Source organism: Sciurus vulgaris (genome assembly GCF_902686455.1).
Source record: "Sciurus vulgaris genome assembly, chromosome: 4".
Lineage (NCBI taxonomy): Eukaryota > Metazoa > Chordata > Mammalia > Rodentia > Sciuridae > Sciurus > Sciurus vulgaris.
In genome coordinates this window covers 27,757,943-27,829,289 of record NC_136464.1, presented here as the reverse complement: position 1 = coordinate 27,829,289, position 71,347 = coordinate 27,757,943, and the positions used below count along the sequence as shown (strand labels likewise).

Here is a 71,347-nt window from a genome sequence, read left to right as displayed (position 1 = left end):
GTTTGTACAAATGTTTTGTTTGTTTTGCTGCATTGGGGCCTCATGCTACGCAAGGGGTCTGCCAGTGAGCTACATCCCCAGTTCCTAGGGAGCCCATGTTTCTGTTCCTTCAGACACCCCCCCACCCCCCACCAGCTGCTCCATGGAGAACCTCTACTAAGTAGTCCTGTCATTAAATTCAACCCAAACTAAAACTTACCACCCTTTCCTTACTGGGACACCTTCATGTTCCCCAAATTTCAAGTTCTGAATTGTTTTGATATGGAAGCCTTTCCTTCCTATTTTGAAATTGAAAAGCCTTTGCTTTTCAATTGGCACCCTGGGATTTGACATATCTGAAGAAAATGCTGAGTAGGAGGGTGAGGCTTGAGGATAAACCGTGTTCTCTTGCAAGGCAGCTCAAACAAACAGAAAAAAGTCACAATATCATCAGACAAGGGAGAAGTGTAATTAAACAGGGGGGGTTGCTTTATCTTGTAAGGGGGTCTCAGCCATACCCTGGGATTTAGGAGGTCTGAATCTTTTGAATGGTCCTTTCCTATCTCTATCCCAGTTCTTGGGATTCTGCTTTTTCCTAATCAGTGTCCTTATTTGATGGGACTATGATTTGTTTAACATAGTTCAAGAACTAGTGGGATAAATTTTGGGATTGACTTTCCTTTATGCCAGCCTGAGGCTGTAAGAGATAAGATGTATTTTTAGCAATGATAGAAATCCCACACATTTAATTTGTTATTTGAAATTCAGGATTGAGCTTGTTTTCTAATTTCTATAATCTGTCATATTTTAGAATCGGATGCCCCATCCTAGATGGTCTCCCAAAGCCTTACCCTCAGTGGACATTTCATTCTAGGTTAGCATGAGCAATAATTTAATTAACCAGTTCCCATCCTATATCATAAGCTACTCAATACTACTGAATTCCAGTAGACCCACAACTCTAATTAAGCCAGGCAACTGATCCTAATTTCCCTTATTTCTCTGATAACCTTTCACCTGCCATCCTTTATATACTATTTAGGATTCTTTTTAAAATACAATATAATTTATATACTATTTAGGATTTATATACAATTTATATACTATTTAGGATTCTTTTTAAAATATATTTTTAGTTGTAGATGGACACAAGGCCTTATTTTAATTTACTTATTTTTATATGGTGCTAGGCAAGTGCTCTAGAACTCCAACTCCAACCCCTATTTAGGATTCTTGATAGCAAACACACAAATTAACTTTGGCTACCCTAAAGATAAAAGAATGGAGTTTTTTTTTTTGAAAGATGCTGGGTAACTAATAAAATCCACATAAAAGATAAAGAACCAGTGTGCTGAACTAGGAGCAAGTCAGCAAATAACTGAGGTCAAACCACAAGAATATTCTGGCTAGGAGTCACTACTGGTATCTCCGCCAGTGAGCACTCAATGCTATGGAGCTATATTCCTAACCCCACATTCCCTACCTTGAATAATCCTTTCATCTGTCCCTGTGTCTTTGAGTCATCTTGAGGAGGAGCAATAATTGGCTAGACTTGGGTCATGGGCCCATAGGCTGCTGATGGTCAGATAGAAAAAGGAGACTTTGGATCCTTTGCTTCTGTAATGGCAGACGTAATTCTGCCTCCTTCCAAGACACACTGTGGGGTTCCTCTCAAATAGGAAGGGTATTTCAGCTAGGGAGCATGTGTGCACACAACTGTTTGCTATAGTTGGGAGCTTCCTGGCTTTCTCTTCCTTCTCCATACAGCTTAGACTCCCTCACCAGTCATAGCCTGCTCTTTCATCTGATCCATGCCCTACAAACCCCAGGCCTGGAGTCACATGGTCACTGTGGCTTTGACAGGCCACGAAGCACATCTGGATAAACTCACACAGCAGCAGGAAAGATAAAGTCATGGGGTCGAGCTTTGGTTGAATCTCATCCTTTTATGCCAAATATCGGAATATTTACTTCTAAAAGCCAAGAACCTTTTCACATGCGTAAAATTAGCAATAATTCTTTAATAGCATCTCATATCCAGTCCACATTCCAATTGTTCCCCAAATCCTGTGAAGGGGATATTTTTCTGTAAGGCAAGTGACTACATCACTTCCTTCATTAAATTACTTTAATATGTGGGTGCTCTAAAGCATGCAAATGCAAGTAGCACAAAGTGCTATGGAGTCAAAAGAGGACACACTGCTTTTTCTCCTCTCCCTTTTCTTCTTCCCTGTCCTTCCTTGTCTGGTTTGCCTTCCCGGATGTACAGTTGTTGACTTCATGTGTGTTCTTTTAGTCACTTTGGAGACTTTCACATGCAGGCATGTACAGATGTGGGTCTATGTGTGACATCCACACAAAGGGATCCCACCATACACACCCTCGTGCCCTTTCTTGGATGTCTTTTTGTGCCAGTAAAGATAAAAACCTCTTCAGTGGTCCCTGTCTCCCTCTCTACCAAAAAGCAAGCAGCTCCTAAAACACTCTGCTTTCTCATGCCCCCTTGGCCAGGTACAGGACATTTCCTCTCTCCAGATGCCTTCTCCTCTTTGATGGGGCCAAAGATCTTGGTCATCCTCTCTGTTATGGTTTAGATGTGAGCTGACCCCAAAAGCTCATGTGTGAGACAATGCAGGAAGGTTTAGAGGTGAAATGATAGGGTTATGAGAGCCCTAATCAGTGAATTAATCCTCCTGATGGGATTAACTGAGTGGTAACTGAAGGTGGGCAGGGTGTGGCTGGAGGAGGTGGGTCATTGAGGGCAGGCCTTTGGGGTATATGTTTTGTATCTGGAGAGTGGAGTCTTTCTGCTGCCTGATCATCATATGAATTGCTTCCCTTTGCCACTGTCTTCCACCATGATGTTCAGCCTCACTTGAGCCCTGAGGAAGGGAGCTGGCTGCCTGTGGACTGAGACCTCTGAAACCGTGAGCCCCAGATAAACTTTTCCTCCTCCACAATTCTGGTCAGATCTTTTAGTGACAACAGCAAAGAAGCTGACTAAAACACACTCAGAAGGCTTCCTTGCCTTGAGGCAGAACTAAGCATTCTTTTGACTCCCAAATGCCCTGGACATTCTTCTCTCATCACACTCAGCATGGAGTTTTGACTGCTCATTTACTTGTCTTCTCCTACTAGACTATGCACCCCCGGAGGCCACCTGAGTCATAATCAACTTTGTCCCAGTGCCTATTTCAGGGCTGAGTCAAAGTGGTGCTTAGTAAATGGTTGTCGCTGGGCTCTTTCTATAATCCACAGGGATCAAGGTCCTCTTGGGGCAATGGGAGTGTGGGGACACAGCCCTCCTCACATCATCATCAGCAGAATACCAGGGGACAAGATGGAGAAAACTGAAGACTGAGAATCTCTGAAGGTGGCTGGTGTTGAAGGGGATTCTCTAAGCAACAGTGAGCTAAGATTCTCCCCTTTGGGACCTTCCTAACCAGGATCTGTCATGTGAGGACAGAATTTTGATGAGTCTAGTTGAGAATGTGGCTCACAATGACTGCAAACCCACCAACCTGACCTTAGCATTTCAAGGCAGGCAGAATGAGAATCACCGGACACTGGGGCTGCTTGGAGACTAAGACCATATTTGACCAGAACCAATAAGTTATCTCTGCAGTGGGCAGGATGGAGAGGATTCTTCCTTCCTAAGACTGTCATTCTGGAGCTGGGGAAGATCAATGTGTGTATGTGGGCTAGCTGTGTTGAGTTCATAGAATTTCTGGGAAGGAAGATAGAGTAGAACCCCCACCATCAGTTGGAATTGTGGTGAATACTGTGAATTAGTCCATTCAGCATTCATTCAACTTCTTCCTAGTGTGTGTTCCTGTATTTGCAGACTCTATAAAGCTAAAAACTGCATTTCCCAGACTTCCCTTGCAGCCTCAGTGCCAGATGTGACTTTCAGATTGCACTAATAATATATACCTGTGCAAGGCCTGGATTCAGAGCTGTTATCCAGGGAGAGAAATAGAGCATGAAGCATCACTTGATATATGGTAGTAAATCTCTTTATGTTTAGCTAGGTGGTCTCATGGTTTGCAACTAAGCCCTAAATGATACATAAGGTATTTCCTTAGCCATCTCCACCTGCATTCATGGGATGTTTTCCAGGAGTGTCTGCAGTGGCCTCTTTCCACTGCTCTTGAGCATGGGGAGCTCTCTCCTTTCATGGTGGGAGAAGCTTGCCTGGAAAGCTTCAGACTTCAGTTAACAGGCCTATGTTAAACTCCTAACCCTGCTGCCTTAAGATTATCTGGTCTTGGATAAGTTCACTTACCTTTCTGTGCCCATTTGTCAGTAAAATGATGATAGTGTGATATAAAAATGTAATGATAATAATATGGTGCAGCATGTTGTAAAAGTTGGAATCACATGTGGAAAAGTTTGTATCTTCTCACTACTGAGGTAGCTACAGACTTAGAATGGTCCGATGAAGACTCCCTCAGGATTTCCTCCTTTCTGCTGCTGGCATGGGGCTGGAAGAGTCCCAGGCCTCCTATGTAATCAGCTATCCTCCTTTCCCCACTTCCTTCCCATGAGCTCAGCTGTGCCTTGTCTGGAGCATTTTAAATAAACTTGTGATTTAACAAATACTTCTGAACGTCTACTATGCACCAGGCATTACACTGAGTACAAAGAATACAATCCAAATTGATAAAATTAAGCTTTGGTCCACTTGTCAACCACCATATTACATAAAGATTCTGGAATGATTTCTATAGTTTTGGAGAACAGTATGGTCTAATCGAAAACATAGGTTATATGGCATGAAAGAAACTCCTTTTGGGTGTCCCTGGAGAGAAGCATTAACAAGATAGGGAATTCACCCTGCACAGTGACAGGTTTGGTGACTAACAGTAGGACATAATATATATAATTTATAGAGGTGCAGATGACAAAGAAAACAAGAGTGGTTTAAAATGTGAACCACAACTCAAAACTCATATGGGAAGGTGTTCTGTTTTACAGGTGCTGATTTGCTATTCAGTAGCTTTTCAAGGACAATTCTTTGTACCAAACTCCTGGGTAAGTGAGGTCAGGATAAGGATTCTCCTAAGCAACTGGGGAAGACCCCTAGTATTAATTGAGATTTAGTCTCAGCCTTCCCAAGAATTTAGAAAAGGAACTCTCCATTGCATTTGCTATCTACTGCTGGATAACAAATCACTCTATAATATAGTAGCTTAACATTTATTTTCTCACAATTTCTGAGTCATAAATCTTGGGGTAGCTTAGCTGGTGCTTCTTCCTGCAGATCCTGCAGGGATATAATCAAGGCATCCTAAGACTTGACTGGGGAAGGATCTGCCTTCAAGTTTATCTATGTGATTGCTGGCAGGATTCAGCTTCTTGAGGGTTATTGGACTGAGGACCCCAATTTCACAATGCCTGTGAGCTGGTAGCCTCCCTCAGTCCCCTGCCATGTCAACCTCTCCATAGTGTACAACGTGGCAACTGGCTTCATCAGAGCAAGTATGCAAGGAAGCCTGAGAGAGTAAGCATGATGGGAGTCACGTCTTTTTGTAACCTAAGCTCCAAAGTGATAGTCTTTCACTTTTGTCATGTTCTATGTTTTAGTATCAAGTCTGTAGAGACAGCCCATACTCCAGGGAAGGTAATTCTACAAGGGAATGGGGATTACACAAGAAGCAGGGGTCACTAGAGGCTATCTCAGAGACTGACTGCCACACCCCTTACTTACAGAAGCCCCAGTACCAGGCTAACTCCTTTTTCTCCTTACCTCCACCCTACACTCTCCCCTGTGGCTCTGGCCATATGAGCTGAAGCCTGGCTCTCTTTCTCATGTGAAGATCCAGGACAGTCTCAGAAGCACTTTGGTGTCAGAACTCAGGAGCCCCAACTCATGTAACATGTACATTTAGTATGATCATTGTCTTTGTTTAGCAGACTTGCTGGATATAGAAAATTTCGAGGATCAGATGATAGCCTGGGGCACTGTCTGTCCTGGGGCTGATCAGAAGCACAGACTTTAAGTCCAACTAACCTTCTTTCCTAAATGGAGAGGAACTGCAGAGTAAATTCTCCTCAAGGGTGGACTCACTGGTTTGAACATCACTGTCTTAGTGGCAAAGGGGAGTGAGGGTCGGATGGGGTCGTCTGAGAACTGAGAATGCTGGAAAAAATTATCTTTGTTATTTCCCTCTAGGGGTGGTCTCCTGATAATTTTGTGTACCCATTTCTCCATCTCTTGTCCTTCCTCCATTTTCCTTTATTTTTCCTTCTCCCCCCTCTTTTCTCCATTTATCATTCTACAATTCCCAGTCTTCCCCCACCTAAAGCTAAGGGCACAGGGCATCTACCCCAAAACTGGGCCTCCACTCTCTAGTAGGGGGAGGCAGGATTAGGGAAGACTTTTCACCCAGGGTCTTTTGCTTGCGAGGCAAGCACTCTACTAACTGAGCTATATCCCCAGCCCTACTACTCTCCTTAATGTGGGAAGGATCCAAGAAGGACAAGTGATTCTGGGCCCTCCCAAACTGTGCCTGCAGAGATCCACAAGAGGGCGCTCCCACTCTCTCCAGTTCCCAGTGTATCCAAAGGGGCCTTTCAAAAGCTAACCAATTGTTGACTGACCTACAGGGCAGAAAATTTGAGAAGGGTACAGTGCAGTATAAGGAAGAGTGTGTTCTACACTAGGCTCAGGATCCATCTGGGAGTTTGAGAAGGCCAGACCTTTTCATGTTTGCCCTTACCATCTCTCCCAAGGTCATACTTCTCCAGGGAGAAAACCTGGTACTATCCATCTCTGTGTCCACAGGGTCTATAGGAGTGAATGGCAAAATAAATAAGTAAACAAGCAAGGTATAGAACTTAAGGCTTTGGTCCAGACATATATACACATATATGAAATAATAAGTGTATGAGCCAGGCACGGTGGCATACACCTGTAATTGCAGTGATTTGAGAAGTCTGAGGCAGGGGGGTTACAAAGTTTGAGGCCAGCCTGGGCAATTTAGGGAGACCCTGTCTCAAAATAAAAAATTAAAAAGGGCTGGGGATGTAGTTCAGTGGTAGAGTGCCTTGGGTTCAATACCCAGTACTACATATGCAAATTAAAAAAAAAAAAAGAAGAGAAAAATGTGTACAAACATATTCATTTGGAGCATTGTTTATAATCCCTAAAGAGGGAAAAAACCCAAATGTTCATCAGTAGAGGACTGGGAAATCAATTATGGAATATCCATCAGTGTATTAGTGCGCAGCCACAAAAAGAATAGCACAGTTCTGTGCAGAACAAACTTCATGATACATTGTTAGGTGTAAAAAATGAGATGAAGGAAAGGGTGCATGTTAGTATGGGGAGCATACATGCATGTGGGGGGAGAGAATTTGTATGTCTGCATTTGTATAGAAAATCTCTAGAGGGACAGCCAGAAAATGATAGCACTGGTCCCCCAGGGAGGGCAACAGGGTACCTAAGAAATAGGATAGAAGGAAGTCTTAGTTGTTGCTATTTTGAATTATTTGAATTTTGAATTGTGAGTATACTATTTATTCATAAAGATGTAAGGGCATACCTTTGGAAATACAGACTTGTTGGACTGCCTCCTCAGCTCTGCCACTTCCCAGCTGCCCAGCCATGAGTCAGTTATTGAGACTCTGTTTTGAGTCTCAGTTTCTTCATCTGTAAAAATGAACTGTTAGAGGTCTTCCCAGGGCCCCAAGAGAGTGCAAAAGGGGTTTTGCAGGCACAGCCACCATTTCCAACACTAGGTTCCCACGATGAACAAAGAGAAACCGCTGGCAGGAAAAGTTCAAGGTGACTTATTTAAAAGTCCACAGAAGGTAATATGCTGAAAAATTGACCATATGATCCCTGATCCCACTGATCTTGGCCCCAAGTTCAAAAGTCCAACTTAGATGCCCTCTTGGGGTTCGCCTGCTGGGTGATGTTATCTGATAGATCTTCTTCCCCACTTCCGCAACCTCACCCAGGATCAAACATGCAGCCACTTTGACCCAACACCAGACATTTATAAAATTCCTTCAATGTTTACGTTCTCCCTGAATTTTATCAATGAGGGAATGTCAGAAATATGAAGGAATATTGTATAGTCATTTGGGGCTTTCCCAGAGGAAGCGCTTGCACTTTCAAGGTTAATTCTCCCTGAGTGGCAACTTGGGTATTGTATGACTCCAGGCTATTCATGTAGGCTGTGATAGCACCCTGTGTTCAAGAGGAATACTCTCTCTTTCATCATTTATTCATTCGACAAACATTTACTCAGCTCCTTATCTCTAACAGGGATATAAAGGACAGGAAGTGGCTTGAGAAAGTAATGATCCATCAATAAAAACAGATGATTAAATAAATTAGTCAGAGTGAAGTGTGGCAAGTGTCAGAAGGACAAAGGCTTGACAAAGCACAAAGCAAAGGCAGAGGACTGAGGTCAGGGTCAGCAGAACTTCTGCCAGGAAGTGAGGTTTAGCTAGTACCTGAGGGTTGAGGGCAGAAGGAAAGCATTGGTGAAAACTTTTCCACCAGCTGTTGTGAAGGTGAGATGGTGGGTGTGAATGACCTAGTGCAGGGCCAACACCCTGCAAGCGCTCCATCACTTTCCCACAGAACACAGGAAGGAATTTCCTCCAAGTGCTCAAGTTCAGGGTTGCCATATTCCTAAACTGACACAAGGGGGCGCCCGTGCCCTGTTATCAAATGTTCCAGCACCTGTGCCCTATCTGCAAGGTTCTCCCTACTTGGAGCTGTTACAACCCTGCAAAGTCTAGTGTGTGCCAGAGCAGAGTCTAAATGGCTCCTCATAGCCTTGTCCTGGTGTTTTCTCTTGAAACCCAGGAGTCTAACCTCTAAATGCTCACCTCAGAATAGCTCTACCTCCCGAAAAGAGCCACCAGTTCCGCCCTTTTCCTTTTTCCTAGTTCTTCCCACCCTGACCAGGCATTCATCCCCTAGAAAAGCACCTGTGGCTAGGAAACCTTCATTTTTCTACCCTCCAGAAAAACCCTAGGCCTTTTCCACAGGGAAGGAAAGCGTAATCTCCCACAAATGTCCTTCCTGAGTTAGAAATGGACTGTTGTTTGAACTGCACAGTCTTGCCCCTAATGGCTCTGGAGAGGATATGATGGCCACATGCTTTGGAGTGAGACAGACCTATTGTCCAGTCCTCACTCTGTTGGTGACCTGGGGCAAGTCACATACCTCTATGGTCATCACCCATGAAACTGGGATTAAAAGAAGATCTTGTCATGACCAGCGCAACCAAACTCTCCAGTCCAGCAAGGGGCAAAGAGGGATTGGAAGATAAAGATTCACAGACACAGATCTTGAAGATTAAGCTGGGATCAGGTGGAGCTCTGTTCTCTGATAGACATGCGGATCTAAAGAGTTATGCCAGCAATCTTTATTTATATATGGTGAATTATAAGGTTAAAGATTATGCAATCATTATTCTTTATATTCAGAAAAATTACAGAAATTAGGACATCTATGTAACTTTTACACAGCTTCAATCCACGGTTGCAAAATCAATGTTAGGAGCTTTGTGAAGCTCTCAAGAAAGTCCACTGTTTAAAGTTACTATAAGGTAGGCAGGAACTGGAGAAGCACAGCTGGTGAAACATTGTGGTTGTCTAGCATAAGAATTCCTTCCTTCCCGGGAACTGTGTGCCTAAGATGGAGGTCAGAGCTGATAGGACTCTTGCACAGAGCCTCCTCATGCAGGGCATTGCCACAGCGGCTAAGCATTCCTTTGACAGAAACAGTCCCAGGTACTGGGCATGCCTCAGCCATGAGGTCATCAGAGACCCCAAATCTCAGTCACTGCTCTCCCATCCTGTCACAGCTCTCCACAAGATCTTGCATCTTACTTAAAGGAATGTTTGAAAAGCCAGCTGTACCAGGAAAATAATAGTGTTACCAAACCATCTATTCCCTTTCTTCCCTCACCCAAGGAAGGTCTTTAAGCAAACACAGAGACTAACATACAGGTAACTCCTGGGTTTCCTGACAGATGACTTCAAGAGATAAGCCTGGGCTCAGATGGGGGCTGGCAGGAAGTCAGGTTGTCCCTTTCCTCCTTTCTCCCTTGAGGAAATTGACTGAGGCTGAGAACTGACAGGTACAGGACCTGCCAAGGTCAGAAAAGGGGCAGGGGAAGGATTTCCAATGGAGGAAGCACAGACACTGATGGGCTTCATGCATCAATTACTGGGTTACTATCTGCTCCCTCTAGGGAGGAAGAGCAAGACCTTAGCCACCTGTGCCCAGCTCAGCACTAAACACACAGAGGGCAGCCTACTGCAGCCAAGAGTGTCAGGACCTTCAACCCCTTGGTACTGGTTCATACAGTATTCATTATAGCCAACTGATGATTTAGCCACCTTTGGAAGGTGACAGAAGACTACCCAAAGGTACCCCACACAAACTACTACTTGCTCATCAGTGAAAAAGAGGTGGGCTACACTGCAGATCTTGAAACTGTGCTCCTGGGAACCCATCAGAGACAAGGAAGCAGTGAGGAAGAGGGGACATAGTAGGCAACAAATGCTCAAAGGCCCCTGTCCCCACTTCACTAGAGAAGTTCGAAAAGAGGCCATGCTTAAATCCAGAAACAAAGAATAGTAAAGAAAAGTTCATAGAACTGATTTGTGCAGTGTAACAATTATTTATAGAATGAACAAACCCATAGGCAGATCAGGAAATAGGACATTACTTGTGCCCCAGGATCCTCTTGCACAATGCTTCTTTTGTCCTAGATGTTCCTGTGATCTGCACTATGGTGAGATTTCTGTTGTATTTTTACTGTCTGTGGATGTGTCCCTTCTCTATATAGCATGTTTGGGTTCTTTTGAACTTTATTTTTTGGTGGTGCTGGGTTCCCAGGGCCTCTTGAATGCTAGAAAATGCTCTACCACTGAGCTACATCTCGAGGCCAAAATTTTTGTGAGGAATTATACTATATACATTCTCCTATGATCTGCACCTTTCCTTTAGCACTTTTTAAAAAATATTTTTTATTGTGGTAAAATATACGTAGCATAACCTTTTTTCAACATTATTCAAGTATAATTGACAAATTAAAATGTACATGTTTAAGGTGTACAGTTTAGTGTTTTTTGTTGTTGTTGTTACTGTTTTTTGTTTGAAGTGCTAGGATCAAACTCATGGCCTCACCCATGCTAGGCAAGCACTTTACCACTGAGCTACATCTCCCACCCACGACGTGTGTGTATGTGTTTGTGTAGGGGGTAAGGACATTTACGATCTCCCCTCTTAGCAAATTTAAAGTCTACAATACAGTATTGTTAACTATAGCCACATCACTGTAGGTGAGATCTCTGTATGTATTCAACTTGTATTCTGGGTCTTCTTACCCTCTGACCAACATTGCCCCATTCCCTTACCCTGAGTCCTTGGCAACCAGCATCATCTTGTGAGCTGTGGGTGACCAGACCTTAAAAGGGAAGAAGCAGCCCTCTGCAGGCTATCATAAGGAAAGCAGCCAAGGCCAAGTGCAGTGAGCACAGGAACCAAGAGGACCTACAAGGTGAACCTTTAAACTTGGTGTGGTGCACACTTATAATCCCAGTGACTTGAGAGAGTGAGGCAGGAGGATCACCAACTTCAGAGTCAGCCTCAGTTGCATACAGAGGTTCTGAGCAACTTAGCGAGACCCTGCCTCAAAAATAAAAAAATAAAAAGTACTGTGGATATAGCTTAGTTGTAGACACCCTGGGTTCAATCCCAAGTACCAAAAAAAAGAAAAGTATGCCTTTACAGTGTGTGTTTTCTGTCTCGGCTGGGATCATTCAAAGCCTTCTCTTGTTTTCTCTCGTTTAATTAATAGATCATTTACTTCTATCACTGCTCATATTTCCCCTTTCCTCTAAAGACACTACTATATTACATTGGTATATGCCACTAGGTATATAGGTATCTTTGAAAAAATGTAATGTGTATTGTGTATATATGCATTTTAGATCTCTTCCTACTCCTTACTTTTTAAAGAAGACTTATTCATCGTATTATAGATACCTCAGATTCATGACTCCTAATCTGCTGCCTGCCTATATAGTCCCCAAAACTAATCTCTAACTTTTTCTTTTTTTTTTTTTTTTTTTTTTTTTTTTTTTTTTTGCGGAGCTGGAGATTGAACCCAAGGCCTTGTGCTTGCAAGGCAAGCACTCTACCAAGTAAGCTATATCCCCAGCCCCTCTAACTTTTTCTTATATGAATAAGAAAATGATCCTACAACTCTGTTGCAGCAAATAGCCCTCACACATGTCCCTTCAAGGACCAGAGTTTGTGTTATTCTGAGATATACAACCAGGAGGAGCCATAGTTAGCACATATTTAATTTCACTCTTGGGATACTGGCTATGGTCTATGTGGGGGGGTGTCTCTTTTCCCACACCCTCATCAACACTTACTATTACCCAACTTTAGAACTTATGAATGAAGAGTGCTATCAGAATTTAAATTTGACTTTTTCTGATTATGATTGAACTTCAGTATCACTTCATGTTTCCCTTTTGTGAGTTTTTGGTTCATTTCCTTTCTGCATTTTTCTATTAGGTTCCATGTCTTTCTTTGTGGTTGATTTGCAGAGTTTCCTGTGTATTCTAGATAACACGCTCCTGTCAATTTCAGACTGCAAATTATCTTCTCCCAGTCTGTATCTGTTATCCATCTGTTAATTATATATGGTTTCCTTCAGGTACAAAATCCTTAAAGTGATGTAGTCAAATATAACAATTAAAAAAGAAATCTTTTCTTTGTACTTTTGAGGTCTTATTCTAGAAGTCCTGCTCTACCCTAAAGTCACAGTGTTATTCCTGAACATTTGCTCCTATTTAATTCATAGTCTTGTCTTTAATGTAAAAGTTATCAATACATTTGGGGTTCATCATATCATAGAATGAAAGCTAGAAATGCAATATAATTTTTTCCATATAGTGAGTCAATTTTTAAATATCTATTGGTTGTTTTTGTACCATGTATTGTATATAATTTCTGTATGTACAAATATACTAGTTTTCTAGTATATTTGTTTATTTTCCTAGTATTGTACCAGAATGGCGCTGTTTTTCTTTATTCTTAGTAGCACATCTTTATCTCTTATAGGGTATGTCCTACCTGCTTTTCCTCTTCTTTTTCCAAATTGACTTACTTATTCATGAACTCTTATTTTTCAATTTACCTTTTAGAATAAGCTTTCTGAATTACTAAGAAATAATCCCTCTGGAGTTTTATTGGAATTGCATTGATCAACTCGATGTATTTGGGAACACTTTTCAACCTTACAGTGTTAATTTATCCCTTCCATGTCTATTTGTTTAAGTCTTCGTTTTAGTTATTAAGAGATTAAAGTATTTTTTTCTCCATAAAGGACATATGCATTCTTTTCTAAATCAACTGGTACATACTTTACTTTTTCTGTTGCTTTCATAGAGAATCCTATTTAATAGGGGATGAATGCTACAGTAAAAATTGCTGTTATTTTTGTAAACTGATCTTGGATTTGGCAACCTTGTTAAATTTGCTTCTTAGTGTTTCCCCCTCCCCCCAGATATTTATTTTGAAAAACTTTAAGCATACAGAAAAATTGAGAGAATAATACAATAAACACTTGATTAGGATTCACCTACAGCTTTAATATTTCACCACATTATTTCCCACTCTACACATATGCACACACTCATATTTAAAGTAAGTATAAACTCATGATATTTCACCCCTAAATAGCCACTTAAGAATGTGCCACTTAAGAATAAGGACATTCTTGTCAGGCACAGTGGTGCACATCTATAATCCCAGCTACTTGGGAGGCTGAAGCAGGAGGATCACAAGTATGAGGCCAGCCTGGAGAAGTTAGTGAGACCCTGTCTCAAAAATAAAAGGGCTGGTGATGTTGCTCAGTGGTAAAGTGTTCCTGGTTCAATTCCCAGTATAGAAAAGGAAAAGGACTGTCTTCTACATAGCCATTATGCCATTATAACACCTAAAAATTAATAATATTTTCATAATCTAATCTCTACTTCATTTTCTATGTTTTCCAGTTATCTCCAAAAGTGTCTTTAACAACTTTTTCTTTTTAACTGGAGCCATTCAAAGTTCATGTATTGCATTTGCTCTTATAGGACTCTTCAATCTTTCGGTAGCAACAATGTGTGTGTGTGTGTGTGTGTGTGTGTGTGCGCGCGCGCACGTTTAGTTTTGCGTGTGTTTTCCATAATAATGGCTTTTTGAAGAATCTAGATCAGACTTTTTTTTTAAATCCCACAATATGGATTTGTATGATTATTTCTGCACAATAACATTTGATTTGTTCTTTGATCCTCTATAATCTGTAGTAGAAACTAGAAATTGAAAGTAAAGACTTGATTAAATTCAGGTGACACTTTTTCAGCACAAATACTTTGTAAATGATATTGTGGACTTAACCCTCCATCACACCCAGAGTTCTATGTTGTCAGGTTACTTCACTATTAGCCATGCTTAATTTGATCACTTGGCTTCCAGATTGCTCCACAGTACAGTTTTCCTCTGTAACTAATAAGCAATCAATTGAATGATACTCTCACCATAAGTGTCCTGTTTCTCAGCAACCTTTCACCTGAAGTTTTGGGCATTCATTGATAATCCTTGCCTCAGTCATTTATTACATAAGGAGTTGCCAAATGATGATTTCTTATCTGTTTTAATAGTTTGCTAATTCTGTTAAATTTGTAACATAATTATTAGCTTTTGCAAATAATGAAGGATTGTCTCTTCTCATTCATCTTTATACTATATATTTCTTTTTCTTGCTTTATCATATTGGTCATGGCCTCCAAAAGCCTATATTAAACAGGAATAATGAGAGGATATCCATTATTTCATTCACATTCTTAAAGGAATGTGTCTAATTTTTCTCTGCAAATGTGTGTGTTATAGTTTTTTGGCAAATGGCCTTTATAAGCTTAAGGAAGTTTTATTTCCAGTTTGTTAGGGTTTTAATTGTAAATATATGTTAAAGTTTATCAGATAATTCTACATCTACTGCAATGATCATATGATTTCCCCCATAGCCCATTAATAGTATGGATTACATTGTTTTTTTTTTTGATGGAGAACTGATCATGCATTTCTGAGATAAACTGTAATTGGTCATGTTGAATTTTTAATTTTTTTTTTCTTTCTGTAGTACTAGGTATTGAACCCAGGGCCTGGCACATGCTAAGCAAGCACTCTACCATTGAGCTACGGCCCAGTCCATTGTGTTGTATTCTTAAACACACTGTTGGATTTGGTTCACTATTACCGTTTTTACATCTATGTTTATACATATAATGAACCTGTCTTTCCTTTTTCTTGTAAATGCCCTTATCAGTTTTAGAATCAAGGTTATGTTGGCATCTTAAAATTAGTTGGGTGGTTTTTCTTTTTCTTTTTCCCCCCACCTCTGTTATTAGCATAGATCTATTTTCAAATTTGCCTTTTTCTTGGGCTCTTTATTCTGCATTTCTGATCTAAAACCACAGTGCATTAATTGCTTTTACTATTTTTATAATCTTGTTTGTAACTGTATTTCCCCTTACTTTGTTCATCATTTAGTTTATGTCCATCTTCCTTTTTCCTGATCAATCTTTTAGATATTTCCATTTCTTATCAATATATTCAAAGAACCAGGCATTCATTTTATCAATCTTTTAATCTTTTGTTGTAATTTTAATTTGATTGATTTCTCCTGGTCTTTATTATTTTCTCGATTTTTTTTTGTCCTGCTGCTTCTTAGCTTCTTACATTAAGTGCTTACCTCATCTGTTCCTATTTCTTTATGATTTTCTGATAAATACTGTTGTAGCTATAAGTTCTCCTCTGAGAACTATTTTAATTTTGTCCTGCAAATTTTTAATTTTGACATGAAATGTTTTCATTGTTTACCTTCAAACGTTTTAAATTTTCTCTTATCATTTTCTTTTTTTTTTTTTTTTTTTTTGGTATTGGGGATTGAACTCAGGGGCACTTAACCACTGAGCCACATCCCCCAGCCCCATTTTTTGTTTTGTTTTGTTTTGCTGTATTTTATTTAGAGAGAGTTTCTCACTGAGTTGTTAGCACCTCACTGAATTGCAGAGGCTGGCTTTGAACTCAAGATCCTTCCTGCCTCAGCCTCCTGAGCCTCTGGGGTTACAGGTGTGCTCCACCTTACCCAGCCTTGTTTTCTCTTAGCCTAAAAATTATTTGGAAGTAATTTTTAGTCAATAGACCCAGGAGTTTTTAAAGCTATGATGTTGTTATTATTTTCCAACTTCGTTGCTCTGTGGCCTAAGAACTACTTTTTATAATACTGAGTTTTGAAATTAATTGAAACTTCACTTGCAATCTACTACAGGATCAGATTTTACTAACATTCCCTAAGTATTCCTAATTTGACATTGTAAATGTCTTTATATGTCTATTAATTTTTAAACACATATCACTAGATTCATATGTGTTCAGGGTTATTATATCTCCTTGATTTATTCTTTTTTTTTTTTTTTTTTCAGTCCTAAGGATTGAACCCAGGGGCTTAACTCCTAAGCCACATCCCCACCCCTTTTTTATATTATACTTAGAGATAGGGTCTCGCAGAGTTGCTAAGTGCCTCGCTAAGTTGCTAAGGCTGGCCTTGAACTTGCGATCCTCCTGCCTCAGCCTCCTGAGCCTTAGGGATTACAAGTGTGTGCCACCGCACCCGGCTCCTTGATTTATTCTCCTTGATATATTTACCAACATTTAATACCTTACTGCCTCTCTTTATCTTTTATGATATTTTTCACCTTAAAATATTTTTAGTGAAAACATAAGATATGAAAACTGAAATGATGGCTTTCTTTTGATTAAGATTTTAGTTTATCTTTTTGGTCTCTTTATTTTCAGTCTTTCTCTATACTTTTTTAAAATGACATTTCAAGTCAATACTTATTTTAATCTGAGATTCTATGTCTTGATTTATAAAATTAACCCATTTCCATTTATTTTATTTGATGTTATATTCAGATTTACACCAATAATCTCTTTCCCCTATTTCATTTACTATATCTAATATTCTTTTTTTTCCATCCTTTTATAACTTTTATTGGATAGAATTTCTTTTGCTGGTTTGAAAGGCATTCATTCTATCTTAATTCTTCTGGGTATTACCACTGATTTATCATAGCCCATACTTATGTGTATTTATCCCTTTTCATTTTGAGTTTATCAGTAGCTACCTCTTTCCACTTCCCAGTGGATATTACTCCATTCCCATAAACCCATTCAACCACATCATATTATATCATCTATATAATGCTTAATGATGGGTATAGTTGAGTTGTTTTGTTTTGCTTGCAGTACTCCATCCTCTGAGCTACATACCCAGCCCTTTTATTTTATTTCAAGGTAGGTTCTCACTAAGTTGTGAAGGTTGATCTTGAACTGCAATCCTCCTGCCTCAGCCTCCTCAGTAGCTAGGACTGCAAGCATGCACTGCCATATGTGGCTGAATTTAGACTACTGTGTATTTTGCAAAGTACTTTGATCATTCTTCATTCTCACATCTTTTAGTGTCCCTTGGGATTTAATTCTGTTCTTGCTAGTGTACTTCCTCTAAAAGTGTTTTTCAAAGAGTCCTTAGATAGTAAATCTTCTTCTTTTTTTTTTTTTTTTTTTGGCGGTGCTGGGGATCAAACCCAGGGCCCTGTGCTTGTAAGGCAAGCACTTTACCAACTGAGCTATCTCCCCAGCCCAGTAAATCTTCTGAGATTCTGAAAGTTTGAGAATATATTTCAGCTTTGTACTAAAATTATAACCTGAGTATAAAAATTCTAGTTCTTAAGTTCTGTTCTTACATCCGCCCTTGCTTTTGAGAAAACCAATGTCAGTATGATATTTGTTCCTAGTGGGTTGTAGGTGAGGATTGTTTTTTATGTTACTTTTCTTATTTATCTTAATTCCCAGGAAGACTTTAGAGTTTTTGCCTTTAAATTTATTAACTTTTTTACAATGTGTTCAAGTGTTATTTTCCCCCTTATCTATCTTATTGGTACCCTGTCTGAAATCTTATACTTTTCTCTAATTCTGGGAAGTTCAAGGATTTCTGATAATTCTTTTTTTTTTTAATACTTTTAAGTTGTATATGGACACAATGACCTTATTTTATTTATTTATTTATTTATTTTTATGTGGTGCTGAGGAACAAACCCAGTGCCTCACACATGCTAAGCAAGTGCTCTACCACTGAGCTACAACCCTAGCCCAGATTTCTGAGAATTTTTGAAATGCAAGAATTTCTTTTTGTATTGCTGTGGATGCAATCTATCTAGAGCCTCATGCATACTAGGCAAATCCTCTGCAACTGAGATATGCCCCCAAACCCTGGAAATTTTTTTATTCATTTTTTTCAATATTTACTTCCAGCTTTCCTCTCTCCTCTACTAGAACTCCCATTTTGAAGACATATCTGTCTTCCATAGTTATTAACTTTACCCTTATATTTTTCATCTCTATTCCATCATGTTACCTCCTGAGAGTTTGCCAACCTTATCTTCTAGATTATGAATTCATTCTAATATGAGATCTATTTTGCCACTCATCTAGCATACTGAGTTCTTTGTATCATCTACTATATTTTTCATACTTGATAACTTCTTTATACAATCTAATTCCTATTTTAAATTTATAATTTCCATTATCTTTTAGTGGGTTTTTGTTATGATTACTTAAAATTCTTGTTCTCCCTGATCCATTAATTCTGCTTCCTCTCATATAGAGTGCTATTTTTTTGGATTTTCTTTAGTAGGGATTGCTTGGCTCAGATATCTTATTTTTCCTTATGAGTTCATATTCCCCTGGGGGTGTCACTCCTCTGGCTGGTGGTATGTACCTGAGGAGGGAGTAGTATTAGCCATTACCCCTGTCTTCCTCTTCTACCAGCTTGCTTAGGCAGGAGGGGATGTTTCTTTGGATGAGCATCACTTGTTTCAATCTGGATTCCAGTACACTTGAAATGCCAGTCCCCAAGGTTGACCTCTCCAGATTAGAGGTTCTAGGTAGAACGATTTTCAGGAGAATGCCATTGATGAGCTACAAGGAGCTTGGGTCTCTGTGGTGGTTTTGTTCTATGTCACCATGGTTAAGCTGGAACTACACTTCCCAGAATACTCTCCCCTGTCTGATTTTAGGTTGTAGTTAGCCTAAGGAAATTTGTTCAAGATTTGGAAGATGGATATAAAGCAACTCTGAAGGTTATTGTGTCTAGAGGCAGTGAGAGGCAGAAGCAAAGGTGCTAGGGAATTCTAATTTGTTCTTACTTTTCTTCCTGATCATCCAGTTCCTTTTCCTTGTTGCCAACCTTGATTGCCAGAAGAGACCCTAGGCCCAGTAAGAACTCAAGGCCATAGTGTATATGAGGAGGCAATAATCTTCCATAGATTCTACAGCAGCCCCCTTTCTCTAGCCCACTCGAGGGAGCAAGATATATGCTGTTCCCTGGTTTTCCTGCAAGTTCTGACTGGTCCACCTTGAAGGGCTGATAGTGATTTTTCTTTGAGCCTCTAACTCCCTTTGTGAATTTCACTTCGCTATCTCCTTCAACATTTGGTAGTCAAATTCCTATAATAAATTATTTATTCCATGACAGTCCCAGTGGTTCTGCTTCCTTGATGGAACCCCAGTACATACAGTCCTAAGGACTTCCTGCAGCAAAGTTTCTGCACCAAACCTGCCCTCTCTACTCTGAACTTTTACATGAGAGGGAGAAGTACTTTTGGGGGGCAGAGGGGTTCTGGGTATTGAACCCAGCGTTGCTCTACCACTGAGATACATCCCAGTCCTTTATTTTAAAAATGTTTTTTAGTTGTTGATGGATCTTTATTTAATTAATTAATTTATTATATGTGGTGCTGAGATTCTAACCCAATGCCTCACACATGCTAGGCAAGCACTCCACCACTGAGACACAACCCCAGTCCTCATCCCAGCCCTTTTAATTTCTTATTTTGTATAGTCTTGCTAAGTTGCTGGGGCCGGACTTGAACTTGTGTTCCTCCCACCTCAGCTTCCCAAGTCACTGGGATTACAGGCTTGTTCACCCATTGTACATTTCTCTCGTTTGACTCCCTGATATTTTGATTTGACTTCTTAGATCTGAACTCCCAACTGGTTTTGGAAACTCACCCTTATAGGAGAGAGAAAGAACTATCATATTTGAGACATTGCATTTTTTAGTTTATTTCTAACAGAGATTTGACCTGTAACTTAAATAATAACACCTTCATCTACCCTACTTCACTCTTGTTCTGAGTCCTACCCTGTAGTTGTCCCTGACTCTTAGAAATCTTGTCTCATTTCCCCTTGTTATAATGGCCTTCTCCAGACACCCTGGGTCTCCCTACTCATAGAACACCCCTTATTTTGCAAATATTGGTTCCATGACTGTCTGTCCTGCAAGGCTAGACCTTGACTCTCATTTCTGCTTTGTTTGCTCCCAGCCCATAACACAGAACTCACCTACAATCATTGAATGAAAACCTTCTCCAAGTTCACTACAGAGACCTTTCAGTGGATTTGGCTGACAGTGGCCTGTGCAGCAGCTCTGGAATCTCTTGGGTGGGACCTGGCATGTCAGTGTTTACAGCTCAGATATTCTTCCTCTCATCCTCTTTCATCCCAAATCCCTCAACTACTTTCTGAACTTTGGGTGATTCACAGCTAGTTACTCCATATTAAGTAGATGATACATCTACTTCAGACATTAAGGCCACGAGACCCACCCTGCTGTGCATGACATATACAGGACACCATGGGGTTATAGCCAACTGCTATGATTTGAATATGGATAGTATGCTCCAAGACCCGCATGTTAAAAGCTTGGTATCCAGCCTGAGCTTTGGGAGGTACTACAGACCTTTAAGAGGTAAAGCCTAGTAGGAGGTCCTTAGGTCACAGGGGGTGTGCCTTTGAAAGATCCCTTGTGGGATGCAGGCTGGTCTCACCCACTGCCTACTCCCTACTCAAGATATAAATACTCATTCCAACCTATGCTCCCACTATGATGTGCTGCTGTCACCAAAGGTCCAAACCAGGGTCACTTATTTTTGAACCTCCAAAAATATGAACCAAATAAATTTTCCTTTCTTCATAAGTAGGCTATCTCAGGTATTTCATTGCAGTATTAAAAAACTGACTAACATACCAAATCATGCTGTCTTCTCTGACAACTCCCTATCAAATCCTTCCCTACTGAGGAATGAGCCCAGCCCACCTACATAGGAATTAGAAAAATTGCCCCTTTCTCAGCACACTTTATTGCCATCTGCTAAAGTGGTTTCATTATGAATAGAGGTATTTACAATGTCTATAATGTGAATGGGACCCCTTGGAATTATACATTGCATAGTCTACATAACCATATGTGGATATATGTTCTGTCAGCCTCCCCACTAGCCTTACTAGCATCATGTTACCCTGCTTTCTTCTGAAGCCAGGCTGATTGGACCAGGAGTGGATATCTAACTCAAGCTGGCCAATCAGGTTGCTTCACTCAGGAATTTGAATTTAGGATTCAGAGACTCTTGGCAGTCATTACTGCACTTGAAGAAAATGCCACATCAAACCAGGCATGGTGGGGTATGCCTGTAATCCCAGCTCCTAGGGAGGCTGAGGCAGAGGTATCACAAATTTGAGGCCTATCTGGGAAACTTAACAAAACTCTATTTCGATATTAATTTTTTAAAAAAGGGTTTGGACTGTACTCAGGGCTAGAGTGTTTATCTGGCAAGCAAGAGGCCCTGAATTCAATCTCCAGACTACAAAGAAAAAGAAAAGAAAATGTCAAGTCATGGCTGGAACATTCATTTCCTGACATGGATCAGTTAGAGTTCTCTGATAGCAAGCAACAGAAACCAATTTTAACTTAAATGGCTAACTAAACAAAACGGAATATACTGGAAGGAATCTCAGAAAATTAGGACCAGGAAAGAAGTTAAATGGAACAGTCAGATGTTCAGGTCAGACCTCCATTGCTGGGGTGAATTACCTTCATCCCTTCCTGCTTTTCCAGTGTCTCTTCTTCAGAACTCAGTCTTGGGAGAGACTGTTTGGCCAGGTGCCCTGGAACACAGTGCTGGTGAGAGGTAGCCACTTTTTTTTTTTTTCCCTTAACTCAAAAAACCTTTTTCTCATTTATGAAAGTATTTAGAACACATAAAATAAGGCAACATTTATTCTTTTTTGTTCAGTAAGTATGAGATCTATTGTTTCTCCTTTTCTTTTTTTTTTTTTTGCATTGCTGGAGATTGAAGGCAGGACCTTGCACATGCCAGGCAAGCACTCTACCATCTGAGCTACATCCCCAGCCCGTGTGACTCCTTTTCTGTGACACTGTTGCTTTCCAGGTCAGTATTATTACCTTAGTTCCTTCTCTGGCATCCTGTTGATCCCTCCTGCCAGCTTATCTTATCCTTAGAAGTGAATGTACCTTAACTTCTTCACAGTTCTGGTGACTTGCTGTCATTTCTTCATGTTTTGTTTGGAATGTTATTGTTTTTCCTTTCTGTCTTTCCTTTCTCAGCTTCTTGCTCTTCTGGAGGGTGGGGTGGAGGGAGAGAGAGAGAGACAAACAGATAGTTTCCTTTCAGGAAGCTTTCTCTTTTGGTTGAGCAAGTCTGGGTAATGTGTTCCTTGTAGCCACTGATTCCTTCTTCTAACAAGATCCCACATGGATGCATCTCAAACTGTTAGAATGGCCCACAGAGGTCTTTCCAGGCACCTCCTGCCTCCCTGCTTCTCCCCACTGAATCCCTATCGGAAAGCCTGTCCTCCTCTGGCCTTCAGACTCCAGGCCAGTGCAGTTTTGATGATCCCTTTTCTTCTCACCTCTTGTCACTGGAGCAGGTCGAAGGAGGTCGTGAAGCAGGAGCTTCAACTCAGGATAACGGAGCCCCCAACAAACATTGCAGAAAAGAGTTCCAAGACATGTCAGATAGAAGCACAAGCAGAGATGTATTCAGGAAAGCAAGGAGTACCTATTCAAGGAAGAATGTGGGCTATCACAAGAGTGAGACATACTTTTGAGGTCTCAGGCTCTTCTTTTTAAAGGAAATGTCATGAGGGATGGGCATGAAAAGGTATGTGGGGATGGCATCAGTCTGGCGATCACAAGATGGTTTAGGGTGGTCTGGCTGTTCTCAGAATCTTTGACATTGTCTCCATTATCTGATCAATAGACAACATTTGGAATATATCCTGTATTAGAAGCTTCTTAAAATATTATATTTTCCTTCACTTAACCTACTCTAAAAATACATGTGTTAGTACATTACACAAGGCAATTATCATTAAGTAAGTGATTTCCACTCACTTTAAGATTGTGAGTGAAGATTTGTAGATTTCCCAGAAATCTGTGAATGACAGGTATGGGAGGAAAACTGGCTTAGGGAGTAAAGGTATAAGGAACTGTACCACACAGTTACAATCTCCTTTTTTCTTTCTTTTGTCTCCTTTATATCTATTTTTAAAATTTCTTCTGTCCTACCTCACTCTCACCTCTTTCTTTGCCTCAGGGTGAAGGGGTTTCCCGTCTGCAGAGCAGGGTGGAGGCAGGGATCCATTGAGCAGAGAAGTCCCATGTCCCCCCTCTCCACCTCTACAGCTTGGACGACCCAGGCTGGCAGAAGCTGGCTCTACGACTTCTGTTCCTCTCCCCCCAGTCTAGCAACCTACCTTTTTAGTCTAAATCCCAGCCCCTACTTTTAGGAACTGTCATCATGTTTAATCCTGCCTGGGGGAGACCTCTAAATGGAAGGTATTCCATTACATGGTAAAGTGCAGTTTAAGTAGCTGTAAGGAAGTGTGACAGAAAGTCTGTCAGAGTTGAGCTAGACTTGCCAAAACTTGGCATAATGTGGGGATGCTGGCTGTCAACGTGCCTCCTACAGAAACCTGAGCTGAAATGAAGCTGAAAAGTCAGGATGTTCAAGGTAAGAGACAGGAAATGATGTGGAGGGAGCAGACAAAGCTCAGGACTGCTGGATGCCCTGGGAAAGAAGAGCTCTCAATGGGTGGGATCCAGGAACTTCTTCCTGAATGTGCTGTCAGACAGAGGCAGATGGACCAGTAGGAATTTGGGACGGTTTCAGGGTAGAGCAGGAGGGCCCAACCCATGCTGAAACAGGAAGAAGAGTAGAGAGAAACTGGAAGCGAGAGCAGGATTTCCTCCATAAGCCTCTCAACCAGAGATCAGATACCCCTGTACCACCCCACAAGAGGAAAGGCTGTCCCTCCAGAGATGAGAGCCAGCAGTTCCTGGAGGGAAGGGACAGAGCCTCTGCTGCTGAAGGGCCCAGGGCTGGCCAACAGTTATCCAACAGGATGAGCCAAGCCCAAAGTCAGCCAACTAAGCAAGTGCCAGAAATGGCTCCATCAGATTCCACAGACCTTTCCAAGCCCCTCCTCAGTGCTCACCTCCCTCCCATGTTCCCTTGTTCAGTCTAGAAACACCCGCCCTCCAGCCCTTCCTGGCCTAAGCCCAGGTGACCACAGTCTGGGCTTAGACTGCTTTCTGTCCAGGGCCTCTCATTCCTGGCGTCTTCCCTACCACACAGTGTGGGAGTCTGCATTTCATCCCTCCTGCCACCAAGTGAGCCCAGGACCTGCCACATTGTGCCAGCCTCACCCAAACCAACCACCAGCTGGTCTTTCCTGTGGCAGCAGGCTGTCACCTGAGGCTTTAATTAGGAGCCACCTGAAAGCCTTTCTGGAAGCAGGTGAGAGATGAAGTGTAATGAGTGTGTCATCCAGCCCTCCTTGCCCCATAACAGGAACATCCATCCTGCTCCTGTCTCTGAAAAACCTACTGGGGATGTTTCTCAATTTGGACACTATCCTGAGGCTGAGGTCCTCTGCCCACCACCATGGATCACTTACATCATCTTCTTTGGCACACCCCCAACGTGGACTGAGCAATGACTCCTCTGGGCATCTTCACATGGACTAATTCATTTTAATCCTCACAACAATCATGTGAGCTAGGTGCTGCTGTGTCCACTTTAAGGTGGCAAAGTGAAGACCTAAAGAGGTTAAACTTCTTGTCAGAGATCACAAGGTTGGTAGTGGGCCCTAGGTTCAACTTCCAGCAGTCATATTCTACCCAGTACCTTTAGGCACCTACACTCCCTTTCTCCTCTTTTTCCCTTCTAGAATTTCTAACTGTACACACAGAAGTTCACACACACTCACAGGGCACATTGCATCCTCGGGATCCCTTCTAAGGCAGTTGCCAGAAGCTTTTTGCTTCTGATTCTCCCCAAACCACTCACTTGCATGGCAAAGCCACTCCACACCAGGTTCATACCAACATGAAGAGAAAGTTACTCAACTGGTGTGTGTGTGCATGTTGGGGAAGGCAGGATAATCAAGGTGACTTCTTTGTGAGATTTCTCTTCTGCATATCAGTTATTGGAGGGAACAAGATGGAAGAGATGGGGAATGGCAAAGGGCCCTGCATCCCAGTCCTTTTACTCCCACTGTGATCAGAGCTTAGTCTCACATTTAGGGACAGGAGCAACAGGTTAGAGTATGCAGAGGGGGAGATGTGATGAGAAATCTTCTCTTCAGTTCCCAGATCTCATGGCTGGAAGGGTAGCATGGCCACAGGTTCTGGAGTCAGACCAGTCTGAATCTCATCACTGTGTGACCTTGGGTAAATTATTGGTCTTTCTGAGCCTCACTGACTTATCTGGAAAATGAGATAATAAATAGCAACTAATTTCAGATGTTGAGAGGAATCAACTCTATTTTGCAAGTGTCACAGTAATGACTGATTCAGGAAAGAATCATTGATAGATGCTAAAGCTATAAGATAAGATTTATTGGAGGAAAAGGACAGTCTCAAAGTATTTCCCCGACAGAGTGCTGATTAATTTCAAAGGGAAAGAAAATAACCTTTACAACTGATTTATCTGGCAGAAACCATGTTAAGCAGTAATCAAAGTTAATATCACCAATACTGGGACACACTGACATCCTATGCTTGCTTTTTTTTTTTTTTTTTTTCATCCTGTAAGACTGATGTGGTGAGGAGGACTCAGCATGTGTCATGTGGTGTCCCTGTCAAAAATGCACAAACCAAATATAATCATGAGGAAGCTGCCAGATAGCCAAACTCTTCAGAAATGTTAATATTATGAAAAGCAAGTAAGATTGACAAGGATTTTTCCAGATTGAAAAAAAAAACTAAAGAGACACAACAACTAACCACAACACTAAATCCAGGATTGGAATTTTGCCTCAGTAAAAAATGTGCTTTAAAAGATAGTATTGGGACAAAGAGCAAAATCTGAATATGGATCATTTATTAGATACTAGTGTGTGTCAGTGACATTACCTTAATTTTGTAATTGTCTAAGGACATGTAAGAGAATGTCCTTGCTTTTTAGAGCACTGTGTGCTACTAGCACACAGTGGCACGCTCTGTAATTCCAGCTACTTGGGAGGCCAAGTCAGGAAGATTGCAAGTTTGGGACCAGTCTCAGCAATTTAGTGAGACCCTGTCTCAAATTAAAATAAAAAGGGTAGGGTATATAGCTCAGTGGTAGAGTGCCCCTGAGTTCAATCCCCAGTAGAAGGGGGAAAAAAAAGTTATGTGCTGAAGTACATCGGGATGGAGCATTATGATGTCTGAAACTTATCCTCAAATATATCATGCACACACTCAAAAAACCCCTAAGGTAATTACATTATATGTGCGCATGTGTTGGTGTTCATGTGTGTAAGCACAGAGAGATTAAAGCAAATGTAGCAAAATGTTGGTTCTCAGGGAAAAGCATTTGGGAGTTCATTATACTTCTTTTTTTTTTTTTTAAACTTTTCTATAAGTTTAAATATTTATCAAAATAGATTGTCAAAATGCAGTTACTTAATTAACACAAGTGTGTGTCCAGGCTGGCACTTATTAGTCCTCACTAGATGCCTGCTCACTCCTTTGTAGGGCAATGGGTCCCAAGGGCAGATAGCCCAGGCTGCCCAGTGAGACAGAGGTCAAGGTCCTTCCCCAGCCTCTGCCTCTGTTGTGGTCCTCAAGCTTCAACCTCCCTGGCTACTCTCAGAATCTTCCCAGGCAGAGTTGAAAGGTGGAACAGGAAGTGAGGGTGGCAGGCAAGGGAAGATAGTCCTTCCTCTGTCCTCACACAGAAGAATAATGTATTTTGAAAGACTGGACAGATTTGTCCACACATTTCAAGTGCTTTGTGATGGGGGATTCTGCAAACAGCAGAGGCACTGACTAAGAGGCTGGAATGCTCCTCCAGCTCCCTCCTGCCTGTGGGCAATCCTGGGCCTCTGAGTATGGGGTGGGGGGTCCACACAGAGCAGCAGGGTAGCACTCAGCCCTAGGAAAACCAGCCCACGTGTCAACACTCAGGCAGGGAGAACTGCAAAAATGCATATTTGAAGATGTCTGAACAGACTTGTTTGAGAGACAACTGGAGCTATGAAGTAATCCTGGTGTCTCCCCATGTCTCAATTTTGAAGGCAGGGTTTGCCTGCAGGCCTCTGACCTTGAACATCCATCTATTATTGTTAGCATTTGACAAAACTCTGCTTAAGACTTGGGGATGACAGAAGTCAACATAGATAGGAGTTTATAATTGCTACAAGAGGGGCTACTCTTAAGACCCGCATGGGACAGAAGCCAGCTCTGCTTGGAATCTTCCAGGCCTCATGCTGGGGCCAGTAATTCTGTACCAAGTACAGATCATTGCCTGCATAAACTGACCTCTGGCCTCAGCAGCCCCTATAAGCCAGTGTCCAGCCCCAAGGGGCAGTGCCAACCCATCAGGGAAGAGTTACAGGATCTTACTTAAAGCCCAGCATCAGGAATCCTCCCCAAGAATGAAAGTTGGCCTCCAGGAGCCAGTCTGCTGAGTCCAGGGAGAATGAGTCATAGCAGGAGACTAAGGTTCCAAGGAAAGAGGAACATGGTAGAGGCCAAAGGACTGCTGGTGGGATGATTCAGACCTGCAAAGACAGCCTCTGAGTGAGAACTGCTGGGGACCACAGAAGAGGATTTGGAGCTATGACTGCCACATTTCTCTGCCAACTTCCCTGCTAGTTTATCTGCTGCATCCCAAACTCCTGAAAGGGGTGTCCTGGCACAGTGACCCAGCACCTCCTAACCAGCTCTATTCTTTAAAAAAGCTCCCTGTACCCCAATGTTAGCAGTAAGGAACTGCCAACAAGAGCATCCCATGGCTACAGTGACCAGCCCAAGGAAGGATGTTTACAAACCAGCTTGATGAGCTCCTTAACTGGGATTTTACAGTTAAGTAACAGGAGACAGAGAGCCTTTCTTTACCCCAAATCACTATTTGGGGTGATATAATATTAGAGTTGTCCATCTCCCCCATCTCCATCTCCCACCTAAAGCTCCAACAGAAGGGGATGAGGCCAACACAGAGAAAGAGAGCCCCAGTGACTTTGTTGGCATTTCTGAATCCAGTTGTTCTTGAAACTCTCTCCACTCTACTATATCAGCAACATGAGCTAAGACATTTCTGCTTTTCCCCTAAGATCAGTTTAAGTTAGACTTCTGCTTCTTCTTTAAAACATGGGTCCAGTGGGGTGCCTGGTACACACCTACAATCCTAGCAGCTTGGGTTTAAGGCCAGCCTTAGCAACATAGCAAGGCCCTAAGCAACTTAGCTAGACCCTGTTTCAAAAAAAAGGCTGGGGATGAAGCTCAGTGATAGTGTCCCTTGGTTAAATCCCCAGTACCAAAAAATAAAAATAAAACATGTGTCCTGATCAACGTTCTGTGTGAGTCTCTTTTGTTCCCAGTGTGAGCAGGAGTGGATACCTGACCCAAGGAGACTAAGACATAGGATGAGCTAAGCTAAGAAGTAGAGATTGGAATCCAATAGCTGTTACTAAACATTGCATACATTCAGAGAAACGACTTGGTTGTGGGGATCATCGATGGGGAAAAAAAGAAGAGGAAAACTGGTCTACTGAAATCAACAGAAGTGAGAAAAGAACCATCTGGCATATTCAAAGAGAAAGGGAGACACATAAAATATTCCCAATTCCTAAGCCCAAGTACTCTTCCTGTCCTTCCTTTCTGGGACATTTTCCAATCCCCTACAATATACCCTGTCTTAGGCCTCTTTAGGTACAACTGACAGAAACCTGTCCAAGCTAACTTAGATGAAACAGTAGTCATCAGAGGGACACAAGTGTCTCCCAGAACCTGGAACAAGTTTCACATCCAGGCCTAGGATCACAGAGAAGCCAGGCAGTCCTTCTCACTCTAGGTCTCATGGTCTCAGGAATCTTTGGTTGTTTTGTTTTTGTACTTTAAATTTTAAAAATTTGTTCTAATTGGTTATACATGACAGTAGAATGCATTTTCACACATTGTACACAAATGGAGCATAACTTATCATTCCTCTGGCTGAACGTGGTGCTGAGTCACACCAGTAGTGTAATCATACATGTATATAGGGTAAAAATGTCTGTTTCATTCGACCATCCTTCCCATCCCCATCACCCCACCTCTCCCTTCACTCCCCTTTACATAAGCCAAAGTTCCTTTTTTGGGGAGTTCCCTACCCACTCCCCACTATGGATCAGCATCTGCTTATCAGAGAAAACATCCAGTCTTTGTTTTTTGTTTTGTTTTGTTTTGTTTTTTATTGGATTGACTTATTTCACTTAGCATGATATTGTCTAGTGCCATCCATTTACCTGCAAATGCCATAATTTCATTCTTCTTTAAGGCTGAGTAATATTCCATTATCTATATGTGCCACATTTTCTTTATCCATTCATCTGTCAAAGGGCATCTAGGTTGGTTCCATAGTTTAGCTATTGTGAATTGGGCTGCTATAAACATTGATGTGGTTGCATCACTATAATATGCTGATTTGAAGTCTTGTAGGTATAAACTGAGGATTGGGATAGCTGGGTCAAACAGTAGTTCCATTCCAAGTTTTCTGAGGAATCTCCATACTGCTTTCCACAGTGGTTGCACCGATCTGCAGTCCCACCAGCAATGTATGAGTGTGCCTTTTCCCCACATCCTCGCCAACACTTATCGCTTATATTCTTGATAATTGCCATTCTGACTGGAGTGAGATGAAATCTTAGAATAGTTTTGATTTGCATTTTTCTATCACAAGAGATGATGAATATTTTTTTCATATGTTTGTTGATCAATTGTATTTCTTCTTCTATGAAGTGTCTGTTCAGTTTCTTGGCTCATTTATTGATTGGGTTATTTGGGGTTTTTGGTGTTAAGTTTTTTTGAGTTCTTTATATATCCTGGAGATTAGTGCTCTACCTGAGGTGCATATGGTAAGGATTTTCTCCCATCAGGCACCTTAATTGAGACTATTTCCTTCAATTCTCCATGAGCACGAGGCTGAACATTATTATTCATAGTTCCAGAGTGTACAAATTCAAGTGGCCACAGAGATGTCCTGACCATTCTGTAGTCCTAGTCCAAAGGCCCAGAAGAAAGGCTTTGGCAAGCCCAGTCTGAGTCTATATCTACCTGGTTCAACCAGCCATGTCTGTGCAGCCACCTCCAGGAAAGGGTCCCAGAGGAATCCCCTGTAGCTTTATCACATTAGGCTATCTTGGGCAGATTTCCATTCCCTGCCACTGAACAGAGATAACTACAGTATTTGCAAAGAGCTTCAAGAAGCGTCTCCCCACACTCCTTTGAAATGTGTGGCTCAAGGGCATGTTCAACTGGATGGAAGGGCCAGTTCTTAGTTCAGTGCTGAGAACATTCTTCCACAATGGCTGTCATGTGAACAACCAGAATTCATGGGAATGCATCTAAATATCCCTCCCTTTCCCACAACCCACTACCCACAGCCATCCCTGAGGGAAAACTGGCCAGTGACTTATTATCTGGACCTATCATGTATCCTGTGGTAGGTACCAAAAAATCCTGTAGAAATCCCAAAGGCAGACACATACATGATTGGTGAGCATAACTTGTCCTTTCAGGAAGAATGAACACCAATATTTCGCCATCTCAGGACAATCCTGGAGCCATGCTAACTTGACACTGAATGGAGAATTCTAGAACATAATTCTAAGACTTCTCTAGGATTGGTAGGCAGGGCTGCAGAAGGTGAACCAGGTTCACACCTCTCCCACTTTAGCCCTCAGGACTCTAATGACATCAGTTCCACCCAGAAGCCAGAGTTTTCTTTCCAGAGCATCAAGTTTGCTTGTTAAGCCCCTGCATTTTCTCTTTTACTTCTCTTTCTTCCCTGATTACTTGGCAAAAGTCAGCCCTAGATCCATGGTGGAGATCCTCACGGAGCACAGGCAGATTGAAGGCTCAAGATGGATATTTCAATTCAGCACTGCTATTCTAAAACAAAAGTATGAACCAGAATCAGTGGAGCCAGCCTATAAACCCAGCAGGAGGATCGCCAATTCAAGGCCCACCTGGGTAACTTAGTGAGACCCTGTCTCAAAATAAAAATTAAAAAGGGCTGAGGATGTAGGTAAGTAATAGAGCACCTGCCCAGCATTCATGAGGCCCTAGTTCAATACCCATTACTGCAGAAAACAGAACAGAACTATGAGTGGCTTGTGTGAAAGTAGAAGCACATGCATACTGCCCAATACTGAGTTCCCCCTTCTCCCTCCCTCACACATTCAGCACAGTCCTATTCCTGATCACTTTCTGTCTTTTTCCATTTTCTTTCTTTGTTTTCCTTTTCCTTTTCTTGTGTGTGTGTGTGTGTGTGTGTGTGTGTATTATCCAGGATGGAACCCAGGGCCTCCTGCATTCTAGGAAAGTGCTTTACCACTGAGTTACAGCCCAGCACACCCTCCACTATCAGTTTTTAATTGAATTCTAACCAACTGAAAAAGAATACACTTTCCAAAATCATCCTCAGCGCACCTTGACTTGTCCAAGGCCCAGTATTCTATTTGCCTCCAGGCCCTGATGGGCAACCTCCCTGTAGTTTTTAGGCTTCAAGTCTGCAAGAGACAGGTGACTGCACCTGGGCTTCTGTTGGCAGAAGATGCATTCCGACAATATGCTGGCTGCTGGCAACTCAGCAGCAACCTCAGAGGCATGGGGACAAATGCATGGGGGGGTACTGCAATGCAAACATACTATAAACTACTAAAACAATCGACAAATATAGTAGGAAGGAAACTATAGGGACTTGGGGAAAGGAGAAGGAAAAGGTTAAAAGTAAGGCATGACCCCAGCCTGGTGATCAAGTTTAATATCACCAATGTGAGTCACATTGTATGCTTGCACATGAGATGTCACCCCCATGTGATGTAATTGAGAAGCGTACTTCACCTCAAACCCATAACCCAGTCAAACCACAAGAAAGCCATAAGGCAAATCCAGATAAGGGATATTCTACAAACTACCTGACATATTCCACTCAACTGTTAATGACTAAAAGACAAGAAAAATCTAAGAGACTGTCACAAAGAGACAAAGATGTGATAACTAAATATAATATGATATACTGGCTGGAATCCTAAAATAGAAGAAGGATGTTAGTGGGAAAGCTAATGGAATCTCCACAAAGTGGGATCATCCAGGTGTGGTGGTGCATCCCTGTAACCCCAGCTGCTTGGGAGGCTGAGACAGGAGGATCATGAGTTCAAGGCCAGCCTCAGCAACTTAGGGAGACCCCGTCTCTAAATAAAATATATACAAGGGCTGGGGGTATGGTTTAGAGGTTAAGCACTCTTGGGTTCAATCCTTGGTATAAATAAATAAATAAAATATCATGCTAAGTGAGAGAAGCCAATCTCAAAAAGCCAAAGGACGAATGATATCGCTAATAAGTGGATGATGACACATAATGGGGGGAGGGAAGGGTTAGTATTAGGGTTAGAGTTAGGGTTAGGGAGGGTGGCAAGTATGGAGGAAGGAAGGACTGTATAGAGGGAAAAGAGGGGTGGGAGGGGTGGGGGGAAGGGAAAAAATAACAGAATGTATCAAACAACATTGCTCTATGTAAATTTATGATTACACAAATGGTATGCCTTTATACCAGAGAAACAACATGTATCCCATTTGTTTACAATAAAATAAAAAAAATAAAATAAAATAAAAAATAAATAAATAAATAAATAATAAGGAGTTTAGTTGACAGTAATGTATGATAGCCATGTGACATCACCAATAGAGGACAATGTATGGCAGGTATATGGGAGCTCTCTGTGCTGTCTTTGCAACTTTTCTGTACATTTAAAACTATTCTAAAATAAAAAATGCATTTAAAAAAATAGTAAGGCAGGGGTTGGGGAGGGCAGAGGATCTGGCTTTCTGGGCAGAAGAGAAGGGAAGATTGAAGGCAGAAACCCTAGGATATCTGATTAGGACCAGAGAGACTGCTGGTCTTGAAACAGGCACCCCACCCCAGCACCCTGAGCAAGATGCTTCCTGTGAATAAGATTAGCCAGACTTCCCTTACCTGTGGGCGCAGGAAATAGGTCTAGCACTCACCTATGTGAGGGCAAACCTCTGGGGAGATCTCCTTAAGACAGCTCCAACTCAGCAGCTCTGGGTGGGGACTGGACTCTGCTTTCCTAACTGGCTTCCAGGTGCTGCTGATGCTGCTGGTGGTCTCTGACCACATCCTTGAGTTGCAAGAAGCTGGCAAATTTGCAATACCACTCACCTGGGAGGAGAGAAGGGGCACTTAAAGGAAAGGTTGCAACTCTAAAGCCCTGCAGCCCACGGAGGAGCACACGTCCCCAGGAGCCCCCCAGTAAAGAGACCAGGGCATTGCTCCCAGGCTCATAGAGAGGTCCAATTCTGATTGTCCTCCCACAAACCACAGCCCTGATCAAATGCCTTCCACCTTCCAACCTTATGCTCCCATCTGTACAATGAGCATCAAAATGTCTAACACCCACATCTCCAGTTTGTTCTGGGGACTGAGATGATCACATGTAATGGGCTCCGTACACAGTGTGACTGCTCATTGAAGTGACCAAGACATCCGCCCAAACAGTTTCAAGAGATTTACAAAGTGTATCTCTCCCTCTCTCTTTAATTAACATGGCTGTGCCCATAAGTAGCCACTTTGCATTATTTATTCAACCATTCAATCAACAGATAAGCTTTCCTGAAAGCTTTCTGAAGTTTGCTATCATGTGGAAGCCAGATTTGTAGAAGGTTGAAGCTGAGAAGCAACCTAGATCTCTCCTTAACCTTCCAAGGCATAAGCCAAGTCCTCCACTTTTCCCTCACTCTGACATCCCTCTCTGTCTGAGGTCCACAGAAAAGAGAGGAAAAAAAAAAAAAACTCCGATGGCCCATGGCCCCCTCTTTTCTTCGGTGGAGCCTCCTGCTGGTAATGGCCTGGGTTCCCAGCCTCTCTCTCCTGCTTGATGACAGCTCTCTGGCTGTAAGGCTTCCACCCTGCCTTAGCCACGCCTGACAATTGTCCTGTGAGGAGCAAGAGGTCAGGAATCCCAGCTCACCTTCAAGCTTATCTTGTACAAACACATCTATATGCAGTCGCAGGAGTTTAAAAACCAAATCAAGTTGGTTCCTTCACGGCAGAGTAGAAGAGAAGGGAGACGATATTGTTGACCTCTGTTGGATCATAGGCTCTAGAAACCTGATCAAAACTACACCGTGGCATCAGGAAAACATGCTTCAGCACATTTTCACCCAACTCTGCTCCCAGTTGCATGGGATTCTTCTGGGCACTGGGTTAAGAAAGTCAGATCCAGCTGGACACAGTGGTGCATACCTATAATCCTCGGGAGGCTGCGGCAGGAGGATTGCAAGTTCCAAACCAACCCCAGCAAAATAACAAGTCACTAAGCAACTTAGACCCTGTCTCAAAAAATAAAATGGGTTGGGGGTGTGACACAGTGATAGAGCATTTCTGGGTTCAATCCCGGTAAGCCCCCTCCAAAAAAAAAAATAAATAAAAGAATGCTGGGTTCAGAGGTGCTTGTGAGTTCACTGCTACTGGATAAACACAACTGGACAACAGGGTAAGGGGATGGGTGTGGCTAGGTCCCAGTTGTCAGTGTCAGCACCACTATCCCTGTGTTCTCAAGTTCTCACATCCATTCATCTTCCATGCACCTTTGCACCACCCTCCACTTACCTGGGTGCAGACAGAGAGGGTGGCAGCTGGCTCAGAGGGACATCCCTGTCAGTTGCTTCTCCCTGGAACCTGGGAAATCTCAGAACATGTGGCTTGAGACTTGCTCCACTCTCCCTTCCTGGTGCTCCCTAGAGTTGCTCCGAGCCTTCATCCTCTTGGGCTTAGGCCAGGACAAAAAAATAATGCATCCTTTCTCTTAGCACAGAAGTCCATAGACCTTGCCCTGGAATGTAAGAGAAGAAGGAAGAAATAAACAAGAATATACAATGCATAAAATGGTCCATCACACTCAAGACCTCTCCCTAGCCCCAGATCCTAGCCATAACCTAGTAGCCCTAGGTCTTTTTTTTATCCAGGTCTTATTCCTGTCTCAAGACCCTTTCTTCTTAAATGAGCCTTTATTGCTTTCTTTCTCCTGCTCCCTGTCCTCCTCAGGAGATGTTTGTGGAGAAAGAAGTGGCTGCCTCCAGGAAGAGAAAAGAAACTCAGAGTCTTCTATCAATATCTATTCCCCGCTACTTCTTTCTTTAGCATATCTGTTAGCCAGGTACATGGTCATGTGGCAAACGATTATATTTCCCAGCCTTCTTCTTAGCTCATATGAGGTTATGCAACTAATTTCTGATTAATGGCTAGGCAGAGGTCAGATGGATATTACTTCTAGGTTGTGATCTTAGAAGAAATGAATGTGTGCTCCTTTTCTCTTTTCTTTTTCCCACTGACTTAGAGAAGACAGGATGGCAGGAGCTAGAGCAGCCAATTTGAGTCTACCATAAGCCTCTAACAGTGACTGACTATACTGATTAGAGTAGATGCTCAATAAATATTTTTGGAGGGACTTAATCTCATTTAGTTCTCACAACAATCCTGAGGTAGGTATTGTCATCATCCCAACTTTACAGAAAAGGAATGTAAGACACAGAGAGATTGAATAATTTCTGTAAGGTCACCAAGGGCAGGTTTTAAACCCAGGAAATTTGGTTTCTGAGCCAAACTAAGAGTACTCTTAATTATAATGGCATATAGAACAGTGAGCTACACTCTGTATTGTTATGTGAGGGAGAAGAAATGCCTATCCCAGTTAGCCTGGATATTCCTTATCATATCCTTTGTGCTACCAAGAGGAACACAGTTCTTCCCCTCCAAATGCTGAGTGTGTCTCTAAGACCAGAAGTCAAGCAAGCAGACTCCTGGGCAGCTTCTGAAGGAGCTCTGTAGGGGCCAAAGATTCCTAACTGTGTCCATGGGTTTCTACTCCAATCTACATGTTATTAAAAATCAGAAAAACTAAATTAGGAATGTAGCTCAGTGGTAATAGTACTAGCCTAGCATGTGCAAAGTCCTAGATTCAAAGCACCTGAACATACCCACTGACCTGCCTTTCCTCCAACCTGTCAATACAAACACTACATCCCAACGGGGAACAGCTTTTCAGCCCTCCCCAAGGAGGGCTGTTTCGTCTCAGTTATTTAATTCTACTACAGTTTCCACAGCTTTGCAGTTTATAAGGTACCATCATGGACTATCAGTATGGAACGATATCCAAGATATGTTATTAAATAAAATAAAGAAATTCCAGAACAAGATGTATATTGTTCTTGTTTCTACACACATAGGCATGTATCTATATATTTGTAAAAATATAACCTCATCTCTGGAAATAGTAGCTCCTCATCCCCACTACAGAGATGGAGCAGTATTGTTCCCACTGTATAGATGAAGAAATTGTGGTTTACCAAGATTAAGTAACGGCTAGAGTGAGTGAGACCCATGGAACACTTTACTATGCACACCTTAAGCCCTGCCCTGTTAGACCTGACTCCTGTCGTTTTAAATCAATGTCCCTGAATATTGTTTCTCCATAGTCTGCCCAGCTCACCTATTCCTAGCCCAACCCCAGCCCCTGCCCTGGGGTGGGGGGAGAACAGAGATAGGGCATCTTGGGGAGGACTTTCCCAAAGGACCTCACTGCTGCTTATGATCACCACTAGATATTCCAGGGCAGGTATCCCATCCTTGGGGACAGAGGGGCCCCAACTGCCTGGAGACCATGTTCCAGGGCACAGTTTGTGAATTTTTAACAGGTTCCCTAGAGTTTGATGTACAGTCACTTCCTTAATGTCTGAAACTGACATTAGGTAAGCCCAACTCCCTCATGGTGGTGGATGGGCAGTAATTGGCAAGGCTATTTCCCTTTTGTTTTCCCATATAGATCAGTTAAGAGTTTTTTGGTGAGAGAGGAGGAAAGTAGTGTGGAGGTGTAGGGAGCTATGAAGAAGATGCCTACACATGCACACAAGGAGGGGAATCACTGAAGGAGGTGACAACCCCTACCTGGTCTCCCATCTGAGAACTGCCCTCCTCAGTCTCCAGAGCTCACTGCTGAGGCCTAGGGGAGATTTTCCTGGACTTACCAACACCCCTACCTGTGGCACTGATCTTGAATGATAGCCAACACTGGTACTAAAATGTGTCTTTTGTAAAGCACCTTATGGGGACCTTAGCTCATCTAGTCCTCAGTGCAACCCTCTGGGACAGGGATCATTGTCCCCAACTCACAGAGTAAGAAATGGAGCCTTAGAAATAAAGTGACTTGCCCAAAGCCCCACTGACTTAAATCCAGGATCTCTAATCCCCAAAGGCAGACTGCATTCCCTCATGTATAAACCTTGCCGGGAGGAAGGTGGGGAAGGAAGGGATAGGTTTTGTGGTTCTTCAGGATTAGTGTGCATAGATTGGTAAAGGGGTAAATAAGGAGCCAGATGCTCCCCTCCCAGCTCCTGACATTTCTGTGCTAAGGGCCTCTCTAAATTGCCAAGACTGGCCTCGAATTTGCAATTGTCCTGCATCAGCCTCCCAGGTGGTTGGGATTACAGATATGTACTACCATGCCTCGATTATTTTATTTCTTAATTGTAAAATTAAAACTATGTATTTATGGTGTTCAAAGTAATGTTTTGGTATATGCATACACAAGTGGTATATAGGAAGAAACTAACCTTCCAGTTAAGGGACAGTTGGCCCAGCAGCAGGAAGGAGCCAGGTAAGATTGGTGCAGAACTAGCCCAAGGAGTGGAACTCAGTAGCACTGAGTCATCCCTTCCTTATGTGAAACCCCTTCTCCCTGTTTGTGAAAGGGACTTCCTTTCTGAAGGCAGAGGCATGGCTAAGATCACCAGGAGGTCAGTTCTGGAATTTCCGCAGCCCTCCGAGCGGCGGCCCAAGCAGTTCCAAATCATAGACAGCAGAGGGTGCTCTTGCCTCACCTTTCCCGCGTGGAGGCGGGTACGAGGATCCGGATTTTTTGGGCGGGAAAGAGTTGTGATCTTTTCTCCTAGTGTCAGTGAGAATCCCGAAGGGATCAGGTCAGGGTAGGAACAAGGATGACTAGGGACTTTAACTTCCCCTTTGGGAGCTCAACCAGAAGGTTGGCCTCTTGAGACAGCACTTGGGCCCTTTTTTCTCTCCCCGCCACAAGAGACATAGGGTGGCCCCTTCCTCAGCTCTACCTAATACCCAGTCCTGAAAGTGGGTCCCCGGGTCTGCGGATTCAAGAACCCCCAGCCGTACCCATGGTATTCCTTCTTGTAGTCCGTCCTAAAGGCTCTGCGCAAGGAAGTGGAGGTGAAGCATGTTCACGTCAGGACTTTTTATTAAAGAGTGGCACCGCAATTGGGTGGGTATTGGAGTTTCAAGAGAGTAAGGAAAAGGGTAGCTGAAAGGGAGTGTGCTGCTCTTGAACATCGCCACAGATGCCGCTTGGTGGCGCTCAAAGCCCGCGTCACTGAGAAGCGCAGGGTTTTTTTGTGTGTGTGTGTTTGTTTTTTTTGTTTGTTTGGTTTTTTTTGTTGTTGTTGTTGTTGTTGTTGTTTTTAAGAGGCGGGCAGGTGTGGAGAGACTGACTTGGAGATCCCGAGGAGCTAGAAGAACAAGGAGCCAGGCCTCACCTAAACAGAGGCCGCGGTACACTGGGCTATGAAGCAGCCATCGTTCTTTAGAGGCTTGGAAAGGGCAAGGTAAAAAGGGAGCTAAAGGCACGCTGCTGCCAGAGATAGAAGATGGATGTCCGTGGAGCTGAGTGGGGATCTTGGTCTCAGTGTGTCATTGGTCCACCTGTCTCTCTGAATTTATGGATTCCGTTGTGGAGAGCTAGGAGAAAAATTCGAAATCTTAGAGTCTGAATTTGGGCTGGAATTAAAATTCCGAAGAGCACGTCAACCTGCTTTTCTCCCCGAATCTGTGGTCAGTGTGTGGGCACCTGCTCTGGGCTTGCCCGACCACCCTTGGTACTGGCGAAGGTGTGGATCGCTGGCTCTTTCTAGCGCTCCCTTGGACACCCTCACGATTACCTTCTGACGCTGGGGAATTTGCCCTGGCTTTGAGGAACCCCCCACCCCCTAGCCCCGCGGAGGAAAGGGGAAAGGGGCTCTAAACGGGTCTCAGATTCGTTCCAGGTCAGAATTGTTCCCTCCATTAGTGCCTGTGGGACATCCCCAAGCCGCGGACCCTTCTCTGTATGAGGCCTTTCCTGTACAGATCCCCTGGGCACTAACTTGGCTTCTCCTCACCACTTGCAAGTTGGAGAGACCCTGATGCCCCAAACTTGTGGGGTACTCTCTGTAGCTCCTCTCTGTCTCCTATGTCTAGACTTGGCCTACCCCTCTCCATTCCACCTCACCCCTGAGTTCAGTCCGGGTCTGTGAGGAGGGAAGGGAAGCCCTGAGAGAAGGAGTGGTGGTGCGGTCCTCCCGGCCGCAACACGAGTGTGAACCGCCCGGGGTAGTCTAGGAAATCCAGATCCGACCAGCCGGCGGCGGCGCTGGGTTAGGCCTACGAAACTGGAGCTTCTTGTGAGACCGGGACGCTGCAGATTTCCCTTAAAAACAGAGTGTGGCGGGGACAGAGTGTGTTCTCACTGAAGGGGAGGTAGAAATATGGAGTAAGAACTGGAGGGGGCGGCAACTGGGACCCTGGAAGTTTTGTCCCAGACGGTCCATGCCTACCAGCCCGGCTCCAGCGGCCTTAGCAACAGCTTGAGCGGGGAGGGGTGTGTGCCAAGCGCCAGAGAAGCCAGAAGGTCGAACTTGAAAGGACTCTAGGTCTCCATTAGGGACGGCAAATTCCCCCAGCCCTCCAGTCCGCCCCCACTCGCGACCGTGTGCCGGAGCTGGGAACCCCGCACGCCCTTGAGTGAATGGCACTGGTAGCAACGACTATAAGGTCTGAGAGGAAATGGGAGAAGTGAATGGTTAGATATCTGTTGTCTCGAGGTGCCCCGCCCGTTTTGCAGCTTTGGCACTACCTCCCGGACTCCTGGGGAATAGAGACCGCCCCCTGGGAGTTCTCGCCCGCTCCCCGAGGCCGGAGGTATTAGTGCTGCTTGATCAGACCTCATTTCCTGAGAAAATGGAAACATATCCAGGGTCTTTAATAAAGTGAATGACGAGGCTTTGGGTGTAATTGGGCTTCCGTTTGGTGGCTATTTTCTTAAACCGAGAGTGGGGAAAATATAAACCCACAGCGCCCAGTTGCAATTATGTGAACATCAGAAGTAGTACAGGATGGATTAACCGAGACCCAGAGCAGTGATCTACAGTCTGAGAAATGGGCATAAATGCTTACCCAGACCCAGGAACCCAGGAGGCCTGCACCTCCAGACAAGCCCCGCACCCAAGCACTCGCCTCCACAACCTTCCATGTCTATTCAGGGGCTAAGACCGCTCTGCGGCTGCCATAGGCACACCCCGGGATCTTTACACGCTGGGGCGGAGGCAGATCCTCTCCTTCCTGGCAGAGGAGGAGCGTCCTCCAGGGCAGAAGAGAGCCTGGCTGCGAGTCCCCTGACCGCTTCCCGGCCGCACACGCGGGCTGCATATTTTCTGGGCATAATCCAATTTTCTCCGTGACTATCTAGTTAAACTCTTTAACAACAGCTACATAATTAGAATTTGGATTCCCATTAATTTTCCCTGGGCCTCGAACCATTTGCAGCTCACACTGGTAATTAATGCGATACATCACTAACTTTACCCAGCGCCGGCCAGCCCGATTCAGGTCGCTCGGCCCGCTTTCGGCGCCCCCGCGCGGGGCCCTGACTCCGGACCCTGCTTCTGGGGTGGGGGCTGATTCCCTCCCTTCAAAGCTGAATGCCTTGGACCGCGCACCCAAAGCCTTCCTCTTTCTAGGAAATTTCACAATTAAAAATATTTATCGGGAGCAGATTTACGTTTCTGGGTTTCCAGTCTCGGGGCGTCTGGGTAGGCTATTAAGAGTAATTAGCATCTTTTGCGCATGCAGATTTACTTCGCTCGTTGCCACATAACTCATCCCTAAAAGCCGGCACAGGCGAACGCAGGCGCGGCCGCCAGAGCAGCCGCCAGAGCTACCGCCGCAGCGCGGGTCTGACTTGGGTTCCCTGGGCCTTGCTCCCCAGTACACTGCGGACTTCCAGACTCTCCCACTGTGTTGTCCGCTCCGGAGTGGGCATCCAATAGATGTGAAAAGGTTTCCATCCTAGAGCCTGAAGCAAGGACGACCTCAGGCGGCGGGGGAAAGGCCCAGGCCTGTCTTTCTCAGCTGCCCCAGGCACCTCCGACCGTGCACGTGTAAGGACTAACAAGTGCACGTCTCCATGTGTGCTCGCTCGCGTACACGCGAATGCACGTGCACGTGGTTGCTAGCGCGCATTCCTGTGGGTGCGCAAGGACGCGCGTGGGAAAAAACAAGCTGATCTCTTTTTTCCCTTCCTCCCCAGCCCACCGCTTCCCAGGGCGACTACTCGAATGCCAATCATAGGCCACCCAGCTAGGGCACTCGGTTCGGAGAAGACACTTGGGCCTCTAACTTTCTTCCGTTTCCCTTTCACAGAGCCAACCAGACAACCAACCGCGGCAGAGGGGCGGCGGCGCAGGGGGAGTGGGGGGATTCGGAGGCTCGACCCTTGGTCCTGTCTGAGCGCACCACTAGCCAGTGAAAGTGCAGGCGGAGCCAGGGGTCATTGAGTTGAGGCTTTGGGAACCCCTGGGGGAGGCTGGAGACGACCGAACCAGGATGGTGAAGGGGGTAGGTCGCACAAAGGGACAAAGTTAGAAGGGCTAGGGACCGAGAGTGCGGCTGTGGCTCCCGCGCTCTGGGCCGAGGCACCCACCCCGAGTTCGTTATTAACGCGCTGGGAAGTCCGCGAGCCGCCCAACTTTCTTCTCTTTAATGAGCCTAGAAGAAGAGGCTGCCCTGAAGGGGTTTGTTCATTAAAGATGTAGCTGGAGGAATATTGTCTCATTAATTATCTGGTTTTAATTACACTCCTACCCTTTGAATCGGAGATGGGAAAAGTTGATTTGGTGGTGCCACCACCCCCTTTAGCTTAAGAAATCAGGCCGGGCTAGGGGAGGTAAGGGGGTAACATGTGCCTGGAGGGTGTGGGCCGGTGCCTGGGGGGTATGTTCCGCGAGAATCCTGTATGAGGGGACTCCATGCCTCAATGTGTGGGTGGACAAGGTCTGCCCGTGAATCTGAAAATGTGCGTGTATGTGTGACCACGTGTGCCTGAGAGGCCGGGTGAACGTGACTTGGGTGCCTATGTGTGCTCCCTGCCTGTGTGTGGTTCTGTGCATTGGGATGTGCATGTGAGTAGCTGAGTGTGTCTACAGACAGGCCTGAGAGCAGGGGTCTGTATGAACAGGAGTGTGCTTGGGTAGCGGTGTCTGCGTCTGAGATGGTGGCTTCCTGCCCATCAGTTCAAGTGTCAGTGTCTTGGGGACTCTGCTGTGCCTGCATGTGCCCTCATGTATGTGAGTGATGGGGGGGACACTTCATAGCTGGAGTGTCCCAGAAGCTGTACTGCTCCAAGGACATGGATCAGTTTCTGAGGGTCTCTAGAGCTGGGGGCCACCTGGAAACCATGATGGTTGTTGGGGGGGAATTATTTAAGGGGGTGCTCCCCCTGTCTCGTCCCTTGTCAGCTTGGTGCTGCGCTAAAACGGGGGCCGTTTTCCCTTTAAATCGCGGACACTTTGACAGGGGACATTAAGGACCCGGCTGCTCAGGCTGAGCAGATCATAAAACCGGACAGGCAATTTCTGCTCCCGCCAAATAGCCGGGCAAACTCGTTCTGCATCTTTGGTTTTAATGCACTAAACTGGCAGCTAAGCAGGGAGCGAGCAAAGGAGGGGGGGTAGATAGCCCCCCCCACACACACCGGCACACCGGCACCAGCACACACGCAAACACCCCTTCACACCCTTGTGCCCCGCCCCGCCCCGACCCCCCCACCGGCGGAATTATCAACTAGAATTTGATTAATATGCAAATCGCAGGCAAACAGCTCCATATAATTCTTTCAGTGGAGAGTAATTAATCACCAGTTAAAGCAAATTAATACATATATCAATTTTGTCAGAAACATGCTTAGTTCAATCGCCCGTAAAATTGAAGTTTGAAGTATTAAGAGGCTCTGCAGAAACGCCAGGACTAAAACTTTCAAATTGATCCTATTTAGTAATCAATCAGGCTCTCCCCTCAGGTTAATCTGCCTAATTTTTCATCTCAAATCATACACTTTACTGACACGCCATCTAGCAAACAGTCGATAAAAAGTTAACAAAAATGATAACGACTCCAGCCAGAGCCATTGTGCTGGGCGGGTGGGCGGCAGGCGGCTTTGATTGCATTTCTGGGGTGGTTGGGGATTTGGATTTTTCCTGGGCCAGGGGCTGGGCGCTCCCCCACACAGCCAAAGCCTCCCTGCCCCACCACTCCTGTCTGCTGCTGGCTGCCCTCTCTGCTATTGGACTCCCTCAGAACATCAGAACACCAGCAGGCATTTCCACCAAAGCAGCCTCGAACAGCCTGCTCCCTCCCCACTCCTGTGCTGGCAGCGAATGTCAGGAAGCCTGTGCCTTGTGTGCTGTTGGTAACTGTGGCCTGTGCCTCTGTCCCTGTATTGTGTGTAGAGCTGAGGATGGTGTGTATCTGTTTAACAGCAAAGGTTTATATGTGTAATTCTTGTGTATGCCATTGGCACTGTGTTTCAGGCATCCTGTGGGTCTGTGTCACTGTAGGTGTGTATTGAGTTTCTACATTGTGGATCTGTGTAACTGGGTGTCTGCCTTGTGTGTTTCTGCAGTGTTTCTGGGATGTTTGTGAAACACTGTGTGCCTATGTTGTGGCTTGGCTGTGTGTCCATGTGCTCGCCTGGGACTAACCTTCATCTACATGTGGGACCTCAGGCATCCGAATCAATAGGCACAGACAAGGAAACCCAGACGCTTCACCTTGAATAGCCTCTAGGAAATAGGAGGGGTCACCTCTTTCCTACCTAGTCCTCCACCCCAGCCTCTATGTTGAGGGGGATAAGGAAGGGGAGGGGGAGTTACCCATTTCCTGGCAGAGGAAATGCCCACCGTGGGGTTCTCTTTTCTGCAGAGCTCCTGACTTGGACCACTGCATTTGGGAGGAGTGGGTTACAGACACTCGGGTAGAGATGCCTGTATCCCACATACTGAAATGTCACATCCACACCCACATATGGTTATAACACATCCCAAAACCCTGTATACATGTGGTGACAACTAAATCTGCAGAGGTCCCAAGATACACACAGGTAATCAATCTTCCTTCTTCACAGCATCCACCCCACTCTCAAGGAGCAACATCCAGCTCTCCATGGGGCAAACTACACATGGGCCATATGCCTACACCAATGCACAGCAATGGATCCCTGCATGCAATCATACACCAGATTCCAAAGTGGTCAGGACTCATTCACTCCCACCCCTGCTGGCAGCATTGTCCACCCACCCCACATGCACACGTGTGCATATTGCCATTTGCATCCTCCCCATTTTGTGTGGAGCTGGCCCCCCTCCCATAGAGGAGGAACTTCCCTTGAATGAATGCGGATGGGAGGGGGAAGCTGAGCCTTTGAGAGCTACCTAAAACTGATGCAGACCACTCCAGAGACAAAGGTTCAACCTAGTGACCAACTTGAATGGGAGGGGCGAACAGGGTAGCCAAGCCATTACAACAGCACAGCAAAGGATACTAGCCCCTCCCCAACCTGTTTTCAAAGACTCAGCCTGCACCTTCATAGTGTTCATTTGCTGGACTCAACTGTCCTCAAAGTAGACTCACATCCCTGTTGAAGGTTCCCCATACCACCATCCGCTCACTTCTTTTGTGAGCTACCTTTCCTTCAGGCCAGGTGCTCTCCACCTCTGCCCTCCACATTGTACATGTAAATTTGAATAGCCTTGGCCAAGCCTTTCAGGGCTAGGATTCCTGTGTTGTCCAGCTGTAGCTTCAGTTCTATATCAATGTGCATTCTCCCAGTTATCTGTTCACACCAGCTCCCTGCACACATCACTCACCCCAGCATTGTTCACCCACTGGTCACACATGCATCCCAGTGACAGCTTTACTCTTTTCCTCTCCATTGCACAAATTTAGTCACACCTAGTTGCACACACTAGTTTGCAACAATCAGTTACACAGAGCGCAGCAGCACACACCCAGTCACTCCTAGTTGCACATGCTCTGTTTCCATCAATCAGCGGCACATGCTCAGTCTCTCAACTGCACACACTCAATGGCACACTCAGGAACTCACTCTCCTTCGTCCCCACACCTCTCACCAAACACACTCCCTCAGTTCCAAATCTCTCCCAGGACTGGCAACACTGGGGAAGAGAAGAGTGAGTTGCTGGTGGCAGCTGGGGGGTTGGGAGTACAGAGGTGGGACCCCAAGGGAAACTTTAAGATGGAACTTCTCCTTTCTTCAGGGTATTGTCCTTCCACATGCACATGTCCTAAAGCCCAGGAACCCTCATCTTCCTTCACTTCAGTCCCAAGAACCTGTCCTTTGGGAGCCTGGGCCTATGGACACACCCAGAGGCCATGCTCTTAGGCCTGTTAAAGTCTGCTCCAGACCTCCACTCCAGCACATGGCACAGTCTAGGTGGATCCATCCTCCACACAACCCCTCGCCGGCTGTACAGCCCAATCACCAACACCCAGTTACCCAGTTTTACCCCCCCACACACACACCTGGAAGCCACTGCGTTTCTCCATTTTACAACAGCAGCCTCCTACCTTTGACCCTCATCACCCAGCTCACTCAGACTTTCCTGTTCCTTTTCCTACAGGCCTTTCAGACCCTGGCCTTACCCAGACTGGCCCCTTATCTGGTTGCTCCCTTTACATCTCTGGGGCTCCCTTATACCCCCTCCTAAGTGCATGTATTTGGGGAGCTTGTGTATCGTTGGCACAAACTGCTTTCTGGTCCTCAAGAAAGAAGGAACGTTTGTTGGGAGTGGAGAGCAAAGCCCAGGTGCCGCTGGGTTCTGGAGGTTGGGAACGCACAGGGCGGGGCCACTGGACTTCCCTGGACCCAGCGGCTCAAAGGGTGGGGAGGAGGGGGACCCCGCGGCGACGGGCAGGGGCGGAGGGGAGGCGTGCTGCCCCAGCCCGTCCCTTTCAGGGGGGACTCATGCATCAAACTTCAATTTTCCGGACGATTGAATTAGTGATTTTTTTTCTCCTGAACTAAAATACACTTAAGTCTTTGGGATTAATTACCACGTTCTGGTCCCTCAGACTGGAGTATTACTTATCGGAGCTGCGTCTGACACCGGCCCGACACCTCGTAAAATAAGGAACTGCGCCTCCCGGCCTCACCCTGCGCCGCCCGCTAGGCCGCCGAGCCGGGAAGCCAGAGCAGAGGAAGCAGAACTAGCCCGAACGCCTCTTGAGGCTCGGCCGGTCCGCGCGCAGAGGGGTAGCCAGCAGAGAGCAGAAACTAGCCGCATCCCGAGACTTGGCAAGCCGCTCGGAGGCCCCGGTCCCAACCGAGAAGGGAGAGACAAAGCCTAGCCTTCTCCCCTGGCAGCCGGGAACCGAAAGTGGGTCCACAGAGAGGCCAGGTTTCTGAGGGAACAGGTCGGTAATAACCCCAGGCGATGATGGAACTCGGCGAAGGGCCGAGCCTTAACGAAACTGACCCAGAGAGTGGCCGTGGGCCTCACAGTCCCTCACACGATCCACGGCTCACTCACGCGAAGAAGAAACAGACACGCAATACACATGCCCGGATCCCACGGAGCCCACACGTGTGCGCGCACACCACGCACAGGCGAACCAAGACAGGCCCAGCAGGCACCTTCCAAAAGGCTCAGGTTTGACACCTGGTGTTCCAAACCGTCTCTCATCATAGGTCCCGGCTGCAGTACCCAAGAGGCGGCCAAGGCCATCTGAATGCCCCTGGACCGCGCGCGGGTGTCAGCCTTTATCAGAACTGGGAGAGCTAAGGAGACGGTGGGCTAGAGCCCAGGTCTCCCTGGATTCCAGTCCCTAGCCTGGGTCCAAGCCCCTCAGCCCTTACGCACGGTTGCCGACTTCCCCACTGCTTTCTGCACCATGGGGCCTTAAGATGAGCCCCAAGCTGCGGTGCTCCGCCTGGTCGGAATCGGGCCTTAACAACCGTGTGCCCCCGGTCGGTGGGGCTCCAGAAGCCCACCAGCAACCCGGGGGAGACATCGAATTCAGCGGAGCCGAGGTGATTGAGGAGTGGCTTGAATCTCCAAATTTCGCGGGATGCAGCGTGAGGCTCTCCGCCTCCAGTCCTCCTCGGTTCGGGCTTAGCCTAAGGCTCCCAGGAACACCTCTCCCCTCCTTCCCTCAGGCAACTATCCAGTCCTTACTTAGGCTTGCCCTCCTTTCTAGCCTATAGAAACAACGAATTATTTCTGTCTTTCAAGGCCTGGGTTCCATGCCACCTCCTCCGTGAAGCCACCACCACCATCCTGGAGCCCGAAGTCATCTCTCCGCATTTTGCAAGTGGCACTTTGCTGCCCAACGGGAAGGGTCTGCTATTAGCGTCCGAGGTGTTTCCGGTCTTGCCCATTAGAGTAGTAGCTCCTTGAAGGCAGGAACCGGATCTGATTGTTTCAACTTCCCCAGCCACCTGCGCACAATAAACATTTGCTGAATTGAATTGATTTTTCCCTTTATTTTATTAATCCTTCTCCTTTCTTCTTTCCCTCTTTCTTTTCCTCCTTCCTTCCTCCCTCGTTATTTTTTATTTCTTGGTTATATTCAATTGTCATGTTTTTCAGGCTCATTAAATCCATTTAGAGACAAAAGAATAAAAGGCAGAAGGGGAAGGGAGGGGGAGGAGGGGAGGGGGAGGGGAGGGGAGGGGGAGGCCGGAGAAGCAAACAAATAACCCGCTTTAACTAGACGGGCGGATAAATGGCCCCGTTTCTCCTCAGCCCCGATGCGCCTGCTTAGCTGCGCGCCCCGCGGGCGCCGCAGCTCGGGTGGGCTCAGCCCCGGGGCCGCCGCCCCCAGCCCGAAGGGACCCAGCAGGGCCCAGCCCAGGGCCGCGAAGAAGGGAGCGGCCAGAGGTGCCAGGGCCGCTTCATTGGGATTCATGGGCGTGTTGGGCGGGCGGCCCCGGGCTCCGGGCGCGGGGCGGGGGCTGGGCGAGGGGGGGTGCACACGGCGGGCGCAGATGCCCGGGTGACCGCCGCGCCGCGGTCCCTGCGCCGCCTTTGTGCCGGGGAGGCGCGCGCGGGGACCTAATCCATCAAATTGTCTACAAATTGTGAAGAAAATTCAAAAACCATATGGTCGCCAGCGCCGGCGCGCTCTGGGCTGCGGAGGGCCGCGGCCGTGCCCGCACCGGGAGCCGCGGGGGGCTGGGCCCGGCTATTGTCGCCTGTCAGCGGCCGCCCGGGCCCATTCGTCCCGGCCTTCATGGTCCGCGCTCCGAATTACAGACCCATCCATCCTGAGAGAGGGCGATTTATGTCGCCCGGGAGGAACCGACCCAACGCCCGAGCGGCTGCCCGGCCGCCTCCTTCTCTTGTCCCTCTCCTCTCTTCTCGCCCCTCTTCCCACTCTCTTTTTCTCTCCCTGTCTCTGCTTCTCTCTCTATGCCTATAAAATTTCCTTTTACCCCCTCTCCTCCATCTCGATGGCTCTCCACTTTCTCTCTCTGTTTCTGGAGTGTCTTTCTCTGCTCCTTTCTTTCTTTTTTCTTTCTTTCTTTACTTCTTCTTTTCTTTTTTCCCCTCCGGTTTCTGGCTCTCAGTTTCCTCCCGGACACGCACGTTCTTGACTCAGGCCCGGGGGCCCCATCGTCTGCCCGAGACCAGATGCGAATTTCTCACATCAATTTTGCGGAGAAAGAGAGCCGAGCGGCCCGGAGGCGGGACCCGACTCTAGTGACAGCGGCCACTCGCCAGCCCAGAGACAACAAAAGCCCAGAGAGAAATCCTCTCTATCCGGGAAAGTGAAAACGAAGTCCCAGCCACTCTCAGGTCATCACAAACCCCACAGGGTCCCTGCAAGATTCATGTCTTTGCCCCCAGCTGAGTTCTGGGCCCAGAATTTATGAACGTTACCAGAAATTTACCCTAGCTCCCACTTTGGGATCGCATCCCCCAGGGCCCTTATGAGCAATTCAGCCTGCCCTCGTTGCTTTCAGCCTCGTTCTCTTTTATTCCTACTCCCCATGGATGAGGTCTGGGGAGGGAGTAAAACTTGGGAGCACCCAGGCTCCACTTGGTGTCCTACTGAATGACACCTTCGAGGGAACTTTGGGCTTAGCCGATGTCTCCAGGAGCTCAGGTAGAATATTTGGGGGACGCAAGACAAGTCTCTCTTCCTCATCCTTTGCCCCACACAGTTTTGTGCCGTGACGCTTCCCACTTTCACCGGCGCTTTCCCCCAGTATCGCACGCCTTGCTTTTTACCCCGACCTTCCGAAGCCTGCTTCTCCCCTCCCCCATTTAGTAGCTGCGGTGTGTTTGTGTACAAGAAGCACCTCCTCCTACTGCTCCCTTCTAGCCCCGCGATCTCATGCCTGCCCAGAAACTCCCCAAAATCTCCAAGGTTGGGTGACCGGCGAGGAGCAGCGAGGACCGGCGAGTTGATCCTGCCGTGCTTTTCTGGGTCGGGCCCACTCACTCAGACACGGTCACCGCCGGTTCTAGTAAAATGGCAAAGACTTTATTTATTGGAGAAAGAGGCCTTGGGTACAGTCCGCAGAGGAGAGGGCAGGGCAGGAGCAAGGGAGGAGCACGCGGGACCCACACTCAACGGGCCATCCTTGTCTGGCCAAGTGGAACTGGGATCTGGGTGTTGGAGACGGCAAGACAGACCCAGAGCTGCAGAGGAAGTGGAGTGAGGGCTTGGGTCGGCCTCCTCTCTGTCTCTGTCACATGCAAAAAAATTCTAAAAAGAGTAAAAAATAATTCTAGGGCTTTGGGTTCTGTTTTCGATGGTTGGTTGTTGGTTCTATGTCCCCCTACTTTGTCCCTAAGAGCTGGACTCCAGCAATCTGTCCGAGAAAATGCGAGAGAGAGGGAGGAATCTTTAAAATAGCATCAGTGGGCATTGGGAGGCAGAAATGGCATCGAAAACAGACTTTTCTCGCGGGGGGAGGTAAAATCGATTTTGAAACTTGCAAGTCAGGAACCGGCTGCCTCCCTTACCCCCTTCCCACGCAGGGAAAAAAAAGGGCAGAAGGAAATAAAAGAAGTCAACTGCAAACGGCCAAGGGAGGCGAGGAGGGAGTTGACTGGTGCATTCGCCACATGCAGAGAAAAATCAAAACAGCCGGAGCTACCCCCTTTTCTAGATCGCGGGTTAGTGTTCACCGCTCTGGATTCTGCCTCGCCCTCAGCCAACCCGGCAGCCTGAGAGCTCTGAAAACATCGAAATCTCTGAGATTTAAAAAAATAAAAGAAAGGAAAAACCCAGGCTGCGGTGGGAAGAACCTGCTATATAGGTTTAAATATCTATACAGAAGCCATACAGAATTGCACGGCGAGGGCTCCCGGGGCGGCGGAGGCCCCGTATGGTAGCCCGCCCGGCGGCCAGCCCGGGTTTATTGCTTCGAGAGGGAAGAGGCGGCTGCTGGGAGCCGAGTCCGGGCCCGGGGACAAGGGAGGAGGCGGGAGTTGCAGAGGAGGTCCCAGCTCCCCTCGGCGGCCCTGTCCGGGAGGCGGCGGATGTGCAGGCGCTAGGGGCCCAGGGCGGCGGACGATACAAGGCGCCGCTCAATCGTCCACGTCGATCTCTTCGTCTTCCTCATCCTCCGAGCAGTCCTGGCTGCTGGCCCTCTGGTCCGTGAGCGGAGAGGCGGGCGAGAGCTGCAAGGGCCCGGCGCCCGGGGCCTGCGGGGCGCCTGGGGGGAGTGCAGGAGAACCCGGCCTCGACTTGGCCCTGCCACAGCCACCGCCACCGCCGCCTGCGGCCTCCGAGTTCTGCTCCAGTTCTGCCAGCGCCACGATGTCCATCTGCCCGCTGGGGCCCAGTTTCTTGGCGGACTCCACGTCGGCCTTCATCTCCTCCAGATCCCGCTTGAGCTTGGCGCGCCGATTCTGGAACCAGGTGATGACCTGTGCGTTGGTGAGGCCCAACTGCTGCGCGATTTGGTCGCGATCTGCTGGGGACAGATACTTCTGGTATAGGAAGCGCTTTTCCAACTCGTAAATCTGGTGATTGGTGAAGGCTGTGCGGGACTTTCGCCGCTTCTTGGGGGTCTGCCGCTGTCCAAAGATGGTCATCCCATCACGGCCTGAAAAGAAATGACAGTATAGGCTCCCATCGGGAGAATGGAGAACCCACCCTGACTCTCACCCTATCACTCCGTACCCCACACAGGCCCATTAGGGCCTGCAGTCTATCCCTATTTCCCTTCCCCTATTTGACTCAGCCTCTCACACCAGAGCAAGCCTGAATTGTCACAAACCTCCGGTCTCTGTTCTCCTCGAAGTCCCTAGGAAAATTTGTTTGGATTTCTGCCTGACACCTAAGATTTGAAGTCTGCAATCCAGAGGAACCCAGACAGGGACTCCCGGATCGCAGTGTAAACGTTGGTTCCCCTTCCCAACCGCCTGACACTATCCTACCCAGAAAGTCCCAGCAAATGATTTTCTTGCTTCTCCACCCAGATGCTCCTAGGGTTTGGGAGTGCCAGGCCACTGGGAATCTGGGACCCGGAGGGAGCCGAGCTGAGCATGCAGACTGGTAAGAGAGCTTGGGTTCCCATTACTCTAGTCATATCACCCGGACTCTGGCCTACCCAGAGGTCTACAGGAATTAGGGATTGGGTTCTGTCCCACCTATCACCACTCCCAGCGGCTGCGGCTCGGGCTGGAGGGCCCTGGCGGCCGGCGCGGGAAGAAGTGGGCAGAGGCATAGGGCACAAAACACAGGGTACAGAAGCGAGAGGCGCTGGGCAAAGGGGAACCTAGCGGAGGCTCCTACCTTCCGCTGCCTGCAGGACGCTGACCTCGAGCCCCTTAAAGGTCTTGCTGGCGAGCTCCTCCAGCGCGCACAGAGGCGAGGTCTGCGAGAGTAGCGCGCGGCCCGCCAGGGGCAAGCCGCCCGGCGCGTGCTTGTCCGCGGCGGCCAGCAGGTGCGCCGCCCCGCACAGCGAGTAACTTCTCCGCACAGACGGTTTGTTCAGGATGTCCTCAATACTGAACGGCGTCAGTGGCTTGTTCGAGTTGGCGGGCGGTGGCAGGTGGTCCAGCGGGCTGCGCCGCCGCTCCTCCCCCGGCACCGCCTTGCCGTCCTCTTTGGAAGTCATCTCGGCCTCGTTTGGGGGCCCCTCTGGGGCGGCTTGGGCCGCGGGGACCCAGCCCGCGGGCAACTCGGGCGCCGGCCGGTGCGGGCAGGCGGCGGCAAGGAGGCCGCGCCGGGCAGGGCGCGGGCTGGGCACCGGACTGATTAGCGCGGTGGCTGAGGCAGGCTTAGACGCTCGGGGCCCACGGAGAAGAGCGCTGACGCGGGCGCCGCCGCTGCTGCCGGGGCTTCCAGCAATCCGGGGCCGGAGCCGGGGCGCGCAGCGCGGGGCTCCAGTTTCGCCAGCCCCGGTGCTATTTAAAGGTATCAGGTGGCTCCGCGGCGGCTCCTGGCCCCGGGTCCTGGCGGCGGCAGTTGGAAAAGCCGAGGCAAGGGCGCCGATCCCGGACTGCGAGGGGAGGCGGAAAGACGGGGCAATTGACTATTGCTAACAAGTTAGGCTTGATCGAGGAGTAATCAATTATCTGCAGCGGCCACGGCACTTCTTTCTCTTTCCTTCCTCCCAGTCTTTCTCCTCTCTTCTTTCTCTCTGTTCTCTCTCCCCGTCCTCTCTCCCTCCCTCCCTCCCTCTCTCTCTCTCTCTCTGCTCCCCCCGTCTCTCTCCTTCTCTACCTCTCCCTCGCCCTCTCTTTCACTCTCTCTCTCTCTCTGTCCAATGCAGGCGGCTCTAAGTTGGGAAGCTCATTAATTAGCGGGCCGGGGGTAGGAGGAGCCGGCTGGAATTAGCCTGCCTAATGCGCCTGTCAGTCCGGGCGCTGCGCCGCGCTCGGCCCGAGCTGTTTGTAAATTACATTAGCGGCGCCTTTATTGCACCCGAACCTCGGGCGACTGAAAAGCCACCGCCCCCACCCCAAACTGAGAGCCAAGCTCCGGGCGCACCCGCCTCCCACAGGCCTGGTTGCGATGGCAGCGCCAGCCCGGAGGTCTCAGGCTCTCCAACCCGGGATTTGGAGTCTGAGAAGGGTGGCGGGAACCCCAACCAGGGAGGGACGTGGCTGCGGCGCGGGTCAGGTAAGAACAGGAGTCCGGGTGGACCCGGTTCCACCCACTGTCTACTTTCCCAAGAAATCAAGAACCCAGAACCACCATCCCCGGATTCTTGTCCCTCACCCCCAGCTCTGGGCCGTGCGCCTGGGGAAACGGAATCTGAAGCCCTCCTGCACTGGCGCGCAGGAGGTCAGAGTCAGCTTCACAGTCCCGGGTGGGCAACGCGGGACAGGGGTGGGGATTCCAGCGGTTGGGGGAGGGGGCCAGTCAGAGGGCTCAGCCTTCCCCATGCCAAGAGGCGGAGGGAGGAGTTGTTGGTGGCTCTGAGCGCCTCTTCCACGGCCTGAGACCGAAGCTGCCACGCCACCCTACCTCCTCCGGCAATCTTGCACTCTTTCCCTGGTCTGCGGCTGGCTTTCCGGCCGGCTAGGGTACGACTGATAGGCAAACGGGCCGGGAGTCTGGGCTACCTGGACGGACTTAGGGCTCCTCCGCTGCGCTCCGCCAGGGCCCGGGCTGGGGCCCCTCTGCGGGCCCCGCCCAGGCCAGCACCCGGCTTGTGTGTACAGCCCGGCCGGCCGACTCCAGCTGTTCCGGATGCTGGGCGGGGGCCCGTAGGGGGCCGGGCCACGGCTGGGGCTGCGCTCGCAGAAACTCGCAGGGAGCCAGGGGTTCCAGTTAGGCTGACGGCTGGGGGACCCTATGGCCTGAAATTTGTGAATATTAGATGGGCATTTTGTGTGCATCGTTACTTGAAAGTGTTTATGTTTTTGAATATGCGTATTTGTGTGTGGTTCTCCATGTGTATATTTGTGTAAACGTATGTGAACTTGTGGGCATGTTGATCGGCTTGAACCTCAGCTATGTGTTTCATTTCCCTGAGGCACCGCAGCGGGGCTGTGTCCTCAGGCCCTCTTCTCTCTTGCTACCCCATCTGGTTTGTGTCCGGCCCTAATTTTCCATTTCTGCCCTTGGAGAAAGGAGGGGAGGGAGAGGCAGTGGGAGCCAAGGGAAATTCTCCCTGCTCACACACAGAGGCACAGACCCGACAGGCTTTGTTTGTAAACTCCCAGGTGGGTAATGTGGTTACACAGCTCGAGCTTGAACCAGAGAAGGGCCCAGAGAGGACAGTTTTGAGGGCTTATGGTCCAGGGCAGAGGTTGGAATAGGAAGAATGGAACTTCTTTGCCCTCATACCTGCCCGGAAGAGGGAGTGAACTGAGCTGGGCTATGGGACAGGGAGCAGATTCTCTCTATGCCTCCAGTGGAGAGGCCACTGAACATCAGAGATTGGTTTCTTTATCTCAGTGAGTTGTGTTTGAAGCCATGACTTCCAGCTCTCTGGAGTAATAGAGATTAGGGAGAAAGGATTCTTCTGTGGGGCCCTAGTGCTGACCTCCAGCATGCTTGAGAGTGTGGAAAGGAGCTCCCTTCTTCCTTCCCCACCTATGCCCTGGATTTTGGAGGAAGGACAGGTGCTCAAAAGAAGAAATGGTAGAAAAGGGATTTCAGTTCTCACAGAGCTACAGATCCATTCCTGGGGCAGGCCTGTCTCTGAGGCATCCCTGCTACCTTGGAAGCCACAAGGAGATTCTGGGACTAAAATAGTAGAGTCAGAGTTTAGGAACTAGAGAAGAATGGAAGGAAGAGGGCACCAGAGAAGGTTTGGAAGAGTGGGGGCAAGATAGGTCTGCCCTCTCCTCTCATTTCCTGCCCTTAGAATTCCATCTCACCCCTTTCCTGCCATAACCTTAATTCCCTGAACCAGAGCCTCAGGCAAACTCCAAACCAAAGAGGCAGAGAGGCCTCTCCAGATCTGGGACTGGGCACTTTAAGTTCCTATCCGGAGGTGAGGGTATCCTCCCAAACCTGCCCCCTTTACTGTGCACCTGGTACTGACCAGCAGAACTGTACCTTAAGGAAGAGCCCAGCAACTGCTATTGCCCATCTTCCAGTCCCCAAAGACCAGCGGAGTTCAGGATTACTGGGAGACTTCTAGGAAGGGGTGGAATGTGAACTGAGGAGCATGAAAGTCCTGTTCCCTGGGACCTTCGGTTTTCAACCACACCATGTCAAAGTGGGGAGAACCTTGCATAATCATCTGCTGTATCACCTCCGCCCACCTTCACCAAAGTCTCCTTCCCTGGGAGGCCCAGCCCTTTTACCCAGTCCCATGCCTTTGCTTCTTCAACCTAATCAGTTAGCTTCTTGGCCAAACATGTTCAGGAGCACTGCATATTTAGGGGTGCAAGGGGACAAGTGGTACCACCTGGTGCTTTGTTGTTTCAATTTACTTTGCCCAGGTCTTCTCATCCAGGCCACCTTGGAAACAAGCCCAACTATCTCAGCAACCTTTTCCCCACCCTGAGGGTCTATCCTATCTCCCCCGCTAAAGCCCCACACAGTATGTGCTCAGCTAGGACCTTCTGGACTCCTAGGAGTCCAAATTCTCTGACCTCCCACACTGGTCCTGCAGATCAGTGAAGTGTATTTTGAGTTTGGGATTGGACTCCCTCCTCTCTGTCACCAGACTGAGATCCTAGAGTCTGATAATTCCATCGATCTCAGACTGAGGGACAACTGGTTTTCACTGATATTGCTTGAATGAGTTTCCAAGGGTATACATGGTTGTCTGATATAAAGGGGAATGACTCAGGCCAAGACTGTGAGATTCTAAAAGAGAACTACCAGTAGTGGAATGGAAATTGGTTGGAAGGAACCCAGCCATCACTTACTCTAGGGGCCCTGTGCTGGGGCAAGGGAGATACTCAGAGATTCCCCCGCCCCTAGCCAACTGAGCAGGGAGCTGTAAGAAACTGATTCCCAGAGTCTGCTCCACAGATGGAGTACCCATTTTCAGAGCCAATTGTACACCCTATCCTGACTTTTTTTTTTTTTTTTTAAATGGGACAGAGCCTTTCTTTTCTTTTCCTTTTTGATACTGGGGATTTAACCCAGGGGCATTTTACCACTGAACTACATCCCAGTTCTTTTTATTTTGTATTTTGAGACAGGGTCTTCCTAAGTTTCTTAGGGCCTTGCTTACTTGCTGAGGTTAGCCTCAAATTTGTGATCCTCCTGCCTCAGCTTCCCAAGTCGCTGGGATTACAGACATGAGCCACCATGCCCAGAAACATATCTGGACTCTTGAAGTCTCATTTACTTCCTGTAAGTCAGGGTCCAGCCTTTTTTCATCTCTAGTGGGAGAGGAAGGAATCATTCTACCCAAAATATGCTTGCCCCCTTCCCAGTTTAAGGAAGATTCCAGACATAGAGAAGGGAAAGAGCATTCATTGCACAAACTGCCATGACCCAAACAAAACGAGTTATTCCTTAGTACAGGAAAAAAATTCAAATCCCTTATGCTCCATCTGATAAGTCTAGATTGTTTGGGTGGCCCCATTTGTGCAAGCACCACCCTTAAGCCAGAATTCCTTCAGAGGAAAGGGTCTGACACCACTTGAAATGAGAGTTAACTTGACCACCACTCTGGATCACTCTTTCTCATGTAGACCTGCCTCTCTGACACTCCATGTGGAGTTCAGAAAGTGCGTCCTCTGCTATAGAAGCAGATTGGGATTGGTGGCCTCGTGCCACCCTGACTGAGCCAGGACTTCCTATGTGGCCTTTACATTCTGCCCTGGGCTACTATCTATAGCAACAGCAACAATAACTATGGCAGTAAATACCATAAGCCCTTAACTTGCCTGAACCCAGACTGAGTTTTATTCATTTCATTTATTACTCACAACCTTTTGAGGTAACTACTGCTATTACCCGTATTTTACAGGTAAGGGGGAGCCCAGAGAAGTTCCCTGAGGCCCAGAGAAATTCAATAACCCATCCAATGTCACACAGCTTGTTTTGAAGTAAAAAAGATTGGAAAACCTTTTTTTTTTTTCCAGACCCAAGTTTGTGCCCTTAATCCCTGAACTATCAGGTTCTTAATCAGAGGTCCCCAAGGGCTCTTTGAATGGGCTTCAAGAGTTCTGCAGACCCCAGAAATTGTGTATAAAATTCATATGTGAACCCAGATGGGCATATTTTTCTGGAACTAATATTACATAACACAGTGGAGTCTCAAAAGGGTTGGAGATCCAGAAATGATAAAGGCCACAATCAGGCCAGTGGGGAATAGGAAGTTGTCTCCTCCTAGGCCTGGGGAGGGGAGCCAGCTGCTCCAAAATTCAGACTGGGTTCCAAGCTGGTGGGGCAGGATCTGAGGGCAGGCTATTCCTTTGGAGAGCACCCCCTTCCCTGCTCCTCTTCTCACTACTTCTTTTATGAACTGACTTCCTTCAGAGCTTAATGTCTAGGTGACTCTGCCACATGAGAAATCTCTTCCTGGAACTTCAGCTCTGTATGGTGGGAGGAACTGATTGTTCTTTGGAAGCATAAAGGGCATAAACTGACTGCTGAGTGACAAAGATAGGCAGGTATGGAAAGACTTACCAGGAGGTACTCAAGTCCTAGGTGTCCATACTATTAGACCACCAGAATAGCCTTCTATTTTGGTCCCAAGCCTTTGGCCCTGCATCCAAAGCCAGAATTTTCTCTGTCACTTCTCTTCCTGGTGCCTCTTGCCCTATATTTAATGCCCAACTCATCACCTTGGGGAATCCCTTCCTGCCCTGTCCAGCTCCTCAGCACACACCCTCAGGGTCACTATCATGTTGCCAGGATTTGTCCATCCCTCCCCTTCTTCCTTTCTCTCTATCTGGCTGTGAACTTGGGGAGAATGAAAATTGTATTTCCTCTCTATGCCCCTATACCAGCCTGGCATATACCAATGGCTCTCCCAAGCACTTGATGAATGTAAAAATTAAATGAATAAATAAGAGACAAAGAGAGAACCAGGCAGGGCTCTCAGCCTATTCATCTAAGAGAGAACTGGGGGTACAAGTGAAGGGTAGGTGCATTGTTTTTGCCAGCTGTGAGCAGATGTGTGAGGCACCTTGGTGCTCATACCTCTAATGCACAGAAGGTCAGAGATCTCATTCTTTAATGCTTTTTGGCTGGGGTGCTGGGTTCTGGACCCAGCCGTGGTGGTATAATCTGACTGAGGAATGAACTTTGTACATACTAGTTTTGTTTTGGTTTTGTTTTTGTTTTGAAAACAGGACTGATTCCACATCACGTGTTGGGCCCAGAAGCAGAGAGGAAGAACAGACAGAAGATGGGGAATGAAGGGCAGGTAGGAGTAGCAGGAAACAGAAACCACCCTGCCCCAGTAGCCCAGGGGTCTGTCAAGAGGGTAAAGGAAGTTAAGTATCCGGGAGAGAGGCCTGGTTCTGTTTCCACTGGAGGTAACATTTGGGTGGAACTTCAAAACCAGAAGCATTTGAATAAGTGGGGAAGCAGGAACCATTTTGGAGAGAGGGGACTAGTCAAGCAAGAGCCCAGAGATGTGGCTAGAGTGCCCCTATCCCTTTTTCCCTCTGTTGCCTGGTCAGAGAACTACTGGGGTCAGGACGAAGTACACCCCAGTGGGTTTGCAGGCTTGGGGCAGCGATTGGTGGGCTCCTGAGATAGCTGTTTGGGGCTTGGAGGAGTGCTTGAGAGAGGTTGTGTCAGGTCCTTGTGGATGGGCCAACAATGGAGTTCTCTTCTTGCTGCTTCAGAGCTAACCTTCTCTCTACTAACACAGTGGGCCCAAGAACTCCGAGGGAACAGAGCAGAACCAATAATAAGTCAGTGAGCGTCCTCCATTCCACAGAGGCCTCATAGCCTTTGGGAGGGCGCCAACCACAGGCCGGCAGTGGGGTCTGGTCTGGGCCGGGTGGAAAGGCACAGGGACCAAAGGGGAGAGTCCAGGAGACCGAAGAGCGATCCCGCCCGGGCAGGCTGGACACAGGAAAGGCCTGAGTCAGGCTTCTCGCAATAAACTGCATGTGAATAATTCAGGAGCGGCGCAGAGCCTCATTGCATTAAGGCGGAGGCGGTTCGCGCAGCCCCATCGTCCCCGCCGAGCCCAGGGGCCCACTAACGCGCTAGAGGAAGTGGGCAGTGTAGAAGACTCCCTGCCACGTAGTATCCTAGGGTATGCCCAGGCCAGTCCTGAAAGCCTAAGCATCCCAGAGCCTTTCGGGCTCCACCAGTTCGAGGCCGCCTGCGGGGCATTGCTATCCCGGCCCAGCGGTTCGCGTGCCCCAAGAACCCAAGTAAGAGAATTCAGGCGCCGGACTGAGGCCAGAATAGGGCTAAGAGGAGATACAGAGACTGACCTGCGGAAAATCTGGCAGCCCAACTACCCAGCCGCACCGGGAACGTGGGCTGCGTGACTCTAAGCAAAGTGACAAGACAGGCTCGGTCCTGTGCTTGGATCCAATACCCTTGAGGAATTCGTCCCGCTCGGGATTTTCCTTACTATCGAAGGGAGGGGCCAGGTAAATCTCAGAGCCCTCCACCGGCTCTGGACAGCCAGGTTGCCTGGCCTCTCCCCCCACCTCTCACCCGTCCGCGGGTCCAATTTCGGATGCGCCTTGCGCGTCTGTTCGTCGGGGCCTCAGCGCTCGCCGCGGTGCGGGAAGGGAGTCCTAGGCTGCTGGGCCTAGGAGAGTTAAGCGCTTAGCGTCCGAAGCCTTGTTTCGTTTAAGAGAAACCAAGTAGCTCCCTTCGGCTTTTCCCGCTTCCCATATGTCTCTGGGTTCCTAATCTTGAGGGATCGCACGCATCCCATCTCATTTACAGCAATGCTTCCGATTTCTCTAGTTCCTGTCCACGCCCTTTTCTACTAGGTCAACCTCACCCTGTCTTCCCCCTCTGACTCCTTTACCTACACAACCTTCCTCACCTCAGTGAGTCCTGGACCAAGACCCTCGCACTGGCTCCGCTGCCTCTCCGGTCCAGGGCCGGCGGGAGGAGGCCCCCAGCCCTGTCCTCACCGTATCCTGCGCCTCCAGACCCGAAGCCACCAGTGAGGCAGCTCCTCTCTGCCCTCTGCCCCAATCGTTCTCCTTTTGCTGATGCCTCTTCTTCCTCTTCATCTTCCTCTACGCATTTCTTATTCGTTTTTCTTCGTTGGGTGAGGTATGGAGGGCCGCAGCCCTGGCCCCTGGAGAAGGCTGGAATTTACTCTGCCGCTGTTGGCGCTGGCTTCGACGTCAGCCAAATCACCATCCCGGGATTCCAAGAGGCTCAGGAGTGCAGCTCAGGTGCCTTTGGAGATGCAGATGAGGTGGACTGATGGCACCTTGACCTCAGACAGCTCGACCTCTGGCTGGCTGTGTGCTTTTGGTAAGCTCTTTTAACCTCTCCGAGCCTCGATGGTGGCAAAGGGCAGGAGGCTTAGGAACGGGTGGCAGGAGACAAACCTTTTATTTCGTTTGGTTAAAAAAAAAAACAAAAACACAAAAACAAAAAAAACCCTTACCTACATCGGAGCTTAAGGAGCAAGTGAGGTTCTAAAAAATTCTAGGTCTGAAATGACCATTTATTTTAAAGAACATTTAGGGAGCAATTGGTAGCTGTTATTTCTCTCTCTCTCTCTCTCTCTCTCTCTCTCTCTCTCTCTCTCTCCCTCTCTCTCTCTCTCTCTCTCTTTCATCTTTTTTAAACAGCCCATAAGGTGCCAGGCATTCGACTCCTCTTCAGTTCTCACCGTCTCTATTTTGCAGAAGAGGAAACATTGAAGGTCTCATCGCTCTAACCAGGCATTGGAACCCAGATCCGGTACGGAGCGTCTCGATTTTAAACCTCTCAGTTTCACCTTGGACCCGGACCCGGGACCAACTAAGTGGAGAGGAGTTGGGTTGAATTCTCAAGCGTTCGTCCCCCGCCCCTCCCGGCTCTGGGAAAGGTTTGAAAATTTTATTTATTCGGGTTAACGATTTTGGCGGCGCCTAAAGAAGGATGAAAGTAAGACCAAGGAGGGACCCAAGTTTCGGGAGTGCCCCTAGGGAGGCGGCAGCAGCAGGGCTGAATTCAAATCCCTCCTGGATTTGTCCTCTTTGGAGTCCGTCCTAGTCTGTCTGATCTGTGGGGCCTATTTTCGGACAGTCCTGGACAGAGAAGGAGAAGAAGCCAAAGCAGATGGCTTGCCCAGATGATTCCCCCACTATTCCTCCCTCTCCAGGGGCTCCTCTCTGAAGTTGGATCTCCCTAGCTGGAGAGGTGGGGTTGGCTGTTTGGGATCAGAATGGAAGCATGAGCCTAGGAACCTCCGGGTGGGCAGGGAGGGACTGGAGTCCGGCTCCCCGGCGACCAGGTACCCAGCCCCAGTCGCGGGTTCGCTTTGTGGCAGCCCCGACAGGCCACGCGTACCTCACCACAAGTCCCATTACGTTGTATTTATGCTTCAGTTTATTGTTTCTTCCCCCTCTCTTATTATGGTCTCACTCTGGGGGAGGCAAAGGATATAATATATTCATCTTTATTATACCAAATCTGTGTGAAGCATTTAATAAAATGCTGTTTCCACACAGCCAGGGATATTAGTGTGAGCCATTCTTAAGTTAATGCTCCTGTACTGAGAGCGCCTCCGCCACAGCGCCTGCTGCCGGGGGATCATGGGAAGTTCAAGCCACTGCCCGCGCGCTCTGGGAGCCCACCCAGCAGGTGACCTTCTTGCCCGCACGTCCTAGGCCCTGCACTGGTCCTAGCACGTCTCTCCGGGACTCCTCCAGCTTCCGCCTGGCAGAAGGGCTCGGAAGAGCCGAGGTCAAGACCCACTATGTTCCTAACCCTCAGTGAGTCTTGCTTTGCTCCTAAGAAAATGAGAAGTCCATCACTGTGGCCCTTGCAGGGCTCTTGGGAGACTAAAGAAGATGTAAGGATAAACAACGTTTTATAAATAGGAAATAAAAATTCGAGAATTTGGGGGGAGGGAATATATGAGGGCCAGAGAGAAACAAGGAGGCTGCAGGAGTAGTTCCAGGTAACAGAGACCAAACTGCACCTCAGGGGAGCAGATGAGTGCAATTACAGTTTGAGATGAGCTCAGAAGGTTTCAGCAGCCTGGGCATCACTCCCAGCGGATGAAGACCACAGAACCTAAAAAGGACCTCGGTTGGTTCCAAAGTGCCTGGCATCATCTTTCCTGCCTAGTCATTGTTAGTGCAGTACACCACTAACAAATTGAAACTCAGAAAGAATAGGTGGCTTATTTGAAGTGACCTAGCTAGGAAGTATTATAGAAGATGACACTGTCGTTCAGGCTCCATCCATGTCCCTCCCTCCCCTAGCCCTGCTGCTTCCTATCCCTAACCACCTGCCCCATCATTCAGGGTTTTATAAACTTCATATTCACACACACACACACACACACACACACACACACACACACACACACACACCTGGAGATGCCCTAGGAAGAATCATCAGTCTCATGACTTTCCTTATCCAGGTCCACTGTCGGATATCCTTTAGAGCCACTGCCTGGGTACTTTTGGGGCCCAGGTTTGGACATATTGTCTGATTTCGGCTGCTTGTACCAGCACACCAGACAGAGCCAGCAGTCAGGCCAGGCCAGCAGGAGGACTTGTGCAGGAGAGGCTTGAAGGGGCAGGTGAGTCCCCCTGATTAGAATGAATAACCCCCAATTGTCAATTCTCCTCCGTCCCCATCAACCCATCCTTGGGGGTGGGGGCTGTACCAGGTCACCCACATCCTGAGGGCAGCTGGTGGGTACTTGAGGCCTAAGGTACTTGAGGAATCTGACAGCTCCCACCTAGGGCTTGCTGAGAAGGGTACAGACTAAGGATCTGGCAGAACTAAGACTACAGTGCCCTACTAGCAAGGTGCCTAGAACCCAAAACTTAAGGAGGCATTTGCTCTCAATGTTGAGTAGAACCTTCAGTTTTATGCTTCACCCTCATCCTGGCTCTGTTGTGTGGTCCCAGGAGATGGGAATCATGATCAGTGAGTTTCTGAGAGGGAACAGGAAGGCTGAGTTTAGTTCTTCCTTGTGAATGGCTATCTGAAGGGTAGAAGTGTAAAAATGGAAAGAGCTACCTTTTGTGGGAGTGAACTTCCCCTAACACGTAGAGTGCTTAAGCTGTTTAGAACCTGCTGAAAAGAATCATAATCTCGGGCTTATCATCATCACCATCATCATCATCTTGACCATTCTGCCATCACTTTGTGTCAAGTAAGAGCTCTACCCATGTTATCGCATGCAGTATATATGAATGTGTTTTGGCTGAGGGTGGTATATCAGAGTCTCTGAACTTTTGGGCCTTTCTGGCTCTGAGAGTCTATTGTCGTCTAACACTAAGAGCATCTCAGTTCTTCTGGTTGGTTGTTTCATTGCATTGTAGTTATCATATGTGGGTTTGTTTCATGACCCATCCTAATGGGTAAGCTCCTTGAGGGAAGGGCCTGTATCTGATCTCATTTTTTAAATTCCCTGTCCTATTACATGCCAAGCACAGGCCTGGGCACATAGCCAGTATATAATGAATATGTACTGAGCAAACCCATGAGTAAACCAGTGTCTAAAAGCTGTCTGGCCATCTGCTCTCCAGGCTGTGACCAACAAAGTCACTAGGGTGGCCACTGGGGGCGCCAGTACTACCTCTGCAGTAATTGTCCTCTTCCCTACAGCCAAGCTAAGTTCAGGTGGACACTTCTACAGTCTCCCCCAACAGTATGTGCCAGCCCTACACTAGCTTTTGTGTGAGACAGGGCCAGCCCACAGTTGGCCTGTGCAGAAGGACCTCAGTTCTCAAACTGGACAATCCTCATGAGAAGTCATTCAGATGAGGAAAGGGCCCCTGGGAGATCAGAGTGGGAAAGGTTCCTGGAGCCATGATGTCTGCCAGGCAGAGCTGAATCTAGATCTGGTCTTTGAAGGATGGGAAGGATCGAGTGGTTGGAGTGAAGAAATAGAGAGTGCCAGTTTGGAGTAAGGGGGCAGCAGTGTAAAGGGACAGAAGTAGGAATGTCCACAGTATTTTTGGGGGACGGGCAAGCTGGGCTGGCTTGAGCACCAGAGGATGATAAATGGGAAATGACATTTGTGGAATGCTTTGAGTTTCCAGGCTACAGCTAGAGACCAGAAAATGAAGTTCAGAAACCAGTGTCTAGAACTAAGATCCCAAGGACAAAGTCCAGGACCCAGTCTTGTCCAAAGCTGTTCCTTCCTTTGTATAAGAGGCCACTTTGGTGACACCAAAGTCAAAGAAGGTATATGAGCTTATTGGGGAACAAGATGGACTCTTCTAATTGGTTTGGCCTGGAAATCCAAGCCCAGAGCCAAGAGCAGCACAGGTTCACATGAGGTCTGTCCTCCCAAGGTTGATCATGACTAGCTGACTATCTTGAGTCCCCCCAGATCAAAGTCTAACATCTGAAATAATTCGCATCCCAGGCACCCTGAACCAGGGCAGGAGTCACCCAGCATCCACACCTCCATCCTCTCCACCACCTTCTGAGAGTTGGGATCTGAAAGTCTAGGCTGGGCCCAGCTGGGCCAGGCCGCTGGAGGGTGGAGCTGCTGTGCCTGTGGTGGTGCCAACTGAGCCAGCGTGTAGGCGTTGCTGCGCGGCCTGTCGCGGAGCGCAAGCCTGCCAAGGAGCCGGAGCGCTGTGCTGCGTGGAGGGTGTCAGGGGTGGTATTGTCGGCGCACAAATGCTCAACTTTATGTACTTTTAACTAGAGGTGTAACAGATGGCCCCGTTTCTGTCCAAGCCAGGGAGACTGGTGCCCATTCCGGCTGCAGCCAATCAATCCCGCCACTCTGGGGGGAGCTACAAGCTGGGCTGGGAGGCCTGGAGCCAGCAATCGCACAAGGCTGTCTGCTCGGGCTGGCCCAGCGCTGCCTCTGCCAGCCGCTCAGCCATGGGCCTGGGGAGGTAGGAGGGCAGGCATGTGGCAACCCTGCCTGGAGCCTGGTCAGAAGCCTGTCTGGGAGGGAGAACCTGGACCTAACCATGAGCCCCCAAATGGCCAGTGACGACAGTCGTGTCCCCAACTCACCAACTGTTCTCATTCTCCTGTGACCCCTGTTCAGTACCTAACCCCCAAACCTCTAGTTTCAATCTCTTCCAGATCTGTAACTCTGCAGTGGATACCAGACATTATTATGGGAGTGGGAGTAGGCAGTGGTGCCATTTGAAGAAATAGTCACAAGATTGTGGATGGCTTCAAAAAATGCCCAAGACAGTGAAAGAAGAAGAAGAAGAAGAAAAAAACAAGCCTAAAGGGTCCCAGAACTGAGAGAAAATGCAAATTAATCTATTCTTACATTCATACAGTCAATCAACAAACATTTAGTGAAAGCCTACTAGGAGCCAAGTTCTTTAATAAGCACAAATAAGACATAATTCTTATCCTTATGATCCGCTCCAAGAGAAAGCAGACAAATATATAGGTAATTGGAGCACTGAAATAGGACTCAAAAATCTGCAGATGGACTTGGGAAGCACAAGAGCATTTAATCCTGCCTGAGAGATCCAGGGAAGATTCCAGCAGCAAGCTGGCTCAGAGCTGGGTTTTCAAAATAGTGGTGCACATCTATAATCCCAGTGACTTGGGAAGCTGAGGCAGGAAGATCACTAGTTTGAGACCAGCCTGGCCATCTCAAGACCCTGTCTCAAAATAAGAATTTAAGAACTGGGGATGTAGTTCATTGGTAGAGTATCCCTGGGCTCAATCCTCAGCACTGCAAAAATAAATAAACAAACAAATTAATTAATAAAAATAGGAGGAGTTTCACAGAGACAAAGGCAGAAAAGGGCATCTGAGGGGAAGGGACAAAATGCACAGAGACATAGTAACAAAGAACAGGTGGTAGTAAGGATCTGAAAAGACCCAGATGTGACTGGAGTCTGGGTTACAGGAAGAGGAGGAGGAGGGAGGGAATGCGGCTGGACAAGGAAGGGGACAGGCCTGGCCATTTCTGTAGGTTGGCAACTTGGTCCAATAGGTCTTTTCCCTCAGTTGCTCCTGTCACCCACTGCCCCTTATCTTGAGGCTGAAGGGAATGAGATAAGGCAGAGCAAGGTCATAACACAGAAGGGGCGGGACTCTGCTGTGTCAGTTCTCCAGGGCAATCCTAGTCCCGGCCTTCCTTTTTCCTGTGTTGAGGGACAAGTTTCTGAAACCACAGACCAACTCTCCCTTAACTACATACCTATGAACTTCTGAACCTTTTAAAAACAGTCTTTCTAAAGGTTCCCTAGAAAGGGTTTGGACTGGGCTTGGGGTGTAGCTCAGTAGTAGAGTGCTTGCTTAGTACATTCGAGGGCCTGGTTGCTTCCCTAGCATCTCAAAAGAAAAAAAAAAAAAAAGAAGAAGAAAAGGTTTGGACTCCATTTATTTGTTCATTATTCATTCATCAAGCATTGAACATTAGCTGTGTTTAAAGTCAAGCAGGAAAGTGAGGCAGACAGACCATTGTCCTGGACTGTAAAGAACTGAAGTTCAGATAGAAGAGGATGACCACAGTCTGTGTAAGTGGGGTCCTTCCCTTTGCAAGAAACAGGATCTCCTAAGTAATCACAAGAAAAAGGAGGGCAGTTTGTATAGAAGTACTTGCTTGTCATTGGAACTGAGCCCGGAAAACATACAGGGACAAAAGTAGCTCTGGGGACCAACTTCTCTTTCATGGCAGTGTCCAAGGGCAACCCACAGGGCCTCTCTTTATTCTGTGTGTCTCTCTCCTCATTATTACTAGTAAAATTAATAATTATCATTATTGTTAAAGGAGGAGGAATAATCACTAACAAGTTCTGAGTCAGATCCACTGGTGTCCATGTTCATCTCAATTAATTCTCTTAAGAACACTGTGTGGTTGGCTAATATTGTTATTCCCATTTTACATATATGAAAACTGAGGCTCAAGGAGGTTAGATCACTTGCCCTAGGTTCAAGCCAGGAAGTGGTGGCATCAGAATTCTCACTCAGGTCAGCCTCCAGAGCCCCAGCTCATAACTGTTTCTGACCCCTATGCAGCAGCGAGAGCTTTCTGGGTTTCCTCATAATTTCTCATAACCGTGACTTGCATTTGACCAGGCGGCCTCTCTGAGTCTCGCTCTACATCACCTCTGTTAACTGCTCCAGTCTCTCAGTATTTCACAGTTCAAATTCCCAGGAGAGGAAATCGGACTGGCCCAGCTCATCTTTTAATGCCAGGCCACATTGTAAGCAGCTGCCCAGCCAAAGAGCTGGCCAGGAGTGGAGCTGTGTGCACTCACTGATCAGCATCTTTGAGAAAGCCAAACATAGACATAATATGCTAAGGAATGGAAGGAGCAAGAAAAGGATAAGGGGAGGCTTTATGGAGGATAGTTTGTGGTTGAGGCTTGAAATAAGGATAGGGTTTGGGGAACACATTTGGAGACAAGGACTTCCTGAAAGAGGAACATGGGTTGGGGGTAGCATGAGTCACTGTCAAGGACCAAGGTGTAGTTCTGCTTATGAGGCGAGTGGGATGCATGGAAGGGGTAGTGGAAGTGGGGCTGGAAATGTAGGACTTGAATGGCAGCACAACTGAGCTATACCCCAAGCCCAAACTGAACGTAATTCAATGGGAATTACAGAAGGTCTTTGAGCAGGAGACAGATGTGATGGACATGTGCTTCAGGAAGGGTAACCATATGCCCTCTTGCCCCACTGCAACATTTTTTTTTAATCTTAAATTGTTGTTATTATTTTAAAGAACCTCCTTTTACTCTCAAAAGCCTCCTGGTTTGAATAATAAAGTATATGATCACCCCAGCTTTAGGACCTACAGCTGTTGCTGTGGTAGGATTAGAAGAGAGACAGGATGGTCGTGGATGAAGAAGTGCCATGGCTCAGGAAAGGAAGACCAGAACCAGAGGAGCAGAGAGGATAGAACATGAAGGGGTCGGAGCAAGAGACAGGGCTGATGTAGATTTGACCAGACCTGGTGGTAGATGGGTTCAGGAGATAATGAAGGAGAAAGGTGGAGTCCACTGACTCCAAAGCATCAAGTTTGATTGAAAGAATGGGAGTCTAAATGCAGGGTTTGTTGGAGTCAGAGATGGAGTTAATGGTTAGGGTTACAATGAGTCCAAAGTGCTCCCATCCACTCTGAGATGCTTAGCAGAAAAGTGGACATTTCAGACCAGAACTCAGAGCTGCCAGTTAAGGATTCATCCAAGCAGATGGCTAGTTGAAACCAGGGAAATGGCAAACTTGCCATGGAGAGGGCAAAGGAAGACAAGGAAACTGAATCCTGGGAGATCCCTAGATGTAGGAAATTGGAGGAAGGAAAGAAGTTGGAGGAGACCAAAAAGGAGTATTTGGGAAGTTAGGAGTAAAATGAGGATGTTGAGTGGCTTGAAGATCATGGAAGTGTTTTAAGGAGGGAATTGGTATCACATCCTCAGAGTGAGTGGTAAAGAACCTGACGAGGTTAGGGTAACCACGTATTCAAAACGTCTATCCAGTTGAAAGGAGGGAGCAAGAGCTGAGTGGGACAAGATATAGGAGAAGATGCTGATGGAGAAAGTTCTGGGAAGACACAGGAGAGATTTGGTTCTTGGTAAGAAGGACCTTTTTCTCCTCAGAGACAGGAGGGAAGGAAAAGGCTGGTAATGATCCAGGGAAATTCCAAGGTGGGTTGGTGGGCTTGTGGACAGGTAGAGAGAGCAACTTTACTTGAGGAATGGTCTCCACATTCTGGTCAAGTTAGAGGGAGAAGAGCAAGGTCTTGAAGGCTTGCACAGAAAGTCTGTAATGGGTTGGAATTGTAATTTAGGATGAAGAGAAAGGTTTCTCCCACCAAATACCAATGAGGGAATGTGGAGTCATTATGAGCAGACTGTTTTTTTCCACCTGCTCTGGCATGCCCAGGAATAGGAGCCAGAAAAGAGAACAGTGGGGTTTTTCAGGGCTGGAGATTGGTGGACAGCACAGCCCAAAGCATGGTGCTGATGTGTCTGATATGGGACAAGGTAGGAAGGAGGGAAGTCAAGTCAGAATGGGAGTGAAGGGCAAGGAAAGGCAGGGGGTTTAAGGACCTGGAGCCCACATGAGTAGGGCTGGGAGAATGAGTGAGGTGAGAGGGTAGGAGATTGGACTCAAAAAGAGACTTTCAGACCCTGAAATTCTAGAGTTTCCAGGGATGATGAGTGGTCATGCCAGTTTGTAACTGGACAGAAGTATCCAGCATCCTGTCTAGAATGGCTGGACTCAAAGCCTTCTGATCTTCAGCAACCCTATCCTGGGGATTGAGGAGGCCGACAATTAAACAGCTCTCAGCATTCCTAGTGACAAAACTCAGGTTTGAATTTTTTTTTTTAAATTGCAAGAGCGTTTCTCTACTAAAAATTTTTTTAAAAAAAGAAGAAGAAAGAAATAAATAAAAGAAATAGAATGTTCAAATAATCAAAATAAAAAAGTAAAATAATCCAAAATTTCACCCCTCAGAAATTACCAGTGATAACATATTTATGAATACTTTCCAAGATCATGGCATATATATTCTTAATTATTTGTTTAGCTATGAACAACAGAAGTTTATCTTTCAGAGTCCTTAGGACTAGAAGTCAAAGATCAAGCTACAGACAGATTCGGTACTCAAAAGGGGACTACTTCCTCATAGAAGCTATCTCTAGCTGTGTCCTCTTATGGCAGAAGGGCTATATGTACTTTCTAAAAAATTGATGTGGGGATATCACTATATATAATGTTTTTTTTAAAATAAATTTTAATTTTGGAATAATTTTAGATTACAAAAAACTTGCAAAGATTGTACAAGGAGTTTCTTCATACTCCCTTACCCAGTTTCCCCCACTGTTAACATCTTACTTACCATAGTAAATTTGTCAGAGATAAGAAACCAGCATTGACACATTATTATTGACTGAACTCCAGGCTTTATTTGGCTTTCACTAGTTTTTCCACTAATATCCTTTTCTTCTTCCAGGATCCAATCCAGAACACCGCATTGTATCTCGTATACATACTGCTTTGCAACCTGCTTGTTTTAGTCAATGTATGTGGTGAATGCCTTTTGACGATGCTAAACATTCTTCTACACCATCATTTTAATGGCTACATGGTATTCTGTTGATGACTGTATCATTGCCAATCCCTACTGAGGGATGTTTAGGTTGTTTCCAATTTTTCACTCTTCTAAACAAGTATGGGATGAGCCCCTTGAAGCTAAATTGTCTGGACTATCCTGGTTTATATCTTTATAATAAATTCCTCAGCACAGCATTGCTGGGGCAAAGGGGACACACCTTGTGAAAGCTGTGGATGCATCTTATCCAAGTTCCCTCCTGAAAGGTTGTACTAATTCACCCTCAAAACATCACCACTCAGACTTTTTTTTTCTTTTTTCTTTTCCTTTTGTGGTGCTGGGGATTGAACCCAGGGCCATGCTCATGCTAGGCATTTTTTTTTCATCTAAGTTTATAACAGGGAGGGGTTTGGGTATAGACAGATCCCTAAGAGGGGCTGTCTTTGTCAGATCCTCCCTCTGTACCCTCAACTCTTCTGTGGCCCACAGGGTCTCAGTTGGCCCTGAGTGGAGTTAGCAGCTGGAGTGGGGGTTGGGGTGTGGCCAGGCTATGGCCCCTGGGCTCTGGGGACACCTCCTGAGCTGGGAGCTGGGGAGGGGGTGCTGGCGGCTGCCTGGGCTTTGTTCTTTTGCCAGGATCTGAGCTGGTGGGGAGGGAAGGGATGAGGAGAGGCTGTAAGGGGAGAGGGAGCCCTCCTCTCCCACCATGAAAGCTGAGAGGCAGGAGGGCAGCTC

At 47.0% G+C, this 71,347-nt stretch overlaps 1 protein-coding gene and 2 long non-coding RNA genes across 5 annotated transcripts; 1 reads left to right on the top strand and 2 right to left on the bottom strand.

Annotated features, from left to right (window-relative positions):
* Nucleotides 1–35,114: 35,114 nt before the first annotated feature.
* LOC306659649 lies at nt 35,115–47,895 on the bottom strand. Its single transcript, XR_013763366.1, has 3 exons — nt 47,793–47,895; nt 39,045–39,246; nt 35,115–35,320 (listed from the first exon to the last, which is right to left on the bottom strand). It is a non-coding gene; the product is annotated as an uncharacterized lncRNA (long non-coding RNA).
* A 2,195-nt stretch (nt 47,896–50,090) lies between these two features.
* On the bottom strand, nt 50,091–52,696 carry LBX1 (ladybird homeobox 1; the record flags this gene model as incomplete). The annotated part of the gene is made up of 2 exons (XM_079137306.1): nt 50,091–51,679; nt 52,372–52,696. The coding sequence occupies 2 exons, from the start codon at nt 52,694–52,696 to the stop codon at nt 51,159–51,161; spliced, it is 846 nt and encodes a 281-aa protein (XP_078993432.1). The 3' UTR covers nt 50,091–51,158.
* A 377-nt stretch (nt 52,697–53,073) lies between these two features.
* On the top strand, nt 53,074–62,498 carry LOC306659648. Of its 3 annotated transcripts, XR_013763363.1 has the most exons (5): nt 53,074–53,703; nt 58,800–58,873; nt 60,478–60,915; nt 61,247–61,477; nt 62,262–62,498. It is a non-coding gene; the product is annotated as an uncharacterized lncRNA (long non-coding RNA). The 3 variants fall into 3 exon arrangements; XR_013763364.1 differs by lacking the exon at nt 62,262–62,498 and having other exon boundaries at nt 61,296–62,206; XR_013763365.1 differs by lacking the exon at nt 62,262–62,498 and having other exon boundaries at nt 61,247–62,206.
* The last annotated feature ends 8,849 nt before the right edge of the window (nt 62,499–71,347 follow it).